The sequence below is a fragment of the Suncus etruscus genome, chromosome 14 (assembly GCF_024139225.1).
Source record: "Suncus etruscus isolate mSunEtr1 chromosome 14, mSunEtr1.pri.cur, whole genome shotgun sequence".
In the NCBI taxonomy this organism is placed as follows: Eukaryota; Metazoa; Chordata; class Mammalia; order Eulipotyphla; family Soricidae; genus Suncus; species Suncus etruscus.
This window is the reverse complement of record NC_064861.1, coordinates 97,253,376-97,307,507: the sequence shown is the minus strand read 5'-3', so window position 1 is coordinate 97,307,507 and position 54,132 is coordinate 97,253,376. Positions and strand designations below refer to the sequence as shown.

The 54,132-nt window shown below is 49.6% G+C and overlaps 3 protein-coding genes and 1 long non-coding RNA gene across 6 annotated transcripts; 3 read left to right on the top strand and 1 right to left on the bottom strand.

Annotated features, from left to right (window-relative positions):
• Nucleotides 1-5,792: 5,792 nt before the first annotated feature.
• LOC126028085 (uncharacterized) lies at nucleotides 5,793-7,974 on the top strand. Its single transcript, XR_007502374.1, has 3 exons — nucleotides 5,793-5,889; nucleotides 6,008-6,134; nucleotides 7,724-7,974. It is a non-coding gene; the product is annotated as an uncharacterized LOC126028085 (long non-coding RNA).
• Nucleotides 7,975-19,367: 11,393 nt separating this feature from the next.
• On the bottom strand, nucleotides 19,368-21,975 carry LOC126028739 (zinc finger protein 772-like). Its single transcript, XM_049787665.1, is given in 4 exon segments — nucleotides 19,368-19,977; nucleotides 19,979-20,354; nucleotides 21,733-21,790; nucleotides 21,844-21,975. Coding segments are annotated over 4 exon segments (1,044 nt in total). The 3' UTR covers nucleotides 19,368-19,499.
• Nucleotides 21,976-24,398: 2,423 nt separating this feature from the next.
• On the top strand, nucleotides 24,399-42,309 carry LOC126028012 (zinc finger protein 134-like). Of its 3 annotated transcripts, none has more exons than XR_007502363.1 (2): nucleotides 24,399-24,478; nucleotides 26,201-26,263. XR_007502363.1 is itself a non-coding variant. In XM_049787054.1 (2 exons), the coding sequence occupies exon 2, from the start codon at nucleotides 40,766-40,768 to the stop codon at nucleotides 41,906-41,908; it is 1,143 nt and encodes a 380-aa protein (XP_049643011.1). In that variant the 5' UTR covers nucleotides 24,443-24,478; nucleotides 40,685-40,765; the 3' UTR covers nucleotides 41,909-42,309. The 3 variants fall into 3 exon arrangements, 2 of the variants coding, with proteins under 2 accessions (XP_049643011.1, XP_049643010.1); XM_049787054.1 differs by lacking the exon at nucleotides 26,201-26,263 and adding an exon at nucleotides 40,685-42,309 and having other exon boundaries at nucleotides 24,443-24,478; XM_049787053.1 differs by lacking the exons at nucleotides 24,399-24,478; nucleotides 26,201-26,263 and adding exons at nucleotides 31,115-31,404; nucleotides 40,685-42,309.
• On the top strand, nucleotides 26,261-32,264 carry LOC126028738 (zinc finger protein 419-like). Its single transcript, XM_049787664.1, has 2 exons — nucleotides 26,261-26,327; nucleotides 31,456-32,264. The coding sequence occupies exons 1-2, from the start codon at nucleotides 26,294-26,296 to the stop codon at nucleotides 32,262-32,264; spliced, it is 843 nt and encodes a 280-aa protein (XP_049643621.1). The 5' UTR covers nucleotides 26,261-26,293.
• Nucleotides 42,310-54,132: the final 11,823 nt, after the last annotated feature.

Genomic DNA, 54,132 nt, shown 5'->3' with positions numbered 1-54,132 from the left:
TTGTTTTGTTTTGGTTTGGTTTGGTTTTGGGGCCACACCTGGTGATGCTCAGGGCTTACTCCTGGCTGTCTGCTCAGAAGTAGCTCCTGGCAGGCACGGGGGACCATATGGGACACCGGGATTCGAACCAACCACCTTTGGTCCTGGGTCGGCTGCTTGCAAGGCAAACGCCGCTGTGCTATCTCTCCGGGCCCCTCTTCCTGACCTCTGTTTCTTTTTCTTTTCTTTTCCCCTTTTTTGTTTTGTTTTGGTTTGGTTTGGTCTTGGGGTCACACCCGGTGATACACAGGGGTTACTCCTGACTCTTCACTCAGAAATCGCTCCTGGCAGGCACTGGAGACCATCTGGGATGCCAGGGATCAGACCGAGGTCCATCCCCTACCGCCTTGCTATCTCTCTCTCTCTCTCTCTTCTCTCTCTCTCTCTCTCTCTCTCTCTCTCTCTCCCCTTCTCCTTTTTTATGTGATTTCAAAGGAGTCCTCTCTCTCTTTCTCTCTCTCCTCCTTTTTCATGTGATTTCAAAGGAGTCCTCCTCAGAACTTTATTTTCTTGGTTATCTGAGTTATGCTTTTTTGTTTTGGTTTTTGGTTTTGGGCCACACCTGGTGACACTCAGGGATTACTCCTGGCTATGTGCTCAGAAATCACTTCTAGCTCGGGGAGACCATATGGGATGCCAGGAATTAAACCAAGGTTCATCCTTGATCTGCCGCATGCAGAGCAAACACTCTACCGCTGTGCTATCGCTCTGGCCCATGTTTTTTACCATTTGTTTTAGTATTTACCTCGAGGTTTAATAAATGTTTATAACTATCATGAGTCCACATAATAATTTATTTTTGGCTTTTTTTTTTGGGGGGGGGGGCATTACACCTGGTGGTGCTCAGGCCTTATTTCTGGTTCTCTACTCAGGGATCACTCCTGATGCGACACCAGTGATTCTTTTTCATTTTTTTAGTAAGCTCTTTTTTTATTTAAGGACGAGAGTTAAAAAAAGTACAGTGAAAACGGTGGGGGTGGCAATTGTTGTTGCTTGCATAGGACCAGCAAAATATGGGGGAAATGGAAGGGAAAGCCTTGGCCTAAATACAAGGAGACTTTACCCCTGAAATTTTCTGGCATAAAACCGACTCTGGGCTCCAGGCATACTAGGTTGTCCAGCCCCTGAATTATTCTCTGTGGTCCTGGTAAAAATTTTTCACAGGTTCGCAGGTTGTTGCTATTGCTAAGTCATCTGGTTGTTAAGAGAACCCTCTTTGGAGTAAGTCGATGCCAAGGTCTTCCCTGGTAATGCTTCCTTGGTGATGTTATAGAAAATTGTGATTGTTTCTGAGTGTAGATGGTATCCATGGTTCAGGGGTGTATGGGCAATGCCCGTTCTTATGAGGCCTGAGCCAAGTCATTATGACCATGTTCAGGGTGTAAGGCCCCACTGCATTAAAAAATTTGTGTTCCTATCTCTATTAGATAAGAACTTATTTGCATATGTAATATTTTCCCATTTTAATGTGCCTGTGCAAAAGGGGACAGTGCCACAAGGTATTATTGGTGCATCTGGGGGCCAAGGGAACAAGTCCAACAATCCTGGTAACTTGGCTCTAATATGAACACTAAACATAGAGGCTCTTCTTACAGAAGTCCCTATTAAACAGATGGCAAAAAAGGGGAGCAAAAGTCACTATATAAGAGGATATTCAATAAGAGTTATAGCTGTTAAGGCAGGGGTCTCAAATTCACAGCCTGTGGGCCTCCGTACAATATTTTGTGGCCCATGGCCGGCATTCAAATATCGCAGTATTCGTGATTATTCACTTACCGAATAATCATAATAAAAACTGCACTAGTAAGAAAAAAATCGCATTAAACATTCACATACCCCGAGCAGTTCCATTCAGGGTATACAAATTTAATGTGATTTTTTGCGATTTTTTTCTTACTGATGCTATTTTTTATTGTGAACTTTGGTAAGTGAATAATCGTGAATACTTTGTGCCTAGCGCAGACGTCATTTCCATTGCTCCTGCCCGCTGTCCCTTGCATTATTGGAGGTTTAAGGGAGAGAAGTTTGTTACAGGATTAGATTTTGTCATATCTTCATCATGACTTCATCAAAGCCTGCAGTGAAGAGAAAGATTGATGACGAGCACAGACTATTTCAGGAAAAGTGGGAAACACAGTATTTCTTTGTTGAGCACAGGGGCATCCCCACATGTATTATTTGCTCAGAAAAAGTTGCAGTGCACAAGGAATACAACTTGAAACGCCATTATTCAACTAAACATGCTGAGGAATGTGCAAAACATCAAGGAAATGAGAGAGCCAAGCGGGTTGCCAGTCTTAAAGCATGTCTAATGAGGCAACAAGATTTCTTCAAGAAAGCAACCAAAGAGAATGTTGCATCAGTTGAAGCTAGTTACGTGGTTAGTGAGATGATTGCTAAGGCAGGGAAACCATTCACAGAAGGAGAGTTTGTTAAAAAAAAAAATGCATGTTACAGGCTGCAAGTATTATCTGTCCGGAAAAGAAAGGTCAGTTTAGCAAAATCAGACTTTCTGCCAACACTGTGGCAGAGCGCAATTCTGACATGTCAACTGACATTTATCATCAACTGTGTGAGAAAGCCAAATGTTTGGATGCATACTCAGTTGCTCTTGATGAAGGCACAGATATAACAGACACTACGCAGCTCACAATTTATGTCCATGGTGTTGATTGCAATTTTGAATTGACAGAGGAGCTGCTCACAATAATTCCAATGCATGGCCAGACCACCGCTAATGAGATATTTCGGCATCTGTGTGATGCCCCTGAGAATGCAGGTTTGCCATGGAAGAGGTTTGTTGGAATAATAACCGATGGAGCGCCATCGATGACAGGAAGGAAAAATGGACTGGTGGCACTTGTTCAAAAAAAACTTGAAGAGGAGGGTATAGAGAAGGCCTCTGCTCTTCACTGCATTATCCGTCAGCAGGCCCTTTGCAGTAAATGCCTGCCGTGTGACAATGTGATGTCTGTTGTTGTGAAATGCATCAACCAAATCAGATCCAGAGGCTTAAAGCACAGGAGGTTCCGTGCTTTTTTAGAGGAAATGGAGTCAGAATATGGAGATATGCTCTATTTCACTGAGGTACGTTGGCTCAGCAGGGGAAATGTCCTGAAAAGATTTTTTGAGTTTAGAGAAGTGAAAGCCTTCATGGAGAAGGATGGGAATGCTGTTTCTGAGTTGAGTGATCACAAATGGCTCATGAACTTAGCTTTTCTTGTTGAATCACACATAAGCTGAATGTACTAAACAAGATGTTACAAGGCCCAGGGCAGCTTATCAGTACTGCCTATGACAACGTGAGCGCATTCTCCACAAAACTTGTGTTATGGAAATCCCAGCTCTCTCAGACAAAACCTTTGCCATTTCCCAGCATGCAAGGAACTTGTGGATGCAGGCATACCATTCAGTGGTGAGAAATATGTTGATGCTATTTTTGAGCTAGAGAAGGAATTTGATCACGGATTTGCAGACTTCAAAAAGCACAGAGCCACTTAGTGGAAAAGCAGACATGCATGGGAAATTTTTGAGAAAATTGCCCCAGCTTCCTGAGCTTTCCCGATTGTTCAAGCGCACCATGTGCCTTTTTGGGAGCACATATTTGTGTGAAAAGTTATTCTCCACATTGAACTTCAATAAGTCAAAGTACAGGTCTAGACTTAATGATGATCATCTTCAAGCCATACTGAGGGTCTCAACTGCTTCCTCTCTAAAGCCAAATGTGGTTCAGATTTGTGAGAAGAAGCGCTGTCAAGTCTCTGGCAGCAAGGAATAGACAAAAGATGCCATGTTCAGAAGAACTGTTCATGATTTTCACTCAATGTTCTATTCATGTTCAGAAGAAATAATTAAAACTGTTAATAATGACGTTTGAGGACTTTTTTTTTTTTGGCCACACCCGGCGTTGCTCAGGGGTTACTCCTGGCTGTCTGCTCAGAAATAGCTCCTGGCAGGCACGGGGGACCATATGGGACACCGGGATTCGAACCAACCATCTTTGGTCCTGGATTTGAGGACTTTTTTGTGTGTGAAATCCCTTATGTGGCCCAGCCTCACCCCGACTTTGCCTCCTGCCGCCCCCAGGTAAATTGAGTTTGAGACCCCTGTGTTAAGGGAATACATCTAAGATACTCAAGGGAGATATACATGTCCCTTTTATGTCTTTAGAAATAACCAGGGGAGTGTTAAGTTACTGGACACCACTTTAGTCTGTTATTTGGCCTTCTGGAGTCTTCAAAACTTCTCTCAACAGTCCCTTATCAGGAAATGTCTTTGAGTGGGGACTTCTCAGAAACCGATTAAGGTAGCAAGCACAGGTATGCAATGAAGGGAGTTGGAGGAAAGGAGGCCGCTGGGAGCCGATCAATGGCAACAAAGTGTTGGTTTCTTCTCAGTCTGAGAGACTATTTTTTCACTTTGGGAGCTGGTTGGCAGCTGGCTTGAGTGGGGAGAAGAAATGAAGGCGAAAAGGGTTAAATGTGGGGTCATAGGGGGTGGGGTGAGTGGGTAAAGGAATAGAAGTCGACCTGTAAGGTGGTGAGCCAAAGGGGGAAGGAGAGAAGATTATGTTCTGTATAATGCAAACGTGGATTAAACTGTGATATCCTACTAAACTATATAAACTTCACTCCTACGCACTTGAGAATGGGGACTAGTGGGAAGGAAAGTTGCCAGCGACTTCCTCAAGCCTGCCCCTCTTGTGGAGGGTGGGGGTCGGGAAGGCCTGGGGTCCCGTTAGCACCAGTGATTCTGAGGATCAAAGCCGGTTCAGTCCGGTGCAAGGCCGTCCTCACTACCATCACCAGGGGCCCCTGCTAATACCGTTTCACACGTAATGTCACCCCCAAAGCAGGTCCCTCCTCAGCACTTAGTTATGGGATTCTCCTCCCTTCCCCAGTATATCTCTTTTTAAAAATATGTTTTCAATCAGTCATCTTCTGTGTTTTTCTTTTTTTCCTTCTTTCCTCTTTTTTCCTCTCTTCCTTTGGAGGGATCTGCTTTGGGGGACTAAAGGAAGGCCCAGGGGGTGGGCTGAGGGCTGCTCATTCACTCTGGGGATTTGCACTGGACACCTCTCAGTCTCAATTGCATAAGCCGCCCCCCATGTCTCACTGTTTCGCTTCACCCCCAAAGTGTTCTGCTAGTTACGTTCCCTCCACCTCCCTCCAGGTCTCCCACCCGCCCCAATCTCTTCTTGGGTTCCTGGCCCTTCAGATTCCCTGGTGATGTTTTGTTTCCTTCTGTTTCTTTTTCCTGTTTTGAGTGTCTTTCTTTGCAGGTTTCTGTGGCCCCACGATCTCCATTCCGCTCCCAGCTGTTCCAGTGCAAATTCCCCTTCCCTGGGGAAATGCACAACAGTGTTTCGGGGATTTGGGAAAGTTTTCTAGTTTGTTTTTCAGGTATTTTTTTCTTTGCTTATTTGGAGGGAATGGGAGGAAGTGGAAGCAGGGAGGTGGGAGGTGGGTTTTGTTCATTTCTTTTTTTAGCTCTAGCGGGCTGGGGCGAAGCGCGTGCGCAACAGGGTCGGCAACGGAACTACATTACCCATCGTCCACGGCGTCCCGGGCGCGAACTACATTTCCCCGAGGGCCCCGCGCCGCGCTCCCCGCGTGCCGCGGCCCAACGGCTTCGGAACGTCGCGACGTCATCTCCCAGAAGGCCTTGCGCCGCCGCGGGTAAACATCGCGGAGCGCGCGCTCGCTCGCTCGCCGCTCGGACCTGCCTGTCTGCGGCCTCGCTGGGCCGGAGATCCCGACGTCGGCCGTGGCGTCCCCGCGGCTACGCACCTGGAGGCGGCCGCCCGCGCGCGGGGCCCTTCGGGGAGCCGCCTCGATGAGCGCGGCGCAGGTGAGCGGGGCGCTGGGGGGGCCGAGGAGGGCGCGGGGCTGGCCAGGGGGGCCCGGGCCTCGGGCGTCCGTCCCGTCCCGTCCCGTCCCGTGCCCGGGCCTGAGCCTCTCCCTCGCAGCCCGGCGTGACCTTCGAGGACGTGTTCGTGGCCTTCTCGCGCAAGGAGTGGGAGCTGCTGGAGGAGGCGCAGCGGCACCTGTACCGGGACGTGATGATGGAGAACTTCGCCCTCATCTCCTCGCTGGGTGAGCCCTCGCTCGTCGCACGGCCCCGGGCCTCTCCCCCTGCTCGTGCCTTGCAGCCCCTCCTGACCCCGGGCCCGCTTGGGGGGTCTTGAGGGGCTGGGGAAATGGTCCTGGGGTTGGGGGGGGCGCACCCTGGTTCCTCGGATTGGACCTCGTCTGTCTGCGGCTGCTGGGACTGAGCCCTACGACCGACCTCTTGATCTTGAGCAGGGGTGGCGAACCAGTTCGACGCAGAGAGCCAACGTTTTAAACAGAGTCAGAGAGCCACACCACGCAGCGACGATCACTCACACAAAAGCATCTAATTCCAACAATAACCTATTAAACACACGCTGCATTTTGCCATTTTGAGGGAGGATCAAAATCCTGCAGTGATGGTGAGGGTGTGCTGCGTCCTCCACACTAAGAAGTGACGGCCAGATGTGACACAACATGTGACACACCGGTGTCCCCCCGCTCGCTGGCCCGTGCAGTTGTTTCTGAAGGATGGGAGTCGGGATGGCGGCTCGAAGATTTCTCCTCAGAGGTCCCTCCTCAGAAGCAGCAGAACAAAATCCAAACTTGGCAAAGAGCCGCGTTCATTTTGGCCGAGAGCCACGCGTTCGCCACCCCTGCTCTTGAGCATCCGGCCCTCCCCACGTCTCAGAAATGCTTATCAGCGGTGGCATGGGTTCCGCGCATCAGTTAGCAGCCTTGACCTACTTAGGTCCACTCAGTCAAGGGGAGCTGCTGAGACCCGCGGCGGCTCCTCTGGAAGGGACGCTGTGTTCAAGGTCATGTCCATGTTGGGAGACTGCCCGGCCCTCCATCCTGGCTGGCTGGCTTCCGACAGTCACGTATTCTCTCTAGTGGGGCCGTGAACAGCCGTTGCCCGGTTTAAGTTAGTGGCGGTGAGACACGGTGCCTGTCTTCTTGCTGGACTCCCCTTGAAAAAGAGTTTTTGGGCCTCACTTAGAGAATCAGCCAGAGCATGGGTATTGGGCGTAGTGTAGAGTCAGGTATTCTGGCCGCTTTGGCCTGACCCCTGCAGTGAGGAGTTTAGGGTTTGAAATTTTGCTGTGAGGGATTCGGGGCTCAAGAGTCTTCTATGAGGGGCTCTGATGTGAGGGACTCGAGGCTCATGAGAGCGGTGAGGGGTTCAGGAGACTGCAGTGCAGGGCTCAGAGCTCAGGAGTCTTTCAGTTAAGCAGAACTCAGCTGGCCTGGCTGTTCCTTGATTGGTGACCAAGTCACAGGTGTTGGGGCTAGAGAGATGGGGCAGGAATTCTGGTGGCTGAGCACATGTGCTCCCTGCTTTGGTTCCCAAGCATCACAGGAGCACGAGTAGCCCCATACTCTTGGGTCTCACGCTGAATATCTCGCCCATTGCTGCAGATTTTGGGGAGGGACGCAGGTCTCCCACCCCAAGTATGAATTCATAAGACAGCTCCAAGTCACTTTTCCTGATGGACATTTTCTGGGTTCTGACATGCAGGGAACGATGTGGAAGCCATCACCCACTTTGGGAAATGGAACACTTTCTGCCATAATCCTACAGGTCTGCTGGATTCCCACCCTCTGTCCAGCCTTCACCGCATTTTTTGTTGTAGGACTGGCAGTTTCCCAATCGCAAAGAATCGGCCGGATGTATCCTGAGGGGAACGAATCGCACCAGAGAAGGTAGAGGCAGCTGAGCCCCGGGGAAGCCTGGCTCTGGTGAGTGCTTTTTGCTGAGGGGTTGTCCTGTCAGGGCTGTCTAGAACCAGCAGGCTTCGGGTGCGCTCTGATCCCTTTTATGAGGGCAATGAGGACACCTGAGTGATCAGGGAGCCTTGGCTCCCCTAGGAGTCGGGCCCAGTGCTTCTTTAAAGCACTTGCAACCAAAGGCCTGCCTGAATAAGCATCAGTCTTTATGGTATGGCAGTATGAAAGCTCAGAGGTATTTCAGGAACAAGCCCATTTACTTGTTCTCAGGGCCCCAAGAAGGCCCCTTAAACTTCGACTTGCATTCTGCTGGTAGACGGGCTTCTGGCTAAAATGGTTTTGTACTTAACTCTTTTCTCAGTGCCCAAAGATCTTCAGCACAAGCCTGTTTTTTTGTTCCCCTTTTGCTTTGCTCACTTGTTTTTACTTTAGCTTGGGATCCCAGTAGTCCTCTGGCCCTTCCCATCCCCACATCTTCCTGTGAACGACTCATACGGAACTCCTAGCTGCTTTTGGTTCCTGCACTAATTGCATGCAGCACAGACACGCTCTTCTCAATTCCCTTCACTCACTTCAGCTACCACTGGCCATGCAGTGCCCTTGGTTTGGCTCATACATCCCAAGAACTGGGATGCTCTCAAAAACCTGGGTGAGGGCTGGATTGATAGCACAAAAATAGAGTATTTGCCTTGCTTGCAACCGACCTGGACGAACCTAGGTTCAATCCCCAGCATCCCAGCATCCCATATGGTCTCGATCCTGTCAGGAGTAATCCCTGAGCGCTGCTGGATGTGGCCTAAAAACCAAAAGAAAGAAACCTTGGGTGGAGAATTGGCGCAAGACTACCATGTTCTTTCTTGCTTGGGTCTCCTGTGTCTCTGTTCTCCTCCACGTGCATTGCAGCCCTTCCTTACCCTGTTCCCACTTTTGGGTTCTTTTGGCGTGCCCACAGGGTTCACTTGTGGGGCTGGGGAAATGGTCCTGGGGTTAGGGTGGGATACAACCTGGCAGGACTAGAGCGTTGCTGCGCCCTCATTCCTCGTATTGGACCTCATCTATCTGTGATCTGTGATTGCTGGGACTGATCCCTACTACCTCTTTTTTTTGGGGGGGGGGGATTGGGTCACACCCGGCAGCGCTTAGGAGTTACTCCTGGCTCCACACTCAGAAATCGCTCCTGGCAGGCTCGGGGGACCATGTGGGATGCTGGGATTCGAACCAATAACCTTCTGCATGAAAGGCAAACTCCTTACCTCTATGCTATCTCTCAGGCCCCCCCTACTACCTCTTGAGCATCAGTTGGGAGACGAGAAAACCATGAACTTTTAGGTCAGAGTGACAGCACAGTGGGGGGAGGATGTTTGCCTTGCACTTGGCTGACCCATGGTCCCACATCCCATATGGTCCCCTGAGCACTGCTGACTATGGCCAAGAAATCAAAAAGGAAAAAACCCATGAACCTCTTGTCATTAGTTAAACATCTTTCAACAGCCTTTATCCTCCTTCCACGTTACTGGAGGGGGAGGAGAACCCACCTTTATGAGGATTTTCTGTTCAAGTCTCCCCTTAGATGTGAACATTCAAGACTAGGCCTTCTGGTCGCAAGGCTCATTTATGTGACGCATGTTATCTGGCTCTAGGTTATTTGTTTTTTTGGGTCAAACCCAACAATGCTCAGGTGTGATGCCACAGACATCGGAGGGCAGCACTAGGGTCCTCCTCGGAAGACAGGTGGGCAAGCGGTCGGCGTTAACAAAAGACTCGAAGTCTTGGATGCTGGAAAGTGGCTAAGAGCTTTTGCTTGAGCTTCTGCTACAGAGCAACTGTATTTATGTCTCTAGGTTTTTTATATACATTTAACAGCAGGATATTGGCAAAAAATCAAAATACACCAATTTACAGGTTTCTCCTTTCAACACATATTACAATTTTCTAGGCATGCTGACCTTATCAAGAGTCAAAGCGAATCTTGCTATTTTTATTTTTTTTATTTTTTTTTTATTTTTATTTTTTTTTGGTTTTTGGGCCATACCCAGTAACGCTCAGGGGTTACTCCTGGCTATGTGCTCAGAAGTTGCTCCTGGCTCGGGGGACCATATGGGACACCGGGGGATCGAACCGCGGTCCGTCCAAGGCTAGCGCAGGCAAGGCGGGCACCTTACCTTTAGCGCCACCGCCCGGCCCCGAATCTTGCTATTTTTAAACCATAGCACTCTGGTGATTGTCTGCATTTACTATAGCCTGAGCTACTAGCAGGATTTTTCTTACATTTAATATGTGATAGATCCACCATTTTAAATCTATGTCTGCGGTCCAGGTTTAGGTCTCCAATCAATGTACAGCTTTGCTTCAAGCCTTCCACAACCTTCTTTATTTGCTTTTTTAGTAAATCCTTTTGTTCCTGTGTAAGATGACGTTAAGGAGGCATTGCTCTTATTAATATTTCTAAAAAGGGCAACTTATAATAAGACACTTTTTTCTTCATGCACCACTCCTCTGTCATACACTCCTATATAAGGTAAGGGGAAGGGATCAGGTATAGTTTAATCTTATGCTAAGTGGGCCATAGTCTGGTCCTATATATATATATAGGTGGTTCCCATCATTTGCCCTGTGTTAGACATAATAATCGTGTGTCTTGCTGCTTTTTTTTTTTTTTTTTTTTTTTTTTAGGAACTTAAGAAATCCTGTTTCCTTTACCTGGTCTATTTCTGCCTTATTCTAGGGACACTCATGAATCTGTCACAGTCCTTCAAGTGTCTCCAGCTGTAAGATTTAGTGCTACGGGATTTTCCCTAGATTCTTCTATGAGAAACTCTTCTACTTGTAACTGATCCAAAGTTGTGGCTAAATGATTCTTACTATTATTCTTTTTTTTTTTTTTTTTTTTTTTGTGGTTTTTGGGTCACACCCGGCAGTGCTCAGAGGTTATTCCTGGCTCCATGTTCAGAAATTGCTCCTGGCAGGCACAGGGGACCATATGGGATGCCAGGATTTGAACTGATGACCTTCTGCATGAAAGGCAAACGCCTTACCTCCATGCTATCTCTTCGGCCCTCTTACTACTATCCTTAAGAATATTAGTGATATGGGCCCGGAGAGATAGCACAGTGTTTGCCTTGCAAGCAGCCGATCCAGGACCAAAGGTGGTTGGTTTGAATCCTGGTGTCCCATATGGTCCCCCGTGCCTGCCAAGAGCTATTTCTGAGCAGACAGCCAGGAGTAACCCCTGAGCACCGCCGGGTGTGACCCAAAAACCAAAAAAAAAAAAAAAAAAGAGTGTTAGTGATAGCTTTTAGGCAAAATTCCTTGATTTTCTGCTAAAGGCTTATTTTTTTTTTTCTTTTTGGGCCACACCCGTTGATGCTCAGGGGTTACTCCTGGCTAAGCGCTCAGAAATTGCCCCTGGCTTGGGGGGAACATATGGGACGGGGGATCGAACCGAGTCCTTCCTTGGCTAGTGCTTGCAAGGCAGACAACTTATCTCTAGTGCCACCTCTTCGGCCCCTAAAGGCTTATTTTCTAAAATACCATTCTCGGCTGTTTCTTTGTAATTCATAAAAATTATTAATGTGCTCTCAAATGGTTATGTTATGGGTTTCTATAGAACTCAGTGTTCCCAGGTTACTGTAGCATGGAATAAGAAAAACAATCATTGTTCCCAGAAGCAGTACATGACATGGGAATATTTCCTTGCTACGGGACCATCTATGACTGTTCCAAGAGACTTAACTTCCTTGAAGCTTTTTGCCTCAGATCCGAGAGCATGACTTTCACCATGTCACGCGGACTCCACTGGAGCTGCCGTGACATCGATGCCAGTGGAGTCTGCGTGACAGTGTGGGAGTGCAGGTGAGCTGCTTTTCATGCACGACATGAGGCTTCTCAGGAGAGTTGAGTGGGGGTGGAAACACTGTCTAAAACTTTATTATCTCGCATAACAGCACTGGAGAGCACCTGTGAGTATGAGGAATGTCGGACTGCCTGTGACAGCCTGTTATTGCCCTTCTGTGCCTGGGCTCAAGGAATTTCCTTCTAATTCTGCAGGTCGTGTGCGTGCAGAGCAGCCTTACCCCAAGTTCATCCCTCAGCCGCTTTGAGATGTTTACTGAGAAGTTGTTTGTTTGAATGGACCTGCCTCAGCCAACGGCCAAGAACTCATGGGGGGAGCTTTTTCAGGAACTGCTAACTTGCATTTTTCAGCCAAGGGCCTCTGGGGAATTACATACACCGAAGAGAAAAGCTCTCATGTCATCACAGAGAAAATCTGAGACGAGTCATTTGCTATCCTGGAAAGACTCAGCTACTGACCCAGCCCAGGCCCTTGCTCTGCCCCAGAGAAGCTAAGCCTGTAGCTCTGCCTCAGGCTGTCATGGAACACAACAGAAATAGAACATCAGGAAAGGAGGAGGGAGAAGGGTTAAATCTATCAAAAGACAAATGCATTTGCAGCTCCTTTCAGGCTTCCTGACGGGCCCCTGCCACCTTTTCAGGAACTCTTATTGTCTTGGTTGTTGTCATTACCGAGGACTGTCCAATGTATAGAAAGTAAAAAGTCTTTATCTGATTTGACTCAATAATTTATTTTTAATTGCTTTAATTAAAAAACGTGGTTACAAAATTGTTCATGATTGAGTTTCAGACATACATTGTGGGGCCCGAGAGGTGGCGCAAACGGTAAGGCATCTGCCTGCCTTGCCCGAGCTAGCTTAGGACAAACCATGGCTCGATCCCCAGGCGTCCCATATGGTCCCCAAGCCAGGAGTGATTTCTGAGCGCATAGTCAGGAGTAACCCCTGAGCATCATCAGGTGTGGCCGATAAACAACAAAAATACATTGGATACTACCCTTCACCAAGTGCACATTTTTTTTTGCATCTTGGTTATTTTCCAGAGTCTGGCTATTGTAAATAGTGCTGCAGTGAATATACATTTGAGGTAGGGATTTTTGAATTGTATTGATCCTGGAAAACTTGGTGCTTGTGGCCTCACTGGGTAAGTTTCCATTACAGTTATCTGTTGGTACATGCCAAGCTGACCCAAAATGTGGCTTAGAGTAATTTAAACAATTCATTGTTTACCAAAGCAGAGTTGGTAGGACACTTAATATGCAGCCGGCCTCAGTTTGATTCCTGGCATCTCAGGTGGTTCCCGAAGCTTGGCAGGCATAATCCGTGAGCACAGAGCCAGAAGTAAGTTCTGAACACAGCCTGGTAACCTGAACGTTTAGTTTTTGGGTCACACCCGGCAGCACTCGGGTTCCTCCTGGCTCCTATGCTCAGAAATCACCCTTGCAGGCTCGGGACCATGTGAGATGCTGGCATTTGAACCACCGTCCTTCTGCATGAAAGGCAAATGCCTTACCTCCATGCTATCTCTCCAGCCCCTACCTGGCTGCTTTTGCCTTAGGTGATATCTGTGAGGAGATTCAGCCAAGTCATCCGTAAGCGCATTTCTCATGGGAAGGTGATTTGAGGAAGAATTCCAGTCCACTCTTGTGGTTTGCAGCCCGCTGACATGTACTTACGTGCTCATATAACACAGTTTTCTTGAAATTGTGAGCATTGCCCGACTCATTCCCTTTTTTTAATTTTTTCTTTTTGACTGATTCCCTTTCATGTCAGCCTTTCTGGAGTATCTTGTATGTGCGCAACGTAGAAGCGGATTGGAGGATGGGCCTTTTGCACCCCGCCTTGAAAGCTACATTCATTATTGCCGCCACAGTTGCAATCCCCAGCCCCCCCCCCCCCACCTCCCCAGTGCTGGAAGACTGATGGCAAAGCATGTGCTTTGCTACCGAGCTACGGCCTGGCTCTGCTTTCAGTTGTGTTCGGTTTCCCACCACTCCCGTGTTCCCAATTGCATGCTGCCCATTTGCAACCTGGGGTGCCTGTCGGGAGCAGGCTTGGGGCAGCGTGCGAGGAATAGGTGAAGGTCACGTCCATGATGCACCTTTCGCCCGTTTGGTCACTGGCATCATGCCTAGGCCCCTCTCTGTCCCTCAGTTTGGCTGACAGTCCGGGCTTCTCCCTGCACAGCGGACTCAGTCTCCTCCGCACAGCCCGGGCTGTAGCAGGAGGGGAACCCCTGCCCGCGCCCCTCGCCCTCCCCAGTGGCCAGCGGACCGCTCCGAGGCAGGGCTTTCTGAGGACTGGCCCCGCAGGAGGACTTGCAGGGAGCAGGCGGCTCCTCCGCATGCAGATGGCACAGAAGAGCCGCCCAGGTGCGTGTATGGCAAGGGCTTCCTTCATGCTGCCCACCTTGGCACGCACCAGCAGCCCTCCAGCCCCACCAGGCCTACCCTGCGGTGAGTGCGGCAAGGCCTTTGGCCGCCAGGACACTGGCACGACACCTGAAGGCGCACCGCGGGGAGCGCGCCTTGGCCTGGCCTGGCCTGGCCAGTGCGGCAAGGCCTGCTTCGCGAGGAAGGCCTTCAGCAGCAAGGACACGCCAGCGCAGCGCAGCGCAGCGCAGCACCGCCGCCTGGCTACACACCGGAGGGAGCCAGAGCTGCCACCAAGTTCTCCAGCCGTACTCCAGCCTCCTCAAACACCAGGAGGCCACTCAGCACGAGGCCCTACGCGTGTTCAGCTGCAAAGCCAGGCTGGCACAGCACCGGGCGTCCACGCGTGAGTGCGGGGAGGCCGTCAGCTGCAAGGACACGCTGGCTCAGCACTGGCAAAAGACCTAAGTGCAGCGAGCGCGCGCGACTTCAGCCACAGCTCCAGCCTCCTCGTGCACCAGAGGCTCCACACGGGAGCGAAGCCCTGCGAGTGTCCACAGCTCCAGCCGCCGCCTCCACCTGCGAGTGCGCACAGGAGGCGACCCTGTGTGTGCCGTGAGTGCGGCAAAGCCTTCCTTGGCAGTTCCTACCTCGTGCAGCACCAGAAAGTCCACACAGGGGCCGGGCCGTACAAGTGCAGCGAGTGCGACAAGCGTTTCAGCCGCAGTTCAAGTATCGTCTTGCACCAGAGGATCCACATGGGAGAAAAGCCATATGCATGTGGTGAGTGTGGGGACAGCAGAAGCTCCCAGCTGCTCCGGCACCAGAAGGCTCCCTCTGGGAACAGCCTCAGAAAGCCGTCCTGGTGGCACGTTAGCACATTCCCACTGCAAGAAGCTCTGGTGGTGCATACGATAGAGCTCCAGTGCAGAGCTGCAACCCATAGGAGCCCTCCCCACTCAGACCCATCTGCGGAGACTCCTGGAGCATAGGACGTGTGGTGGCTTCCCCGGGCATGCTAGGCTCTTCTCGGGGTCCTCCCACTACTGATGCAGGCACTGTCTTGTTCCAAGCTGATAGCATTTTGTGCCGGTCCCTCTGGGCTGCATTTTACCTCTGGGCCACCGAGTGTGTTCTGAGCCCTCATCAGGCCTCACTCTCTCCCGAGCCTAGAATTTCCCCGATGTGATAGGGCTCGCATCAGGTGTGTGTGGGCACCATGGCCCTTTCTGGTCAGTAGAGGTCAGCGTCCCACTCCCATGCTGCTCTGGTCTGTATCCGACTAGGCTATGATGCTCCTGCTCTCACTCCCAGGTACAAAGGTTTAAGGAAAGAATGTGTGCTCCTCACATGAAAGGAAGAAGGGCTTCTCTTGGCTCCAGGGGGCACAGTGGTGTGACACGCGCACCTCAATCACTTGTCCTAGTCTGCGTTGTTTCCAGGCTCATAAGAGCTTCATGCCTAACCATGTGGCCTGACATTCAGGATTTCCTGAGCCCCAAGTTTTCAGGACAGTGGCATGAACTTTCCAAAACTTTTGGAAGCAGCTGACTAAGGGCATAGTTCTCAGGATTATTCCATATACCCTAGTGCTGGAGAGGGGCTTGTCTTCTGGGACAGGGCTCAGTTTCTGTGTTCGAACCTCACAGGCCAGGCTCCTTGGCTGGGAGACCTCGAGGGCAATGCATGAGTCACAGTCATGGGAAATGCGTACAAGGGGTGGCGTGACTGGCAAGGGGGGCCACAAATGTTGAAGGAGGCTAGACTCCAGCATTAGAGCACTGTCCCTGCACAAGTGAGTCCCTCGGTGACCTTCCCCCACTCTGGCAGAAACCCCCAGACTCCCGGGGTAGGACTTATCCCATACGTTTACATTCCTAGAGATGGGAACGCTTACTATGAAAACGCTGCTGTCCAGCCAGTGCTGGCTCACTCGCTCAGGCAGGGTCTGTCCTTCTAGATGGGAAGTGGAATACAGGGCCAAACTAGTTGGCAGACATGACTTTCCAAGGAATGACTGTGACAAGATTTTTTTTTTTTTTTGATTTTTGGGCCATACCCGGTGGTGCTCAGGGCTTACTCCTGGCTGTCTGCTCAGAAATAGCTCCTGGCAGGCACGGGGACCATATGGGACTTCGGGATTCAAACCAACGATCTTGGGTCCTGGATCGGCTGCTTGCAAGGCAAACGCCGCTGTGCTATCTCTCCGAGCCCAACTGTGACAAGATTTTTATGGTAACTATTTAGATCTTAATGATTCTAAGAGGTATGTGCCTAACCTGAAATTATACACTACATGTATAGAAACATAATTATACGTATAGAATGTTCTTCCTTTCAGCACATGCACATGCCATGCATATGGTAAACCATCAGCACAGTCAAGGTAATAATTGTTTTCCACACAGCTGAGACTCTTCATGTTCTTTTGTGATCCTTCCCTCCCACTATTCACTTTCACAAGCATCAGCATTTTTCTAAACTTTCATGTAGATGAAATTACATAGTACCTATTTTCTGGACATGCTAGGCTCTTCTTGGGGCCCTCCCTTGCCTTTTTCACCATCTACAACATTTTTTATTTGTTTTTTTTGTTTGTATTTTTTTTTTTTGGTTTTTGGGTCACACCCGGCAGCGCTAAGTGAGAGGCTTGGGGGACCATATGGGATGCTGGGATTCGAACCACCGTCCTGCATGCAAGTGTGTGTGTGTCAGGAATTACTCCTGGTGGTGCTTAGGGAATCATGGGGTGTCTGAACCCGGTCTGTGGAGTGCAAGGTAAGTGCAATACCTGCTTCACTGTCTCACCGTCCCCTAACTCTTAGCTCTTGAGATCAAATCTGCTCGTAGTTTGTGTTGGGGGGAGTTACACAACTGGCAGTGCTCGAGCTGGTAAAACCCAGTCTCCTGCCTGCAAACATGCGTTCCTGGGTGTTGTTCTGTCTCCCCAACCCACGTCCACCTGTATTTCAATTACTGCTGCATTGTAAGCATGCATCACAGTAGGGTGTTTTTCACCCCTTTTAAAGGTTAAGAGGTTAAGAATTTATTGTACAGTTTAAGTAGATGAGTCCAGGTCCCTCCCCAAAATCCAACCCTCCTATATCCAAATAAGGTAGTCAAGAGGGTTGAACCCTTGCTACTCCATATAGTCCCCCAAAATCCATTAGGGAATGAAATGATCCTGAGTACCATTGTGTGTTACCCTCTCCAACAAATCATGTGGAACACACACACACACACACACACACACACACAGTGGTATATGCAAAGCAAAAACAAATAGAAACACAGAAAAAAGGTAAGCCCACTTTTACATTCAGAGCTATCAACAATTCTCTCCAAATTGGTAAAGATACAGAAAACTGAAGCAAAAAGCAAACAAAAAAAAAAGGTGGTGGGGAATCTGCCAATGTGATACTTTTGTTGTGGTGGTTTTGGGGTTCCACCCAACAATGCTCAGGTCTTACTCCTGACTCTAAACTCAAGAATCAATCCTGAAAGGGTTCATGGTTCCATATGAGGTAATGGGAATTGCACTCAGGTCAGCCATATGCAAGAAAAGAGCCTTCCCCACTGCACTATTATTCTGGCTACCAGATGAAAATTGTAACTTAGTAGAAATAATCATTTTTCTCTCCTATGTCACTTGCTTTGGAATTATTTCTCCAAAATAAAACACTTTCAGGAAAGTATGGATACAAATGAATAGGAGGGTACAGAGTTTAGGACACTTGCCTTGCATGTGGCTGACCAGGGTTTGAACCTTGGCACCCCACTTGGTCCCCAAAGCCTGTCCGTAAAGCCCATCAGGCTTTCCTTTGCTGAGTAAAGCCCAAAAGCCACAAAGTGGTGACAATGAATAAAATACTGACATACTAAGACGTTGACAAAACAAAATAATTATTCAGTTAATGAGGTTATATACATTAGTAATACATACTAAATTATTCCACATTTATAAAATCCCAGAAGTAGGAAATATCAATAGCAACAGAAAGCTAAACAGGAGTTATCTGGTAATAGATGAGGAAAAGGGGGATTTTTTTTTTTGTGGTTTTTGGGTCACACCCGGCAGTGCTCAGGGATTACTCCTGGCTCCATGCTCAGAAATTGCTCCTGGCAGGCACGGGGGACCATATGGGGCGCTGGGATTCGAACCGATGACCTCTTGCATGAAAGGCAAACGCCTTACCTCCATGCTATCTCTCCAGCCCCGAAAAGGGGGATTTTTTTTTTTTTTGGTTTTTTGGTTTTTTTGGTTTTTGGGCCACACCCGTTTGACGCTCAGGGGTTACTCCTGGCTATGTGCTCAGAAATCGCCCCTGGCTTGGGGGGACCATATGGGACGCCGGGGGATCGAACCGCGGTCCGTCCTATGCTAGCGCTTGCAAGGCAGACACCTTACCTCTAGCGCCACCTTCCCGGCCCCGAAAAGGGGGATTTTTAAAGGGACCAGCCAACTCGGGTTCTCAGGTGCAAAATGTACTGACACTTCTCAAACTCCACAGTCTACTGCAAACAACACTTAGAACAGCTAATGTACTGAACACAATCTCCAAGATCAGTTTAAGTACTTTTTATTAGGAAGTCAGAAAAGAGGGCCGGAGATAGAGCACAGCAGTAGGGCATTTGCCATGCACACGGCCAATCCGGAAGAACCCGGTGGGTTCGATTCCTGGCATCCTAAATGGTCCCGAGCTACCAGGAGCGATTTCTGAGCTCAGAGCCAGGGGTAACCCCTGAGCACCCCAAGATGTGGCCCCAAAACAAAAACAACAATAAAAAAAAAGTCAGAAAAATTACCAACATCGTGCCAGGGACCAAACCTACAAACCGAGGGTTTCTCATATGTGAGGCAAGCACCTGACAGCTGAGCTCCATACCCAGCCCTGGCTGAGACTGTTTTCTGGGGTCCTTTTCCTCCTGCTTTTTGGGCTACAGCAGACAGTGCTTAGGATTCTCTTCTGATACGTGGGCAACCAGATGGGGTGCTGGGGATCGAACCTGGGTAGGCCCTGTGTAAGGCAAGTGAACTATTTACTATCCTACTGCTGTAGCCCCTATGCCCAACTCTGGAGTCTTCACAGTCTATGAACTGCTACAAGTAACCAGCAGAAGGAAGCAAGCATCGTCCTGCTGCAGTCAGTCAGCCATGTTCATGCCTGAGTGGAGGCTGCAGGGAGGAGCGAGGCTCTTGAATGGCCTTAACTGACTGATGACTGTCCCTAGAGAAGAAAGAGGAACAGAGATGTGTCTCCTAAAGCCCGATTACTAATAGACGCCCTATAACGGACCACTGTGGATTATGACGTCTTCTCAGACATTTCAGCAAGGTTTGCGGGCCAGCCACCAAAACAAGCTTGCAAGACTTTCCCCAGTATTGCCACCACAGATCTGCCAGGTAACTGAAGCCCAGCTTCAGCTACTCACAATAGCCCCATTTCGAGACTCAGGTACTAGAAATTGTGTTGAACAAGGCGGTGGTAGACTCCTGCTTGCGAAGGCCTTTCTCCAGTGTGAACTTGCCAGTGTCGGATGAGGGATGCCCTCTGCCTGAAAGCCTTCCCACACTCGCTGCACCAGTATGGCCTTTCTCCAGTGTGGATTCTGTGATGCTGAATGAGCACGTGTTTGTGGCTGAAGGCCTTTCCACACTCGTCGCACACGAAGGGCTTCTCCCCATTGTGCTCTCTCTGGTGTGCAACCAGGTCAGAGCTTTGGCTGAAGAACTTCCCACACGCAATGCACTCGTAGGGCCTTGCCCCAGTGTGGACGCTCCAGTGTTTAATAAGTCTGTACTTGTGTCCCACCTCACTGCACTCGTAGGGCCTCTCTCCACTGTGGACACTCTCGTGCTGGGCCAGTGTGGACTTGTGGCTGTAGGCTTTCCCACATTCTCTGCACTTGTAAGGCCTGGCACCAGTGTGGACTCTGATGAACAACTAGGTTCGAGCTGTGCTTAAACACTTTCCCACAAGTACCACACGAATATGGCATTTCTCCAGTGTGGATTCTCCAGTGCTGAGCAAGAATGGGTTTGCGGCTGAAGGTTTTTCCCCAGTCACCACACTTGGAAGGCCTTTCTCCAGTGTGGACTCTTTGGTGCTGAACCAGTGGGTCTTTGCGGCTAAAAGTTTTTCCACACTCAATTCACTCAAAATGTTTCTGTCCACTTTGTAAGGCCTTGGTCTCTCCATCTTGAGCGTTCCTCTGTGGCTTCCATGTCCTGCCACTGGCATAGTCCTGGAAGCTATCTGAGGTTGCTGGGATGGCCCTTCGGCTCCCTGCCGTCACCCTGAACCTCTCGGATGCTGGGACAGAAAGGCAGCTCACAAGCAAGGCCCTGCCTTCATCTCCACAGAAGGATCTCTCTCCACTCTCTTGCTTCTGGCTGGGAAGGTTGACATGCGCCCAGGATTGTTCCCCACACATGACACACGTGTGTTTCAGCCCAGAATATGTTACCTGGTGGTCAGCTAGGTACAAAATGTCTTTCACAGGGGAGCATCTTCTGGCTGGAAGGACTGGTAGCGGCATTCGGATCCGTGACACTCCCACAGAACTCAGACAGAGAGGTAGCTGCTCACCCTCCATTCCAGCTGACAATCTGCAACAGTGCCAGGCGGGTGAGTTCCAATGGAGAACACTGGAAATGGGGTTACAAGTGAATCAAAAGGCCCTGTGGGTCTCCCTAGGACAAAGGCACAAACTGCAGTTGAGCAAAGATTAAAGTCCCAACAGCAGCATGGAGCTCAAAACTAGTTTCAGTAAGACCTGGAGCCAAGCTGCAAAGTGTTTCTTATAGCTACTGCTGAGATACTGTTTAAAGGAGAAAGGATGGCATATGCACATCTTAGGCATGCTAAGTACATAAGCGCATACATACGTACATACTAAGTACAACCTCATGTGCCTGGCACCGTGGGCCAGGCAGCTGGGGGACAGTACGTGACGTTACACAAGAGGGTGACAGCAAAGGGCCGGAGCAATAGCATACTAGATGCCAGGTTTGATCCCAGGGCTCCATGTGGTCTGCCAAGCACAACCAGAAGTGATTTCTGAGTGCAGTCAGGAGAAAGCCCTGAATATCACCAGGTGTGGACTCAAAAGGTTGAAAAATAAAAGCAGTGGGTAACAGCCAGAGATCAAATGTTTGAGCATAAACAAGTGCAAAGAAAGGAAAGGAAAGCGAAGTGTGGCCAACAACACTAAAGCAAGTGTGCGGTTAGAGTTAAGTCTAACCCAGAAGAGACGTATCTGGTGTCCTTCTAACTCCTGACATGCCTCAGGACAAGTGCACAGCCAGCTCCACCAAGTCTTGATGACAAGACAACTTCAAAGCAACAAGCCTGGGAAGGCGTGACCACACTGTTACCCCACAGGTCAAGGGGAGGGTCCGCTAGTGCAAGGGCACTATAGTGTCCCATCTTGAGGAGGCTCGACCCCAAGATCTAGCCATGTGAGCCCTCAGGGCTGGGACGGAGTCAGGGTCAGCTGAAGTGGCAGAGGTGGCCAAGTGCACAGTGTACGTGACTCTAGGAACCGGGAAAGGCGTCCGACCCAGGATTCCAGTCCACAGGGAGCTGGGCTGTCCCAAACAGCAGGGCAGCTCTCAGCCTGGGACGGGGAGTGATGGTCTTACCCAGAGGCGCTGTCCACGACAAGTTATCTAGCATCACTTCGTGGTACAGAAGTCCCCACTCCTCTTGGAGAAGTACACAGCCACGTCCTTGAAGGTCACACAGCTCTGCCATGGCGGGAGAGCCAAGACTGTAAGACCTGTGTTCCCACAGGCCTCACCTCCAGGATTTTCCGCCAGCCCAGCTTGGTGTCTCCTGTCCCTCTCATCACAGAGCAGCAGGTGGGCTGCACGCAAGGCTGTCCTTCCCTCATCTCAAACTCCAGCCATAATTCTGGGCCTGCAGAGATCATGGGTACTGTGTGACCCCAAGTACCAGGATGGGGGGGCAGCAGCTCCTATTCCTTCCCACACCATGTCTCTGGGTTCTTCTCTGCTGCACTACTTGGACCCCTCGCCCATTGTGGGTTCCACCATCAACCTTTCAGCCTGCTGCCTGCCTTACCACTGTATGAGAAGATTCCCTGAGAAGTTCAAGTTTATGAAGCATGCAGCTGTTTTTTGTTTGGGGACCAAACAATACCCAGCAAAGCTCACGGCATATTCCCAATCTTGAACCCTGATAGGCATGTACAAGGCCTTATCTGCTGCGCTATGTCTCTGGCCTCTACTTGGGGATACTCCCACCCGGAAACCCCGATTTCCCCTGCTCTGCACCCTACAACTCATTTCACAACCACCGCTTCACTTTACAGCTCAACATGTCTGCACATGACCCCAGGACCCCGAAACTAACCACTTCAGCGTGGTCGTATTTCTGCCTCTCAAAAGTCCATCACCTCCTCTCTCGGTGTGATGCAGCCCTAGTGGGTGGGTGTACAGAGCAGAGCAGTGTCACAGTTCAAATCCAGTTCCTGGGAAGTCCTTGCCCATGATTCCCAGGAAGTTTCTACTGGAATCTATTCAGTTGTCTTCTGAGGACAGGATGGTTGCTCCTGTGCAAACATCACAACCTGGACAACTTTGTGTCGTAGGTTGTCCCATTACAGTTCCCACTAAGCACAAAGTAAGTTCAGAAGAAAGGCCAGACTTGGTGCTCTCATGGTCTCGATATGTGTAATGAATGTCTGCCTGCATCAGTCTTTATGAAGCCTAACATTTAAGATTTGCCTTTCTACAAGGTCAGTTTTTGTTTGTTTTGTGGCCAAATCCTGGCAATGTTTGGGATTTATTCCTGACTCTGCAGTCAGCAATTACTCAGGGTGGTGCTCTGTGAACTATATGGTATGCCAGGAGTACAACCCAGATTGGTCAGATGCAACACAAGCATTTTACCTGCGATAAACTCCAGCTCCTGAACTGATATACTTGAATATCATCGCCAAAATGTTTCATCGTGCACTCTTTACATAGAAAGCAAGGATAGGGCCCGGAGAGATAGCACAGCTGCGTTTGCCTTGCAAGCAGCTGATCCAGGACCAAAGGTGTCCCATATGGTTCCCCGTGCCTGCCAGGAGCTATTTCTGAGCAGACAGCCAGGAGTAACCCCTGAGCACCGCCAGGTGTGACCCAAAAATCAAAAAAAAAAAAAAAAAAAGAAAGCAAGGATAAAGAGTAAAAGCAGGGGCTGGAGAGATAGCACAGCAGTAGGGCGTTTGCCTTGCACGTGGCTAACCCAGGATGGACATGGTTTGATTCCTGACATCCCATATGGTCCCCTGAGCCCGCCAGGAGCCATTTCTGAGCACAGAGCCAGGAGTAACCCCTGAACGCTGCTGGGTGTGGCCTCAAAACAAACAACAACAACAAGTAAAATCAAAATTGTGTCATCACTCATTCTTCTGACACTTAAAGGACTTTTGCTTTTTGGGTGGGTGGGGGGCGGCAGGAAATTTGGGCCACATCCTGCAGTGCTCAGGAAACCTAGGATGGGTACAGGAGTAGCCCTTGGGCTGTTCCTTCAATCCTTGTTTGCAAGCAACTTTAACCCTTGTACTATCTCTTTGGCCTGTTTCTGTTTGGGGGCCACAGCCAGTAGAGCTCAGGGGACCTTATGGGGTGCCGGGGCACGTACTCTAGCCCGGGTACTGTCTTTCTGGCCGTTTGAAATGGTATACAACAACGACCATTGCATCTTTTTTTTTTGTTTGTTTTGTTTTGTTTTGTTTTTGGGCCACACCCTGTGACGCTCAGGGGTTACTCCTGGCTATGCGCTCAGAAGTTGCTCCTGGCTTCTTGGGGGACCATATGGGACGCCGGGGGATCGAACCGCGGTCCGTGCGCAGGCAAGGCAGGCACCTTAGCTCCAGCGCCACCGCCCGGCCCCGACCATTGCATCTTTTGAGTCACCTCAAAGGACAGAGTGATAGCACCGTGGGGGAAGGCTTTTTCCCTGCAAGTAGCCGACCCGGGTTTGATCCCTGACATCTCATACGGTTCCCCTGAGCCTTCCAGGAGCAATAATCCTTGTATACCACCGGCTGTGGCCCATAAACCAAAAATAAATAAATAAAATAAAATAAATTTTAATTAAAAGGCATCACTTAAAGAAAAGTAAGCACTTCCTTTAACAAGGTTTCCTGGACAAGACCCACCAAGATGATCGAGGTTCCTGCTGTTGCTATAGCTGCGGAAGCCACCTCGGCCAGAAACCACATCTCCCAGAATCCCTTGCGTCCGACGGGCGCTCCGGCCAATCAGCGCGCTCTCGGCGTCCCGGAAGTCTCGCGAGACTCCGGCGGCCGCCTGGGCCGTCCCCGGGCGCTGTCGCGCGGCGCCGCTTTGTTTGTTCCCCGAGCGGCGATGGCTTGGGGGCGCGGCGGGCACGGGTTCGAGCCCCGGTCGGCCCCGCGGGAGGTCAGAGCTCGGCCGCGGCTTTTAATGGAATTGCCCGCCTTGGCTTTGGTCCGGGAGAGAGGGCGCTGAGGTGCAGGCGCTGTTCGCCTGTGGGGCAGAGGGGCTGCGGCCGTCCCGAGGCGGTGTGTGTCCGGTCGGCCTTGGGGCTTCTTTCCTTTGGGGTTCGGGCGCTCAGAGCAGGCGCCCAAGAATTTAGGGGATCCTAGCGTGCCCTCTTCAGTTCGCTGGGGTAGTCCCAGGGGTGGGGTTGGGGGGACTCCCGCAGCCCTTGCTGCCTGTCAGGCCCCAGTTTTCGGACTGTTTCTGGGCCACACCAGCAAGGCTGCACTCCCTGCAGACGACAGCCACAGTGCCCCGCACTGTTTCTGTAGCCCAAACGTCTGGAGTTTAAGGGAAGAATTCAACGTGAAGGTATCCATGTTGTGGCCGTGCTGCTCGGGAGAGTGGGAGAAGTCTTCAAGCACAGCCTCTGGCTTGGGCAGCTGGAGGGAGGTGGGTGCCTTCTGATCGCCGAGTGGGTGGGGAAGGTGTCTGGCTAGTGACCTCTCCGGACTTCAAGGGAGCTGGGTAGGTTCTGGTCCAGCGAGTGCTGAGTTCAGCTTCTGCTGGATGAGCCGATGATTTTCCTCAGGGCTCTAGGCCACACTTGGCACTGCTCAGGGATCACTCCTGACTGAGCTCAGGGGCTTTCTGGGGTTCAGGGATCAAATCTGGATTGATTGCATGTAAGGCAAGCAACTTTCCCTCTGTATGATTTTTGGCAGCATGCCTTATGCACTTAAAAAGATGAGATCTGCTGGAAAAGATATTGGGGTTGTACCTGATAATACCAAACTATTTGGCTTGGCCTGGAGTGGAGCGAAGAGGGATCAGAGCTGTAGTGCAGCAAGTAGGGCACTTGACTTGCAGGTGGCCAACCCACATTCTATCCTTGGCAACCCATTTGGTCCCTGAAACTATTGCTGGGTGTGGTCCAAATCCTCCTCCCCAAATGGAGAGATGTGATTGAATGGTATTTGCAACAGTGAAGAGAAAGGGGTTTGATCTGAGGGACATGCAAGCTCTTAAAGGCCAGGTGGTTCGTTGCAGCAGTAAGGGACTGTGTTACATGGGGCTTTGATGAGAGGCCTTGATCTGGACAAGCTGTGCGCCTGGATGCCTTATGTCGCAGGCATGCAAGGAAGCCTGTGATGTGCCCATGGCTCACTGCACGTAGTAGACCTTACACCGGGAAACCGTCATCAGATGGAAAGTCCACTCTCAGGAATGATTGATGGAGCTGGAGCAGTAGTACAGTGGGTGGGGCGCTTACCTCACATGCAGCCGACTCGGGTTCAATTCCCAGCATCCCACATGGTCCCAGGCTCACCAAGGATGATTCTGGTGCAGATCCTTGAGTAACCCCTGACCACTGCCACTTACCGCACAAAAACACCCCTCCCCAAAATGTCATTGTTGTGTGAATGCAGAAGGGCTGGGGCTGACTAACTTGGGGCCTTTGTATCCAGGGTGTACAGCTTTTGTGCTGCGTGTGGGGGGAACCTCAGAGTGTCCAAAGCCATGTCACTAGCCCTGTGCTCAGATGGAGCTGGTGTTCCTCTGCTGTGAAGAGATGACAGACCATTGGTTGGCACTGCCTCTGGCTGGGGGCTGGGGGGGAGTGTGCTACGAGGTCTCGGTTAATAGAGGCTGCTTTTGGATTCCTCTGCCCCATCGTGACAGGTCCCTGTGACCTTTGAGGACGTGGTTGTGCACTTCTCCGCGGAGGAGTGGGGGCTCCTGGATGAGGCTCAGAGGTGCCTGAACCATGCTGTGATGCAGGAGAACCTGTCACTTGCAGCCTCAGTAGGTAAGGACTTTTCCTACACAGTGCACTCCTTCTCATTGGCTCTGTGCTTCCTGGCTGTTTGTTGGGCTTTGGCTTCGTGCAGACACCCACCCTTGCTCCGGAACCTTGGCCAGCATCTTGTGTCTGGGTCTCACGATGGTCTGTGTTAGTGTTCCTGTCCTGCCACAGTTAGTCTCAGGTGTTCGACCATTAATCAGCCTTTCTCCATGGGTGTGTGCAGTAATGATCCAGCAAAGCGAGAGTGGCATGCTTGGACTCCTGAGCCTGTCTTCTCTACCCACTGTCCCTTGTTCCTTTTATTTATTTTGGTTTTTGTTTTTGGGGGCCACACCCAGCAGTGCACAGGAGTTACTCCTGGCTCTGCACTCAGAAATCACACTTGGCAGGCTCGGGGGACCATATGGGATGCCGGGGATTGTACCCGAGTCTGTCCCAGATAGCAGCATGCAAGGCAAATGCCCTACCATTGTGCTATTGCCCCCGCCCCTGGTATTTTTTCTGGGCCACACCCAGAAAAGGGGGTTCAGGGGTTACCCCTGGCTCTGTGCTTAGAAGTCACTTCTGGAACACTCAGAGGACCATATGGATGCCAGGGATCAAACCCAGGTTGGCTGCATGCAAAGCAGACAAGTCCCGTTGTTCACTCTGGCCCCTCCTTGTTTCTTTAAAAGTGCATCTTCCAGGCCAGAGAAATGGCACTGCACGTGGGGCACTTACTTTGCACATGGCCAATCTGGATTTGATCCCCAGGATTCCATATTTCCCCTGAGCCCTCTAGAAATGATTCCTGAGTTCAGAGTCAGGAGTAACCCCTGAGCATGCTGTGTGTGATCCAAACCCCACCCCACCCCACCCCCAAAGTGAATCTTTTTGTTTTGTTTTGTTTTGTCTTTGTTTTTGTTTTTTGGTTTGGTTTTTGGGCCACACCCGATGACGTTCAGGGGTTACTCCTGGCTATGCGCTCAGAAGCCGCTCCTGGTTTGGGGCACCTGATGGGACGCCAGGGGCAGACACCTTACTTCTAGCGCCATCACACTGGCCCCCAAAGTGAATCTTACATAGTCCATGTCGTCCTCATCTTGCCAGGTATTTATTTGGATTTAGTCCTGGATCTGGGCTCAGGGATCACTCCTCGAGGGGCTCAGGGCACAAGTGGGATTCCAGGGATGCCTCTGTTCTATTTACTCCTTGCCCTTATGCATCCCGTTTAATTGGCCAGCTTAAGCTGGGGGGCATGGGGTATTCCGTGTTTGTGCTGAAGGAGTGCCTGACAGGATAAACAGTTCTAGGGACTATTGGGATTATGTGCCTTGAGGAGGCGCAGTAGGAAAGTGTGGTTTCAGATCTGAATTAAGTCATTTTAGGGAAACGTTCTCTGCTTAAAATCGTTCTAGAGCAAAGGCTCCTGCAGTAATTAAGTCTTCTAGACATTTGCCTACTTGTCTTTTTTCTCTGGTTTCTGGCCTCTGCCTGTCCCCCATTTCACTGACACCCACATATTTCTCTTTCTTTCTTTCTTTCTTTCTTTCTTTCTTTCTTTCTTTCTTTCTTTCTTTCTTTCTTTCTTTCTTTCTTTTCTTTCTTTCTTTCTTCTTTCTTTCTTTCTTCTTCCTTCCTTCCTTCCTTCCTTCCTTCCTTCCTTCCTTTCTTTCTTTCTTTCTTCCTTCCTTTCTTTCTTTCTTTCTTTCTTCCTTTCTCTCTTTCTCTTTCTCTCCCTCTTTCTCCCTTCCTTCCTTCCTTCCTTCCTTCCTTCCTTCCTTCCTTCCTTCCTTCCTTCCTTCCTTCCTTCCTTCCCTTCCCTTCCCCTCCCCCTCCCCCTCCCCCTCCTCCCCTCCCCCTCCCCCTCCCCTCCCCTCCCCTTCCCTTCCCTTCCCTTCCCTTCCTTTCTTTTGGTTTTTGGGCCATACCCGGCAGTGCTCAGGGGTTACTCCTGGCTGTCTACTCAGAAATAGCTCCTGGCAGGCACGGGGGACCATATGGGACACCGGGATTCGAACCAACCACCTTTGGTCCTGGACCGGCTGCTTGCAAGGCAAACGCCACTGTGCGCTGTGCTCTCTCTCTCCGGGCCTGCCTTCCTTCCTTCCTTCCTTCCTTCCTTCCTTCCTTCCTTCCTTCCTTCCTTCCTTCCTTCCTTCCTTCCTTCCTTCCTTCCTTCTTTCTCTCTTTCTTTTTTTCTTTCTTCCTTTCTCTCTCTCTTTCTTTCTCTCTCTCTTTCTTTCTTTCTCTTTCTTTCTTTCTTTCTTTCTTTCTTTCTTTCTTTCTTTCTTTCTTTCTTTCTTTCTTTCTTTCTTTCTCTTTCTCCTTCCTTCCTTCCTTCCTTCCTTCCTTCCTTCCTTCCTTCCTTCCTTCCTTCCTTCCTTCCCTTCCCTTCCTTTCCCTTCCCTTCCTCTCTTTCTTTTTCTTTTTGGGGTCACATCTTGTGACTCTCAGGGGTTACTCCTGTCATGCGCTCAGAAATCGCTTCCAGCTCGGGGGACCTTATGGGACGCCAGGGATCGAACCAAGATTGTTCCTGGATTGGCTGCTTAGAACGCAAACGCCCTATCGCTATTGCTCCGGCCCATATTTCTATTTCTGTTGTTTTCTTTTTTTCTTTTCTATATTTTTTTTTGGTTTTTGGGCCACACCCGGCAGTGCTCAGGGACTGTCTGCTCAGAAATAGCTCCTGGCTGGCACCGGGGACCATATGGGACACCGGGATTCGAACCAACCACCTTTAGTCCTGGATCGGCTGCTTGCAAGGCAAACGCCACTGTGCTATCTCTCTGGGCCCATTTCTGTTGTTTTCTAACAGTCGACATTTCTTATGTCCAGGGATGTATGTATATTTATTTTTCAACATTTTTTTGTTAAGTCACACCAAGAAGCTGTGGCAAATATACACAATGAAACTGTTGTAGCTGTAAGAAAAGATGTGATCTTGGGGGGTTGGAGCAGTAGCACAGCGGGCAGGGCATTTCATTCATGACTGAGTTTCAGAGAACAGTGTTTCAGCATCTACCCCTCCCCAGCGTTCACCTCTTTCCTCTAGAGCAGTGCTTCTCAATTATTTTCTGTCATGCCCCCCAGGAAGAAGAAAACATTTTTGTGCCCCCCCCCCCGCATGACTGTATAGTTTTTTTTTTGTTTTTGGTTTTTGGGCCACACCCGTTTGACGCTCAGGGATTACTCCTGGCTCTACACTCAGAAATCACTCCTGGCAGGCTCCGGGGACCATACGGGATGCCGAGATTGGAACCACTGACCTTCTGCATGAAAGGCAAATGCCTTACCTCCATGCTATCTCTCTGGCCCCCTGAGAGGAGCTTTTCATAATTGATACTGGTCCCAGCCCTGCCTGAAAAAGACTTCTTTACTCTCCAGTGCCACTCTGCCTCCCTCCACTGTTCCTGAATTCTGTTCCTGTCCTAGCCCCCCATATGTATATTCATCAAAAATTCCTGGCCAAGGGTTAGAGTGATAATACAGTGGGGTAAGGTGCTTGCCTTGAATACAGCTGACCCAGGTTTGATCCCTGGCATCCCATATGGTCTTTCTGAATACCACCAGGAATAATTTCTGACTAGAGTATCAGGAATTAGCTCTGAGCAACATTGGGTGTGGCCAAGAAATTGAAAATAAATAAAAATTCTTGGTTACAGCTGGAGCAATAGGACAGCAAGCAGAAAGGGGGCCTGAGAAATAGCACAGCAGTAGGGCATTTGCCTTGCTCACAGCCGACTCAGAAAGGATCCAGGTTCAATTCCCAGCATCCAGTATGGTCCTCCGAGCCTGCCAGAAGCGATTTCTGAGCGAAGAGCCAGGAGTAACTCCTGAGCGCCGCTGGGTGTAACCCCCCCAAATAAAAGGACAGCAAGCAGAATGCTAGGTACACCCGAGTTTAATCTCGGGCGCCCATATGGTCCCCCAAACCCCAACAGGACTGATTCCTGAGTTTGGACCCAGGAATAACTCTGAGCACCCTGGGTGACCAATCTTGGTCACCAGATGCCCAGGTGTGTTCTGCTCTACCTGGGTCGGTCCCTCCTCACCCGGGACTCCCTTGACTTACTGTGGGAGGGCACGCCAGGCAGTGCGGAGAGTCCATTGGCAGTGCTGGGGAGCCTGCTGGAGTGACCCCTGCTGGCCGTGTGTGGGACAAGCACTTTTATTCCTCGTTTATCTCTTGAGCCCATCTACTTTTGTGTGTGGCCTTTTATTTGGGAGGATGTGGAGGCCCACATCCTGCAGTGCTCAGGGGTTACTTCTGTCTGCACTCAGCAATCACTCCTGGCTGTTTGGGGAGCCAGATGGGTACTGTGGATCTAATTTGAGTTGGCTGTGTGCAAAGTAAAACACCCTCCCTGCTATATTATCACTCTCTCCCCCCCATTTTCTTATTTTTATTGTAATAATGCGGCATGTTTACAGTAGTGCTAATGTTTATGGTCTTGGTGTCTAGTGATTGCCACTTGCCTCTTTCCTTCTCAAGGATGTCCTTGCATTTTTTGTAGTCCACATCTTCACTAACCCTAGTCCTGTCTCCCCATTTGGTGATCTGTTACATAATCTAAGGCCAAAGGTTTGTCTTAATTCCATGCTGTTTAATCAATCCTTTGTTTGTTTCTTCGTACCAGGGATGAATGTGATCATCCTGTATTTTTTCCCCCATCTGACTTACTTTCACTTAATACCCATGGTTCCATCCATGTTTCAGTGCATGGAAAGATTTTCTCTTTTCTCTTTGTATTTTGGTTTGGGGCTACACCCAGTAGTGTCAGGGCTTAATACAGGCTTTATGTTCAGGAGCCATGTGCTCGGGAGACCATCTGGGTGCTAATTGTCGAACCTGGGTCAGCAGCATGCAATGCAAAATGGCCTGCCAGCTGTGCTATTGCTCCAGCCCCCCAGGACTATATCTTTTCTTACAGCTACAACACAATTTCATTGTATATATTTGCCACAGCTTCTTTATTCTTCATGCTTTATCAGCATTGCTGCACTTTTAGGTTTTCATGGAATAAGCACTGAGAAGGCCCCTTCTGAACTGTCAAGTGTCAAATCTGTTCGATCTGAAGGCATGCCCGTGTGGAAGGTATGTGGTGGCTGCAGTCCAGAATTAATTTGTGCCTTTGTTTTCACCAAGGAGTGCATCCTGTGCAGAATCTCTCTGTTGCTGTGGCGTGTGGGAACCCAGTTTCTCTCAGTTCCAACCTCCAACCCCATCAGAAACGGGACAGTGGGGAGAAATGTCAGAGACAGAAGGAGAAGGGGGCCTTGCCTTTTAGTTGGTTCAACATCCTTGTGCCCAGTAATAACTCGACGTGGAATGAAGATGAGAAGGATCGCCTGGGAAGCCTTGTGGCTCTTGGGCATCAAGCCACCGACCATGGAGAGCATCCACAGAGAAGCAGAGAGAATAGTGCGACCCCTCTCGCGCTGTCCAGACGGCTTGTGTGTGGTGACTGTGGCAAATCGGTTTTGAAGAAAAGGTTTCTGGAGCACTGGAGGATCCACACTGGAGACAAGCCTCATGCGTGCCGTGAATGTGGCAAGTTGTTTAGACACACATCCACCTTCAGAGAACATCAGAAGCTCCACAGCGGAAAAAGGCTGTTCCAGTGCAGTGACTGTGGGAAGGCTTTCCTCCACAAAAGATCCTTTCTGGAGCACCAGAGGATCCACACTGGAGAAAAACCTCTGGAGTGTCGCGAATGTGGGAAGTTTTACAGACACAGATCCACTCTGACTGTGCACCAGAAACTGCATGGCAAGGAAAGGCCATTCAAGTGTGGTGACTGTGAGAAGTCCTTCTACAAAAGGCTGCTGCAGGAGCACCAGAGGATCCACACCAAAGAAAAGCCTCTGCAGTGTTGTGGGTGTGGCAAGTTCTTTAGACACAGATCTACCCTCTCTCAGCACCAGAAACTCCACTGGAAAGGCCTTACCCAGTGAGTAAGCACAACCTGGCAATTCTCTCAACACTTTCGTTTGGCTGTTTTGTTTGTTTTTGGGGGGTCCACAGCTGGCGATGCTCTGGAGTTACTCATGCCTCGGTATTCAGGAATCACTCCTGGAAGTGCTTGGCAGACTATGTGATACCAGGAATTGAAACTGGGTTAGCCATGTGCAAAGCAAACACATCCACTATACTATTGCTCCAGCCCATCTAGCAACACTTTCTTTTTTGTTTTGTTTTGTTTTGTTTTGTTTGGTGTTTGGCTCTGCACTCAGAAATTGCTCCTGGCAGGCTTGAGGAACCATATGGGATGCCAGGAATCAAACCCAGATCCGTCCTGGGTCGGCCACGTGCTAGGCATATACCTTACCGCTATGCTCTCTCTCCAGCCCCATTTCTTTCAGCACTTTCAACATCAGAAACTTGATAGTGAAGAAAGGCATTATGTTTGTAGCACATACTGGGAAATAATAGACATAACATGTAGGATTGGGCACCACAGAAGAGCTCACGTTGAAGGAAAGACTTGCAAGGGTAGTCTATGTAAGTATACTACAAAAGGGAAATCCTTCTGTGAAAATTACTGAGCAAATCCACACTGGAGAAAGACCTCCTGAGTCCAGTGACTGGAAAAGGTGTGACAATTTAGCTTGGGCCTTGTTAAGCAGCAGAGTTCAGTAAACATGGAGAAGCCTTAGTGAACATTCCTTCCCGGGCACCAGACAATTCAGACCAGAAGACCTGCACCTTCTGTGGAATGGCGTCACTTTATTCAGCATCTATATGGACTTAGGTTATAGACTTTACAGGGATTATTCTTTACTAGACTCTCAAAGCTTTTGTCTTGATTTGTTTGGGGGCCACACCTAAAGATACTCGGGACTAATTCTTTACTCTGGGATCACTACTGGTGGTGCTTGAGGGATCAATTATATGAGGTGCTGGGAATTGGACTTTGATCAATGGTGTACAGGGCAATGTCTATCCATTTTACTATTTCTCTGACCCATTCTTTTTTTTTTTGGGGGGGGTAACACCGGAGGATTGAACCTGGTACATCCTAGGTCAGCACATACAAGGCATATGCCCTACCTGTTGTGCCACTGCTCCAGCACCTCTGATCCATTCTTTTTTGGGGGGGGGATTGGGGTTTTTTTGGGTCACATCTGGCAGCGCACAGGGGTTACTCTAGGCTCTATGCTCAGAAATCACTCCTGGCAGGCTCGGGGGACCATATGGGATGCCGGGATTTGAACCACCATCCTTCATGCAAGACAAGTGCCCTACCTCCATGCTATCTCTCCAGCCCTCTCTGATCCATTCTTAAAGAGTTTTAGGTACAAATTAAAATTAAACTTTGCACATTTAAAGAGCCAGGAATTGGCGATTCGGTACAAGTTCCAGATACTGACTAGATTTTTATCGGTAAATGGAACTTTGAAGCATGCCAGGTATGTATAGGAGGATAACTGCACTCCTGGGTCATGTTTCCACAAGATCTGTTGATCGCAACAGAGGTCAGGGAACGCAAATCTTTACTAGTCCAGTTCCTTAAGAAGATTAAAAGAAGTGTGAACCTGACGTTGGCTTAGGGGTGAAACTAGGTTCTCCTTATGGCTTGCTGAAGCTTTTCTTTACAAATTGTGTTTTTCTTTGTCATATGTGAATTTATCTCATGCCACTCATTTGGGAAACAGTATCATATGCATACATATAGCATCAGCATACACAAATATATATATATATATATTGGTTTTTGGTCCACACCCAGTGACACTCAGAGGTTACTCGTGGCTATGCGCTCAGAAATCACTCTAGGCTTGGGGGATGCCAGGGATCAAACTGAGGTCTGTCCTGGCTCAGCCATGTGCAAGGCAAATGCCCTACCGCTTGCACCACCACTTCGGCCCTTTATTAATAAATATGTCTTTAAAAAAAATCTAGGGGCCGGAGCTATAGCATAGCGGCAGGACGTTTGCCTTGCACACCGTCGATTCAGGACGGACCTTGGTTTGATCCCCTATCCCAGGCGTCCCATGTGGTCCCCCTAGCCAGGAGTAACCCTGAGCATCAGCAGGGGTGGCCTTAAAAAAATGGGGTCTTGTGCACTATATAGAGTGACTGAAAACAATTTTGGGGGTCTGAGAGATTGTATAAGCGGATAGGGCACTTGCCTTACACAGATACCCTGGATTCTATCCCTGGTACAAGGGATCCCTGAGCTCAAGGAGGGGATTAAGCCCTGAGCCCTGCCAGGTGAGACCCCAAAATGAAACAAACTGGAAGTGGGGAAAAAAGCACACACATAACAGGCAAATGTGTCCAAACTAAGTGGTCTTAGTCCCAGACTTAGCTCACCAGGGATATGGGTAACCAGTTGTCGTGATTTTTTTTTTTTTTTTTTTTGGTGCCGAAACCCAGGATCGAACCAGGGTGTTGTCAATTCTTAAAATGATACTTAACAAGTGAAAATGTGGATGATGAGTAAAAATCGTTGCATTGAGTGAAAGAAGACAAGTTGGTATGACTGGGTTTGTAACAAAACTTAAGTTACGTGGGATGTAAGTCAGTCATGAATGGGTCTAATTCTGGGAGGAAAGGACAGACCATGTAACGGGAACTCACTCGGGAGTGACAGAATGCTCCAGTGGTGGCGGCTTATGTTGCGCATATGATTGCATATGTTTGTGACCACTGATCCCAAGGACATGAAAAATCAGTGAATATTGCTGTAAGTCTTTACTCGCCGAATGTTGGGTTTTTGTTGTCGTTTGTTTCAGCTGCGCCCAAGAATCACTCGTGGTGGGGCTATCTTGGATGCAGGTATCAAACTCATGTCAGCTGCATATTGGGCAAGCCCCTTGTTTTAATAATTTACAATATTATTAGACTTGATGCATACTACATTCCAACCCTACACTCCACCAGTGTCTCCATTGTCCCAGCAAATTCCCTGTGCCTTTACCTCATCATGGTAAACTCAGTTCTGTAGTCCAATTCATAAATTATGTTGTCTTTGGCTGTTATACCCTATTGTGCTTTATATCCTTATATAAAAGAACTGTCCAGGGGCTCAATTCCACATTTTGCTGTGCAATAGCATAGCAGGTAAGGTATTTATCTTGCATGCGGCCAACTCGGGTTCGATCCCCAGCATCCCATGTGGTTCCCTGAGCCTTCCAGGAGTGATTTCTGAACACAGAGCCAGAAGTAACCAAGTGCCACCGGATATGGTCCAAAAAATAAAATAAAATAAAGATCTGTTCCTCTCTGCACTTAGCATAATGCTACCCTCCAGTTCCATCTATTGAGTGGCCAATTAGTTGCATGATTTCGTCTTTTTTTCTTTTTTTCTTTTTTTTTTTCTTTTTTTTTAGCCACACCTGGCAGCACTCGGGGTTACTCTTGACTTTCTGCTCGGAAATCGCTCTTGGAAGGCTCAGGGACCATATGGGATGCCAGGATTTGAACCACAGTTGGTCCTGGGTCAGCCGCTTGCAAGGCAAATGTCTGCCCTACCACTATGCTATCTTTCCAACCCTGCATGATTTCATCTTAAGTGACGTAAGTACTGCATTGTGTCTATCTACCATCATCGCATTTAGGTTAGTACCAGATTTTAGCTGTTGTGAGCACAGGATTGCCAATTATCTTTCAGAATAGATTTTGGAGCTTGGGGTAGGTGCCTATTGCTGGGTTGTGTGGAAGCTCTCAGTTTTTGTAGGTGGGGGGGTCTATATTGTTTTCTAAAAAGGCTAGACCAATTCCACATTCCCACCAGTAGTGGGTGTTGCTTTCCTCCCTCCTTCATTTCCACCAAAACTGCTTCTTTGAGATGTGGTTTTGATTTCCTTAGTGATAAGTGATGCAGCGTGTATTTTCAGGTACCTGTTGACCATCAGGATGTCTTTGAGAAAGTGTCTTCCTCTCCTGCTCAGGGATCGCTCCTGGTAGGACTGGGGGGTGGGGGTGGGGAACGTATGTGGTCCAAGGAATTGATCCCAAGATTGCTATGGGCCAATTGTACTATCTCTTAAGCCATATTTTTAGTTTTTGTGTTTTGTTTTGTTTTGGGGCCACACCTGGCAATGTTCAGGGGTTCCTCTTGGCTCTGCTCTGCTTGGCTCTGATGTTGACAGGTAACTATCATATAGTTCCAAGAATAATTATTCTCACCCAAGAAACCAGCAAAGCGCATTCAGTTCAGGGATCACTGAGAGGACTTCGTAGTCACAAGATAAGTGCGCTACCTCTATGCTCTCTGATTCCTGGAATGGGAATCTTATTTATTTATTCATTCATTCATTTAAAATTGAATCACTGAGACAGTTGCAGAACTGTTCATGATCAGGTTTTCAATGTCCATCACTTGGATGGATATTTTAATAAGTATCAGGTTTTTAGGGCTAGAGAGGTAGTACAGCGGATAGGATGTTTGCCTTGCAGGTGACCTGGGAACCCAGGTTTGAACCCCCTATGGTCTAGCACCTCCTGGAGTAAACACAGAACAGAGCCGGGAGTAAGTCTCAAGCATCACTTGTGGCCCCATAGCAAACGAAAATCAATTTTTTAGGTCTTTGGGTGCTCAGGGGTTCCTCCTGGCTCTGCGCTCTGAAATCGTTCCTGGCAGGCTCGGGGGACTAGATGGGATGCCGGGATTCCATCCACTGTCCGTCCTGAATCGGCTGTGTGCAAGGCCATTACTGCTGTGCTCTGTCCGGCCCCAAAAATTAATTTCTAAGAAAATCTTTTAGATCTTACTACAGTCTGCATCTCCTAAGCAGCTGAGACACCACTTCCAGGGCATTCTGGTTGCACCTGTGAAAATCACGTTTCCCCAGGGCGCTGCGTTAGTGCCTTGAGCCAAGCAGCAGGCAAGGGTGGGATGGGTGCAGGCCAGGACTTGGAGGCTGTCATTTTAGTCCATCAACTCAGCTGTGCTTTTCGGTTGGCGCTGGGGTGACCAGCCGCAAGGAGGGTCTGAGGACCCACTGGACTGGGGCCTCCTGAGCCCTGCTGGGGCCCAGGCTCAGGTACAGGCTGTTCTTGGGGTTCCAGATTAAGCTGTGTGTGGCGAGGCTGGGCAGAGAGACTTCTGGTTGCTGGACGGACCAAGGGCTGCTGGAGCACTGAGGCCCGTGTCCTTGCTCGTGCTGTGTGGACAGAGATGTGGGGGTGCAGGAGGGCACGAGGCGATGGGAGAACTGCGGCATCCCAGACTGGTAACCTCTGGCTTCCCGGCAATTGTGTTGGCTCATGGTGTAGTAGGCGGACGGGAGCACTCGTCTCAGCACCTGGTCCGATATCTGGCCTGGACAGGGACCGTCTGGGAGAGAGGCTCTTGCAGTCGGCCCAAGTAATCTGCTCTCTTTCTGTCTGAAGGACTGCCAAGATCTGGGCCAGCTGTGACCTCGGCTTTTTCCATTGCCTTTGTTTGGTGTTTCCTCATCATCGCTATTGGGAATAGTCGTTGGGCCTGTTTTGGTGGAAGGACGCCCAGGTTCAGTCCTTGGACCCGAATGCCCCAAAGTTGGGAGTTTTCCCCAAGTTCTGCTGGGTCTGGGTCAAACCCCCCTCCTGAAAGACTGCTGGTTTTTGTCATGGTAATAAATCCGATGTCTGGTACCTTTAGAAGGACCTTCCTTGAGAACGGCTTGTAATTTCTTTCCTGTGAGCTCGTATGCTGGGACTTGATGTTTGAGAACTACCTTCATTCCATTCCATTAGTTCTGATGTCTGACTGGGCGTTTACCAGCAAGAGCTCCTGGTGGAGTGGACAGGACCTTGTCGGGACCCCGCGTGGGACTGTGTCCTAAGTCCTCGGGACAAAGAAGATGACTGCTGGTCCCAAGACCATGCCGGGGCTGGCACCCCACCCTGGGAGTCCCTGGCCCCCAATAAAAGGTGTCGACAAAGAAATAGCTGTTGCCGGTTTTTTATTTAGTTTGGGGTGATGCACAGGGGTGATTCCTGACTGCGCAGTGAACTCATTCCTGGCGGTGATGGGGGGACCCTGTGGGGCTCGGGGGTCGAAACCCACAGCCGTTTGCCAGCCTCTTCCCCTGCTCCTGGCTCTTGTTCTCGGGGAGAGCCGGGGACTACATCACCCAGAAGCCTCGCGCCGCCCTGTCCGTCACTGTGGGAGGCTGGTCGGGCCGTCTGTGGTGCCAGGGACAGAGCACAGGGAGTTGGATGAGCCCAGGAGCAGCCGGACTCCCCTCGCCCCCGTCAGGGGCCTGTGGAAAAGATGGGGCCTGCGGGAGGCCCCTGGGGGGACAGCAGGCCGGGAGCAGGCTGAGGTTGTCTCGGGCTTCGGGGCTTCAGGAACCCCATGTGGTCGCACGCAAGACACGCGCTCTTTGGCTTTGCTCTTTGGGTCACAGCTGGTGGCGCTCTGGGGTGACTCCTGGCAGACGGGGGGGGTACCATCGGGGATGCCAGGTTCAAACCCGGGTTGGCCACTGTCCATCCCTTGTGCTTCCGCTCCAGCCCAGACGTGCACCTTCTGCATTCTCTCCAACCTCGGGCGCTGCCTTTTAACAGAGAGCAAGCGTGCCGGCCTCGTCCAGTGGAGCCCAGCGGTTGACCGCCCTTAAGCAGGTGCCTGTCCTCAGAGGCAACGCGCAGAGGTTGACTCGGCCAAAGGGCCTGTGTTCACCTGGTGTGTGTGGATCAGTAACATTGAATCATGAAAACAGCCAGGGTTCGGAACAGCTGCGCCTTTGGTTTTCATGAAAAACAAAAGTGAGTGAGTGTGTGTGTGTGTGTGTGTGTGTGTGTGTGTGTGTGTGGGTGTGTGTGTCACATGCCAACGTGCCTGATACAGACAGATTCCTGATCCCACTTCCAGGGTGAGGACCGTCTGACTGGGGTGGGGTGGGGTGGGTGACTGAGGGGCAGCAGAAGAGAAAGGGTTGAGCTTACCTGGAAACCTCTACATGCTTTCGAATTGGCAGGGAGTGTAGTGGTAGGACTTAAAAGTTGCTTCCAGGATCATCCCAGCAGTAGGGGGCCATTGACCAAAGATAGATGTGGTGCTGGGGTGGTGGGAAAACCCTGTGATTTGGGGAGGTAGAGTCAGATTCGTTCCTTGGAGTCTTAGAGATAGTGTGCCCTCGAGGCATGGGCTATGTCCACCTTTCCGTGTATGCTCAGCGTCTGTCCACAAACAGGGATTATGGGGTAATCAGGGCAGGAGGTCTGGCAGAGTCGGTCACGTGCTGGGCTGTCACTATTTCTCGCACTCCCCACGTAGCGCCCAAGCATGACTGTTTTTCCTACCTCCTTCACCCCGAGGGGTCCCAAAGCCTTGATTGAAAGGTTTTGAAAAGGGAGCCTCACAGTCAACACGGGTGTCCCCCATTGCCAGCCAACTCTCATCTGCTCACCAGCATGCCCCACTCCTAATTGGAACTTATGGAGTGCACCAGTGCTCTGAATTGCAATCGGGTCACGATTTTTGGTAGTTGCTGGGTTGCGCATGTAAGATGTTAGGTTTTAATTTTGCAAAGTGAAACAATTTTGCTTAGGAAATATGAGAAGTAAATAGACAGAATCCCCAAGAAATAACAGAAGGGAATTACATAGCCAAGCTGGGGTGTTGGCGAGTCCAGAGTAAAGCACTCTACTTGCAAGCCACTCTTAATGTGCCTTTTATCATATATAGGTGCTGAATATTATTGTTGTTGGTTTGCTTTGTTTTGCTTTTTGTCACATCCAGCTGTGTTCAGAGCTTACTCCTGCGTTTGTACTCAGGGACCATTACTGGCGGAGTTTGTGACATGGGGTGCCTGGATCTAACTAGGTTGATCGCTTGCAAAGCATGTGCCTCACCCCCTGTGCTATCTAGATTGGGCTTCTCTGGCCAGTGATTTAACACTCATTTGCCATGTCTCCTCTGTGAGCTTTACCTTTGCTACAGTTCTGCCTACCCAGAGGTGCTAAAGGATAGACCTCGAAGTTCTGAGGGGGCATTTGATTCTAGCAGGCAGGACTTGGATGGGTCCTGGTGAGGGGAGCACATCTTCTGAAGCTATAACCCGTCTTTGTGTCTTTGCTCCTTCTCTGAGTTGACCTGATCTGTAACACTTTGAGTTCATTTTGCTCAGAAACTTGTTGGCTTATTTTAGGGTCACACTTGGTGGTTGCACAGGGCTTACTCTTGGCTTTTACTCCTGTTGGGCCGGGGAACCATTTGGGGTACTGGAGATCAGACTTGGATAAGCATGATGCAAGGCAGCAGCCTCCTGGCTGTATTATCGCTCTGTTCCTGCTCAGAAACTCTTTAACCTGCTTCCAGATCTGTTGTCCTACACACAATATTTCATGTTTCATCCTGGGCCCACCACACATTTTCCTGGTGCTGTTCCCTCCCATCAAATCTGCGCTTATTTCAACATCAGTTTTCTAATTTCAGGTGTTGGAGTGGGGTGGAGGATGGAGAGGTGCCCTCTGAGTGGAGCATTTTTCTAGTGATCTCTCAGAATCATCTGCCCTGATGACTCACCCTTATGACATGTGTGGCCCTATCTCGACAAGTTCTTTCCCCCTGGATCAACACCAAGATGCCCACTGTGGCCTGAGGCCTGGGACATGGGGCACAGGTGGGATGTGTGGGAGCCAAATCTGCTGCAGTAAAGACTTTAATCTAAACCTGAAGTCACACGAAACAGAAAAATTCAGAACAGAGAAAGAAAATTCCTTGCTTCTGAGGAGCTGTACCACTTGTGAAGAGCCTCGCTTGTTAGAGACACCTTCCACGGGTGAGGAGGAGCAGCAACAAGTGCCCAGTTTGTACTGTCAACAGCAAAAGGCCAGCCATAGACAGAGGAAGGCAGCAAACACTGAAAGTAGCAAGGCCTGTCCTGCTGAAGAAATGCCTCACAGGTGCACCGAGTGTGGGAAAACCTTCAGCCGCAAGGACACACTGGTCCAGCACCAGCGGATCCACACTGGGGAAAGGCCGTACGAGTGTGGTGAGTGTGGGAAGGCCTTCAGCCGCAAGGCCACGTTGGTCCAACATGAGAGAATCCACACTGGGGAACGGCCTTATGAGTGTGGCGAGTGTGGGAAAACTTTCAGTCGCAAAGACAACTTGACTCAGCACAAAAGAATTCACACGGGAGAAATGCCTTACAAATGTGGCGAATGTGGAAAGTTCTTCAGCCATCACTCCAACTTGGTTGTCCACCAAAGAGTCCACAATGGTGTAAGGCCTTACAAGTGCAATGATTGTGGAAAAGTCTTCCGGCACAAGCCCACACTGGTTCAGCATGAGAGCACTCACACTGGGGAGAACCCTTACGCTTGCAGTGACTGTGGGAAATGCTTTGGCCACAGATATAACCTCATTAAGCACCAGCGAATTCACACTGAAGCAAGGCCTTTTGAGTGCAGGGACTGTGGGAAATTCTTCAGTCGGAGCTCTGACTTTATTGTGCACCAGAGAGTTCACACTGGTGAAAGGCCTTTCGTATGCAGCAAATGTGGAAAAGACTTCATCAGAACCTCTCACCTCGTTCGGCACCAGAAGATCCACACTGGAGAAAGGCCCTATGAGTGCAACAAGTGTGGGAAATGCTACAGCCTCAGCTCCCATCTCGTTCGGCACCAGAAGGTCCACACTGCAGGCCGGCTGTAGGCCCTGAGGCATCCATCATCATCTGACAGGCACATCAGTCCCACGCTGGACATTAGTCCTAGAAAATGCCTTTTGAATATCAAGCCAAGGGAAGTTTTCAAGTCCTCTGACCCGTTTTGAAACCAGATTGAAGTTCCTTGCTGGATTTGCCTTTGTTGTCAAAGCCTGTGGTTGAAACCATAGAAAGTCTCCTGGCTCCATCACCCTGGTATGCGAAGGGAAGGCAGAATCCTCACATTCTTCAAGCCATGGGCAAGGTGCTGAGAACCCCAGGTTCTAAGGAAGCTCTGCATTCCTCCCTAAACAGGTTTGCTTTTCTCACGGGGATCATTTCTTTCACAGGAAATGGTAACAGGATTTCCAGCTTGGAGAACACTTTACCTCATGTTTCTCTGCTTTTTGGATAATAAAGACAGTATTTCAACTACTGGTTCATTCTCTCACTAGGGAAATGCGTCCCTCTGTTCTTGACTGACAGCATGGGTGTGAGGATGTACTGCTGCCAGGCCTCCAGGCTTGCTCGCTGCAGTGCTGAGATGAGATGGTGCCAGGGATCAGTTTCAGCTTCAAAAAGGCATGTGCTACCTTAAACCCTATAGTATTTTTCCAGCCCCTTGAGGATTTTTTGTTTGAATTTTTTAGTTTTGGGACCACACCTGGTAGTGTTCATGGGGTTACTTCTGGCTCTGTGCGCAGACAGCTCTAGGCAGATTCCGGAGATCCTATGGGATGCCAGAGATCAAATCTCTGGGTTGGCTGTGTGCAAGGGAAATACCCCATCCCCTGTGCTATCACTCCAGCCCCCAACTGAGTATTATTTTAGTTTCGGAAGTGCTCGGCTGTATTATCACTCTGTTCCTGCTCAGAAACTCCAGGCTCTGTGTTCAGAGATTACTCCTGGAATTCTAGAGGAACCATATAGGATGCTGGGGATCAAACCTGGATTGGCCACAAACCTCTTACCCACTGAACTATCACTCCGGCCAATTGGGGATTTTAGTTTGTTTATTTTTTGGTCACAAAAACAGCAGCTCTCAGGATTTACTCCTGGCTCTTTGCTCAGAAATCGCAGGAAATCAGCCTGGCAGGCTCGGGGGACCATATGGGATGCGGGGAATTGAACCAGGGTCCTTCCGGGGTTGGACGTGTGCTACTGCTTCGGCCCCAAGATGGGTTTTTTTTTTTTTTTAATGGCTTGGGTTGGCTTGAAAAGAGGCCTTTTTGGGGACGGAACGATTGCACAGTGGGTTTTCCTTGCACCTGGCCAACCTGGGTTTGATCCTCAGCATCCCACAGGGTATCCCAAGCTTGCTAAGAGTGATTTCTGAGTGCAGAGCCAGGAGTAATTCCTGAGCGATGGCAGGTATGGTCCAGAAACAAAAAAGGGGAGGGGGACATTCCAAACTATAGAGGTAAGGACAAGTGTGCCTCTTTGAAAAAGCCAGAGAGCGTCTCAGTGCAGATTCGATGCTAGCTAGTTTCCACTGCAGACAAGCTGTGTGTGTGTGTGAGAATGAGTTTGGCTGGCTGCGTTGTTTTAAGGTCCAAGATCACCTTTAAACAGTACAGACTGAGAATCTTTTCTGTAGCAGGTATCATGTACTTGGGGAAATCCTGTCAGTAACAAGTCTGAAGCCTGTTTTTCATTGGTATAGCCACAGAGAACTTCTCACTTTACCACCCACTTAGAAAGTGCCCAGCCATGCGGTGTTGGGAGATTTCCAGGAAGTTTGGAAGTAGAGTTGAAATGGGGCTGGAGCGGAGCATTAGAGGGCTCCTGGGGTAGCTTTAATGTCTTTGGCAAGTAGCATGTGACTCTGTGGGCCAGAGGGAAAACTGCCAGGAGCAAAATCTGTCTCGACTGCTGGGAGGGTCCTTGCCTCACATACACCTGACACGGGTTCTACCCCCGGCGCCCCATAGAGTCCCCAAATCTGTCAGAAGTCAGCCTTCAACACCAGCAGATATAATCTCAAAACTATGTCTGAGCTCTGTTCCAGCACCTGTGCGCATCTCTGGAGAGGGCCAGTGTGTGTGTGTGTGTTTGCTTGTGTGTTCATGGTATTATCGTATGTGTCACAGTGGGTTCTTGGTCATATGACTTAGCTCAGCTGGACTCCATCTACCGCCCAGTTCTGGCAGTCTTTTCCAGCTTTGGGGAGGTGCAGACTATGGACATGGATGAGGGATCTTTTGTCGGGCCTGATGGCGGACCTATAGCTGCTTCTAAAACTGAACCAGATCTGTACACATCCTTGATAGCAACCCGCGGCCCAAAAGCCACTTCAGTGCTCTCAAAGGAATAGCGTATGCTCTGAGGGATCTGCTCAATGGAACAGGAGTCCCAAGTCCTTTGTCGCTTCAGGCAAGAAGAAATGCAGACCAGCCAGGGAATAGAGGAGGGTGTGGGGTGGTCAGTGGGGGTCAGGGCAGAGCTTGTGGGGAAAGCGTTGTGACTGGAGGAGGAGGAGGAGGTGGGGATGGGGTTGTCACACATGGGTAGGTTCCATAACATCTTCTTTTGGGTGGAGCCACATCTGGTGACGCTGAGGGGTTACTCCTGGCTATGTGCTCAGAAATTGCTCCTGGCTCAGGGGACCATATGGGTTGCCAGGATTCGAACTACCGTCTATCCTGTATCAACTGCATGCAAGGCAAGCGCCATACTGCTGTGCTATCGCTCCCGCCCCGTGGTTGTAACATCTTGACCTTCAGGTTCCAAGTACTGTAGTTTTGGACTCTCCACATGCACTGTTGGCCCGAAACCCTCACTGTCCCTGCTCCCCAATTTCTGGCCTACATAAAAGGACAGAATTCCTGTCCACCATGGCTTGGGAAACCTCAAACAGGAGGAATTGGGCACTGTGTTTCTAGAGGTGAGTGTCAGATTGTGCACAAATGCTGCTCTCTGAGATGGCTGGAGTAATGGGGGTTCAGGAAGGGGATCAGGTGTGTGGGACAGGCCACTTATCAGGCAGACTGGGGCAAAGAGCAAGCTCCGTTCTGGGAGGGACTGTCCCCTCGTGTGTCCCTTGCAGGTTTTTGGGTCACACAGAAGTGTTCAGGACTTAACACTCGGGTCACTCCTGGCGGGCTTGGGCATCATATGTGATACAGTGGCTCAAATCCAGGTTTGATCGCCCTTGCAAGGCAAGCGCCCGGCCTGCGTTCTATAGCTAGGGTCCTTTCGGGGGTTTTCTTTCATGGCAACTTACGTTTCCTGCTTTCTGGCTCTCGCTGTTTGTTTCCTGCTGTTCACAGAGAAGCAGCCATCTGGGACAGAAACCTGGGCGGGTGGGCTCAGAGGGCTCAGCTTTGAGTACTGGAGCCCCCAGCCCTGCCAGGCGTGCCGCCTCACAAATACAGGAGGGTAGGAGCTGCAGTCAGTGTTCAGTGAGATGGGAAGGTAGTTGCCCTGCACATGGTCAGTCTGAGTTCCATCCCGGTAACCTATGTGCTTCTGCACAGACAACCAGGAATGAACCCAGTGCAGAGCCTGGAGTAATCCCTGTGAGCCTCAGTGTGCCTCAAATCAAATCAAAACAATAATTTGTCGAGACTGAGAGATAGCATAGGGCTTAGGCTCTTCCTTTGCAAGCCAGCGACAACTGCATAAGGACCCACGGCAGAGCCTGGTAAAACAATGAGCACTGACCAGGATGGACTAAACGGGAAATGAAATGTCCTGGGATTGTGGCCCAAGTGGTAGAGCAGGTGTCCTAGATGCGTGAGGAACCATTCTGCTGCATTCAAGCCTCTAAATTCCAGGTTTTTTTCTGGGGTTACCCTTGGCTCTGCTCCCAGAAAACAGCAATCCGTCCTAGGTTAGCGCGTGCAAGGCAGACGCCCTACAACTGTGCCACTGCTCTGGCCCCTTCATCCAAGGTTTTGTTGGCCCTTCCTAAGCATTTTTCTGGGTCACTCAGGACCCGGGCTGTGGCGTAGTGGAGTGGCTTTATGGGGTCCCGGGGACCCCCTCTCTGCAGCTGGGCAGAACCAGGCCCAAGGGCGTGTGTGTGTGTGTGTGTGTGTGTGTGTGTGTGTGTGTGTGTGTCTGAGCTCAAAGCCAAATGGAGTGGCTTTATGGGGACCCGGGGACCCGCTCCCTGCAGCTGGGCATAACCAGGACCGAAGGCGTGTGATTGGCTGCTTGCAAGGCAAACACCACTGTGCTATCTCTCCGGGCCCTGCTATGGATCCTTAACCGGTACCACCCACCCAGAACTTGCCTTGTTTCGCTTTAGTTGGGGGCTCACACCCGAAGGTGCGCGGGGCCGACTCCTGCCTCCTGCCTCTGCACTCAGCAATCATTCCTGGCCGGACTTGGGGGGGACTCCCTGGGGTGCCGGGGATCGAACCTGGTCTAGGGCATGCGAGGAAGGCTCCCACCCACCCACCCACCCGCTGCTCCCTGGCCTCGGCCCCTCGAGTACTTGCTCCAAAACATCTGCATTTGCCGGTCGCTTCCCAAGTTGCTTTCCAGACCCTGAACTGTCCGTGGCTGTCGATGGTCCCAGGGGAGGCCCGACCATGGACACGCCTGCTGTCCCGCACAGGCCTGGCTTCCCCTCTCTGGCTAGTGGCTCTTCCTTCACCTGGGCCCCACGGTAGGGGTTGCTGTTTCAGGGGCGACCCTGGCCACGTAGGAGCAGCCAGGCTGGCTTGTGCTTGGCTCCTCCACTCACTTCTCTGGCTGGAGCAGGAGCACAGCAGAGAGGGCGTTTTCCTTGCACACGGCCTACCCAGGACGGCTCGATTCCCGGCATCCCATATGGCCCCGGTGCCTGCCAGGAGCAACTTCTGAGCACAAAGCAGGAGTAACCCCTGAGCATCACTGGGTGTGGACCAAAAACCAATCAATCAATAAACTGCAAAAAAAAAAAAAAAAATCTGACTGTGATTTCAGTAAAATGTTTACGACCGGTTTACCTGCTAGCAGTATTTTCAGTTTCAAGGGCAGGAGCAAAGCACAGTGGGAAGGGCATTTGCCTCGCATTTAGCTGACTCGGACTCAATCCCCAGCATCCCATATGGTCGCTCGAGTCTGCCAGGAGTAACCCCTGAGCACCGAGTGTGGCCTAAAAACCAAAAGAACAAGACTGCCAGAACGAGAAAAGGAATTTCTTACTGCCTTGAGGTTAAAAGATGCAGGCAGGGTTTGGAAAAGCGATTGTTGCACACAGCACAGAAACGTCTAGAGTCCCCCAAGCCCTGCCAGGAGTCAGCCTTGAGCATAGGCAGGTGTGAGTACAAAACTAAAAGGAAACAAAGGTACGCAAGACCGCCCTTTTTGCAATTTGGGATACAGTAGGGCTGGGATCTAACCTAGGGTTTAGGGACTGAGGATGTGAGGCAAGCACCATCCCTTGTAGCAGCTCTTCAGTCCCTCCAGTCCTGCAAATACATCTTTGGTGGAGAGTTTGTCTACCAGCTTTAGTAGGTCCTGGTGGCAGAAAAGTGGGCTGTGGGCGCTGACATTTCCTGCTACCATTTAGCCTCCCAATAAAAAAACACCCAGCAGCGCTTAGAGGTTACTCCTGGCAGATTTGAGGGACCCTGTGTCAGCTGCATGCAAGGCAAACACCTTCCCCACTGTGCTATTGCTCCAGTCCCTAGCCTCCAGCTTCAAAGACAGAAGCACAGTTACCATATGACTCACATCAAGTTTTGGGTGAATGTTTTTTAAAAAGTACATACCTTCGATAAAAATGCCAAAATCTGGGGCGAGATAGCACAGCGGCATTTGCCTTGCAAGCAGCCGACCCAGGACCTAAGGTGGTTCAAATCCCCGTGCCTGCCAGGAGCTATTTCTGAGCAGATAGCCAGGAGTAATCCCTGAGCACTGCCGGATGTGGCCCAAAAACCAAAAACCAAAAAAAAAAAAAAAAATTGCCCCAGTATTTAGGACAGTCATCATGGTGTTCTATCTTGTAAACTCTGCAAATAATAACAAAATCACAGGGCAGGGCCAGGAGTGAAAGGTCCATCCCTGGCCCTCCCCAAATTGTTTAACCCCCCAATCCACCCTGGAAGCTAATGCTATTGCCATCTAGCTCTTTGCGAAGAATGCTGAGGATGTGGGGCTGGAGAGACAGTACAGCAAAAAGGGCACTTGCCTTGCATCGCACCCCAGAAGGTCCCCTGAACACCACCAGGTATGCCCCCAAAACAAACACAGGACTGTTTAAGGGTGATGCTGCTAGTATAAAAGTGAGCATCCCATCTAATAAACCTTCATCCTTCATCCACTGTCCTTGGAGGAAGTGACTCCTGGCCCCACCACAGATTCTCTCTGGGGAGCCCCAGGCTCCCACATTCCTCCCGCACCACCTGGGGTTCTTGAATATAAGAGGGAGATGTTCCTTCTGGTCTCTCCACCAGAGTGGACACGGAAAGGCAGAACAAAGGTAGACTTACGTGCCCTGAGATAGACTCCTGTCCTTCCCTAGTGCCTCCTGCAAGCTAGCCCACAGCTGCAGGTAGAGATGGGAAAAGCTGCTTCCAAAATGGGCAACATGGGAGAGGCAGGGGATGGTATGCCCCCACAGGCCACCTACACTCTGGGTTCCATTAGACTGGAAACACAGCGAAAAAGATGACACAGACAAGCCACAGCCTGCCTCCACTTGAGTGACCTTCAGAAGGAGGACGGCTAGTGCACGTGAAACTGCGATCCCCCATTCTAGCAAGCGCAGAAAAATCAGGAAAAATGATTCATAAAATCATATAAAACAGAGTTACAACATAAAAAGCCAAATCAGGGAGCCAGAGCAATAGTGCAGTGGGAACAATTACCACATAGTAATCTCTGATCATCTCTGGGTGTGACCCAAAACTTCAACAAGCAGGCAAATCTGGTCGCCTTGAGAGGAGGGTGAAGAACAGTCCTGAAAGTATCAAGTGCTGAATCTGACTGGGAATGCGTCCGTTAGCAAGCCAGGATTTTACGGGAGTTTACGAATGTCAGTAGTACAGTGGCCAAGTGCTGCATTGAAAGGTGAGTGGAGAAACCGTATCTTCTTTAACTAAGCTCCAGTCTAGCCCCTTCCCCTGGAACTGCACTACCTGGTTTCCCAGCTCAGTGCATTGCCATACAGATAGGCCTCAAAGTCCCCAAGCAGGTAGGGTTCCCCAACCCTCGCTATCTTCATCAAGAGTCCCCGAGAACCACCAGCAGGAATAGGCAGAAGGCTGTTGTGCGACAGACTCAATGACAAAACATGGCACTGGGCCGTATGAATTCTGCTGTGGGTGGACCCCTCAGGGCTCCTGTGTGTTGCAAGTCAACCCCTGAAGAGGTTGACTGATGGAGGGATGGAGGATGAGACCTTTCTCCTCCAGCTCAGACCACACTTCTGTTATCCTGTTCAGTCGGCGGTTCTGAGGTGAATGCGGCGGGAAGAAAGCCAAGAGGCAGTCAGGCTTCCGAAGAAAACAGCTCTTTATTCCGTGAAGAGGCCGAAGCCCAAAGGCCTAATAATAGGCCCTGGATAAAAGCCTCCCCCCCCACCGCCTTCCACAGACCCTTGCTTTTATGCCCCAGAATCAGGTACCACCCAATGGTGGGAGCAGAATCAGGTACCACCCTAGGGTGGGAGCAGAATGCCAGGTCACACCCTAGGGTAGGGCACAATCATGAAGCAAGGCCCGAGTCTTGTCCCCTATGATTCTCGGCCGCCTTCCCACGTGTCCAAGAGCACTGTACAGGAGCCCTTGCACCGAGACTGGAAGGGGGTCCAGTAGGTATTCCTGACTAGCGAGGTCCCCTCCCTGCCCTACAATAATGGGTGCTGAGAAAGGTTTCTCAACGAGTCACACATCCTACCCGCCACCACATCCCTAGCTGATACTAAGTTCCTTTCCTTTAAGCGGAATACATTTTTGAGGGCATCCAAATTGGTTCCACCTCAAGAATAACCACAACAGGATGGGAGCAATGGCACAGCAGCAGGGCCTCTGCCTTGCACAGGGCCTACCCGGGCTGTTCGGTTCCCAGCATCACATAGAGTCCCCGAGCCTACCAAGAGCGATTCCTGAGCGCAGAGCCAGGAGTAACCCGAGCGCCGCTGGGTGTGACCCAAAAATAAAAACATAAAATCTTTTTGGGGGGGCCCGGAGAGATAGCACAGCGGTGTTTGCCTTGCAAGCAGCCGATCCAGGATCAAAGGTGGTTGGTTCGAATCCCGGTGTCCCATATGGTCCCCCGTGCCTGCCAGGAGCTATTTCTGAGCAGACAGCCAGGTGTAACCCCTGAGCAAAGCCGGGTGTGGCCCAAAAAACAAACAAAAAAAAAGTCTAAAAAAAAAATCTTTTTTGGGGGGGTCAGAGGGATAAGACAGTGGGTAGGGCAGTACAGCATGTAGGAAGCTTTCCTCGCACATATTCAACCAAATTCAAACCTATACATTCACCCAACCACCAAGAGTAACGCTAAGTACTGCTGGGTATGGCCCAAAAATCCGAAGAAAAGTTTGTCCCAGAAAGTGTAGTTCTGAATTAAATCCTTGCCAGATATGTCTCGCTGATAGTGCTCACATGCATGAGACCTGGTAGATCCCTTATATCACCACACGCACACACATGCACACACATCTTCCAATGGCACTGGCATCTATGACTTTTGGATATTTCAATTCTTGGCAAATGTCTATATTCTGATGAAAATCCTTAGCTCAGGTAACAGGATATATCAACCTGGAATCAGAGGTAGACCGAACACACATCTTTGTCTGATCTCTGGCACAGCCCCAATTAACAGATGTCAGTATAGGAATAAATACGATCATACATACCAGAAAAATGTATCCGTTTACCAAGTGGTTCTCCTTCATTGATGTATGTGTTGACCCACTTTGACCGGCAGATAAGAATTCCAGCAGTCACATTCTTCGCCATTATCTGCTCAAGAGCATCCTGTCACTGTCATCTCCTTTGTCTATTCTCCTTGCCAATTCCATTTTAACCACTTTTGTTGCAATTATAAATCCAGACTCATGGTAACAACATAAATGTGCTAACAGGTTATGTCTAGCATTTAACCCATCATTTAACTACCCGTTTCATACATGTTTCTGTTTAATGCATAAGAAAAAAATTTTTTTGGTTTTTAGGTCACACCTGGCAGCGCTCAGAAATAACTCCTGGCTCTGAGCTCAGAAATTGCCCCTGGCTGGCACGGGAGACCATATGAAATGCTGGGATTGGAACCACCGTCCGTCCTAGGTTGGCTGCATGCAAGGCAAATGACCTACCACTGTGCTATCTCTCTGGCCCCATAATGCATAAGAATTTCTGTTAAAAGGGTATATGTTCAGGGGCCAGAGTGATAGCATAGTGGTACAGCATTTGCCTTGCACTGGCTGACCCAGGTCAGACCTGGGTTTGATTCTCGGCATTCCATATAGTCCCCCAAGCCAGGAGCCATTTCTGAACCCATAGCTAGAAGTAATTAAACCCTGAGTGTTACCGGGTGTGGCCCAAAAACCAAAAAAGGGGGGGATATGTTCATTTCTAGTTAGCTAAGTGACAATTACTTCTTAAAATTAAATGTTAGGTACAAGGTATCTTGCTAGGTTGTTAGGTCCAGAATCAAGCTTCCCCCACGGTGCTGAACTCAGAAACCAGTCTTGATAATTTAATAGCAAAGGGAAGATTTTAATTTCCATGTCCGTCCAACGCAGTGAGCTTTGACAAGCACATCAAATCAAATATTCAAGCAGTATATATGGTTACAATCTTAGCATTTGCTTAACATTTCAAGCAGCCACCTGTATCTATTTGAAACACTTCATAGTGGTTTTATTTGGGGGGGGGACCTACATCTTAACCTCTTATTGTTTAATTATTTTTGCCATCTCTGGCAATATTGGTGGGAACATCCTCCCGTTAGTGTTCCTGAGGGGCACTAGCCCACACCTTGGGCCCATCTTGGTGTGAACACTGTGCTAGCCCCTTCTTCAAAAAGGGGTTTTGACAACTGCTTATTCTCACATTACAAGCTTCTACAATCTACATGCTTATTGTGGCTGGCTATAGCTTCAAGGTCTCAGTAGCCCCCAACATTATGCATCTTGGATGATAGAATATAATCCCACGTTGCTAGGGCAGAGAAACCAAAGAGCTGGGAATAGGGATCAGTGTTAGACTCGATGCTTTGTGTAAGGCCTCAAGTTTGTAACACACATTATCTATGCAAAATCCACTAAATCTATTTGCTTCTGGGCAGAGAGTTAACTCAATGGGTTGAGCTTTGAATATAGCATACCCAAATTCAAACCCCAGCACCACAAAGTTTCCCTAAGCACTTCCAGGAGCACTCAACCACAAATAATTAAAAAAAAAAAAATCCAAGAATGTTCAGCGGTCAGTCCTCATGAAAATAAATGCTAAATATGGGGTTTGGGTGTGTAGCAATGCATTCATTTATCATGTGATTCCCTAGAAGATACTAAGAATTTGGGGGCGGGGGGGGGGGTATTTGGGGACCAAACAAGTAATTCTCACTCCTGCCCCTGAACTCTCATTTCACTTATTTGCAATAGTTCCACTATTTCGTTTGATCAGTTTTCATGCTGATTACATTTCCCCTGAACCCAATTATCTCACAATTTGTGAAATAAATGCTTCAGTTCTCACTAACAGGACATAGATACCCTCAGATCACTCGACCAACCGAACACCCAAACTGTCTATGGAGAAGCATACACATGCAGAAATGCCCTGCATTGGGCTTGTGTCTTTGGCAACCGAGAAACAGTGGGGTTCCTGTTGGAGGCTCTTTAACTAGAGAGCAATATGGAGTCTCTGATGCCTGAGAAGACAAAAAGCCTGTGTACGTGACAGGTTACTACTGGTGGCGCTTCCCCCATGAACCTAAAAAGAAAAAGCTGACCATAAAAAGAGCCATTACCAGAGGTAAATGGATAAAGAACAAACATGCTATGTAAAGGCTACAAGTTAAGATTAGATCTGTAGCACTGTTAACAGGACCACTTATAGTAAATGTATAACAGGACTACTTATAGTAAATGTATAACTCACTAAAACCCCCCCTGACATATTTGATGTATGGGAATGTTACGGTGGAAAAGTACTGAATCACCCCTTCCCCTCTTTTGTCTGAAAACGTGCTCATGCTTGCTATAACAACTAGCTCCCTTTTAATAAACTTGGACTCTTGATCGGATTTTCATCTTGAGTCCATCAATTTTCCAACCCTCTTTTATTTTCCAGGTCGACTCCTCTTCGTGACTCACGAATAACTTCGTGACCCTCATCCACCCTGCGGGCCGGGGTCCCCAGGGGTCGCAGGTTCCTAGGAGAGAAAAAAAATGCCAGGTAAACTAACCTCTGACAGATTTGGTAGGACTCTGATTAAGGCACTACAAAGTAAACACTGTGCGGATTCTTCTGGAAAATGCTGCTGATCCCAATCTTATGGACATCCATAGCTAACCAACCTCTGACGGGTTTGGCAGGACTCTGAATAAAATACTACAATGTAAATATTGTGCAGATTCTTCTGGAAAATGGTGCTGATCCCAATCTTACGGACAACCACAAGAGTGCCCTTCACCAAGTGCCACAAGGGTGCTCTAACAAGAGTGCCCTCCACGGTGCTATCTACTTAGTAGAAAAGCTGCTAATACAGATAATGTAATGCAGATATTGAAGCAAAAAACAAGCGTGGCCTACATCGCCTGATGATTACTGCAAATGAAACAATCAGAAATAGCAGATTTTTTGGGCCCGGAGAGATAGCACAGCGGTGTTTGCCTTGCAAGCAGCCGATCCAGGACCTAAGGTGGTTGGTTCGAATCCCGGTGTCCCATATGGTCCCCCGTGCCTGCCAGGAGCTATTTCTGAGCAGACAGCCAGGAGTAACCCCTGAGCACCACCGGGTGTGGCCCAAAAACCAAAAAAAAAAAAAGAAAAAAAAAGAAAGAAATAGCAGATTTTTTAATAAAGGGAGCAAATATATATACACTGGATGACATGGGAAGATTTGCTGCCTGAACTAAAGTTAGAAATGACATCAGGGGGCCGGAGAGATAGCATGGAGGTAAGGCATTTACCTTTCATGCAGAAGGTCATTGGTTCGAATCCCGGCGTCCCATATGGTCTCCCGTGCATGCCAGGAGCAATTTCTGAGCACGGAGCCAGGAAAAAACCCCTGAGCAGTGCCTGGTGTGACCCAAAAACCACACACACAAAAAAAAAGATGA

Bases quoted from the DNA above. Each gene is read 5' to 3' on its own strand.
- LOC126028738 (XM_049787664.1), top strand. From the start codon at position 26,294: ATGCAGGAGAACCTGTCACTTGCAGCCTCAGTAG. The intron at 26,328-31,455 runs GTAAGGACTTTT...GTTTTCACCAAG, and splicing joins GTCACTTGCAGCCTCAGTAG to GAGTGCATCCTGTGCAGAAT.
- LOC126028012 (XM_049787054.1), top strand. From the start codon at position 40,766: ATGACTCACCCTTATGACATGTGTGGCCCTATCTCGACAAGTTCTTTC.